The sequence below is a fragment of the Panicum virgatum genome, chromosome 7K, assembly GCF_016808335.1.
Source record: "Panicum virgatum strain AP13 chromosome 7K, P.virgatum_v5, whole genome shotgun sequence".
In the NCBI taxonomy this organism is placed as follows: Eukaryota; Viridiplantae; Streptophyta; class Magnoliopsida; order Poales; family Poaceae; genus Panicum; species Panicum virgatum.
Genome location: NC_053142.1, coordinates 17,688,234 through 17,757,773, shown reverse-complemented (window position 1 = coordinate 17,757,773; position 69,540 = coordinate 17,688,234). Strand labels below are relative to the sequence as shown.

General features: G+C 49.9%; 7 protein-coding genes across 7 annotated transcripts in view; 2 read left to right on the top strand and 5 right to left on the bottom strand.

Annotated features, from left to right (window-relative positions):
* Positions 1 to 299, top strand: part of LOC120639970 (cysteine protease 1-like) — a 1,072-nt gene extending 773 nt beyond the window's left edge. Inside the window, exon 2 of the mRNA XM_039915879.1 lies at positions 15 to 299. Coding sequence (XP_039771813.1) covers positions 15 to 299 — 285 coding nt within the window. The remainder of the gene's footprint in view (positions 1 to 14) is intronic.
* Positions 300 to 1,168: 869 nt separating this feature from the next.
* LOC120640321 lies at positions 1,169 to 1,821 on the bottom strand. Its single transcript, XM_039916163.1, has 3 exons — positions 1,796 to 1,821; positions 1,521 to 1,695; positions 1,169 to 1,415 (listed from the first exon to the last, which is right to left on the bottom strand). Coding segments are annotated over exons 1-3 (390 nt in total). The 5' UTR covers positions 1,798 to 1,821; the 3' UTR covers positions 1,169 to 1,202.
* Positions 1,822 to 20,434: 18,613 nt separating this feature from the next.
* On the bottom strand, positions 20,435 to 22,534 carry LOC120640319 (UDP-glucosyltransferase UGT13248-like). The gene is made up of 3 exons (XM_039916161.1): positions 21,777 to 22,534; positions 21,237 to 21,621; positions 20,435 to 21,080 (listed from the first exon to the last, which is right to left on the bottom strand). Exons 1-3 carry the CDS (start codon positions 22,506 to 22,508, stop codon positions 20,749 to 20,751), a joined length of 1,449 nt encoding a protein of 482 aa, XP_039772095.1. The 5' UTR covers positions 22,509 to 22,534; the 3' UTR covers positions 20,435 to 20,748.
* A 1,263-nt stretch (positions 22,535 to 23,797) lies between these two features.
* Positions 23,798 to 25,964, top strand: LOC120640316 (UDP-glycosyltransferase 79-like). Its single transcript, XM_039916158.1, has 3 exons — positions 23,798 to 24,566; positions 24,781 to 25,165; positions 25,493 to 25,964. Exons 1-3 carry the CDS (start codon positions 23,859 to 23,861, stop codon positions 25,831 to 25,833), a joined length of 1,434 nt encoding a protein of 477 aa, XP_039772092.1. The 5' UTR covers positions 23,798 to 23,858; the 3' UTR covers positions 25,834 to 25,964.
* A 5,238-nt stretch (positions 25,965 to 31,202) lies between these two features.
* On the bottom strand, positions 31,203 to 32,328 carry LOC120642925 (senescence-specific cysteine protease SAG39-like). Its single transcript, XM_039919500.1, has 2 exons — positions 31,896 to 32,328; positions 31,203 to 31,789 (listed from the first exon to the last, which is right to left on the bottom strand). Exons 1-2 carry the CDS (start codon positions 32,326 to 32,328, stop codon positions 31,203 to 31,205), a joined length of 1,020 nt encoding a protein of 339 aa, XP_039775434.1.
* Positions 32,329 to 34,433: 2,105 nt separating this feature from the next.
* Positions 34,434 to 35,624, bottom strand: LOC120639969 (senescence-specific cysteine protease SAG39-like). Its single transcript, XM_039915878.1, has 2 exons — positions 35,174 to 35,624; positions 34,434 to 35,026 (listed from the first exon to the last, which is right to left on the bottom strand). The coding sequence occupies exons 1-2, from the start codon at positions 35,622 to 35,624 to the stop codon at positions 34,434 to 34,436; spliced, it is 1,044 nt and encodes a 347-aa protein (XP_039771812.1).
* A 12,702-nt stretch (positions 35,625 to 48,326) lies between these two features.
* LOC120639968 (F-box/FBD/LRR-repeat protein At1g51370-like) lies at positions 48,327 to 50,021 on the bottom strand. The gene is made up of 3 exons (XM_039915877.1): positions 48,963 to 50,021; positions 48,668 to 48,811; positions 48,327 to 48,569 (listed from the first exon to the last, which is right to left on the bottom strand). Exons 1-3 carry the CDS (start codon positions 50,019 to 50,021, stop codon positions 48,327 to 48,329), a joined length of 1,446 nt encoding a protein of 481 aa, XP_039771811.1.
* Between the last annotated feature and the right edge of the window lie 19,519 nt (positions 50,022 to 69,540).

The following is a 69,540-nucleotide window of genomic DNA, read 5'->3' as shown; positions in this document are numbered from 1 at the left end:
ATCTTACCACTTAGTCTAGCTACCTTTACACTGCACAAGATGGCAAATGCAAGGGCGGATCGAGCAGCGCGGCAACCATCAAGCGATATGATGATGTGCCAGCGAACAAGGAGGTGGTCCTTATGAAGGCTGTAGCCAACCAGCCTGTGTCAGTGGCGGTAGATGGAGGAGACATGACATTTGAGATCTACTATGTTGGTGTGATGACCGGCTCTTGTGGCATTGGCCTGGACCATGGCATTGCAGCTATTCGTTATAGAAAGGCCAGTGACGGCACCAAGTATTGGCCAAGGTTCTAAATAGACGGCTATAGCTTCTGCTATAGACGGCTATAGCTTTCAGGAAAGACAACCGCTATGGCATTTAGCCCACTAAAAACCGTAACGGTAGCCTTGCCGCTGAATGCCTTAGCCGGCGATTTAAAACCATGGTATTGGCTGATGAAGAACTCTTGGGGTACAACCTGTGGTGAGAATGCATGGATTCTTGAGAATGGAGAAGGACATCTTGATCCGCTAAGAGGGGAATGCCTTGCCATGAAGCCGTCCTACTCTACCGTATAGGAAGCTTCAAATGCCTACAAGGCACCTACAAAAAAGCTTTGTAGGGGCGGGCTAAATCATATTTTTAGGGGCGGACAGCACACCCGCCCCTAATCTCCGCTCCTAGAAATAGCTAGGAGCGGGTGCATTACCCGCCCCTGGAAATTGATTTCCAGGGCCGGGCGACCGCTTGAGCTGCCCCTGGAAATCAATTTTCAGGGGCGGTTCACGGCACAAACCGCCCCTGGAAATCGAATTTTAGGGGCCGTCCATGGCCCAGACCGCCCCTGGAAATCAATTTTTATTGACAGTCCACGGCCCAGACCGCCCCTGAAAATCTATTTCCAGGGGCGGCTCATGCGGTCGCCCGGCCCTAGAAATATTTTTGGGGCCCACAAAAAATAATACAGCGATTTGAAATATGGATTCCCGCTATATTGTTCTATCGAGCTAGTTCGCAATCGAATATCAACTATATTGTTCTATCGAGCTAGTTCACAATCGAATGTCCTAGTGATCGACGTGGAACCTTTCATAAATATCAATAAATACAAATGTAAAATTAAATGTAGTGATTAACCACAGACTTGTATCATTACAAAGCGTATATAACTAATATAGTACATCATTAAAATTGTATCTTGAATGCATAGTTTTCTCCTATTTACCGATGCTACTAGAGGAGGCACAGTGCTTCTTGTTCTCCCACTCACGAAGACCAAGATATTTACTCTCCGTTGCTAATTCGCTGTGTTTATCATAAAATGTTCCCCTCGGGTTGATCACTTCGTGCATGATGAAACGGCATAAATCGGCGACTACTTCTAGAAGTTGTTTCTCATGAAGTTGCCCATAGTTCCTTTCGGGATGGTCCTAAAATTAACGAGAATCCATGAAAAAAGTAGGCACAAGTGTTAGATATACGCAAAAATAATGTAACACATGTAAATCTATGCGTAATAAATAGTAGTCCCTTACATTTTCAGGATCAGTTGTGTATCTCCCTTGTACCCTGAGATGCTCGCACAAGTAATACCCGCAGTACACAGAGCAAGCAGGTTGCTTGTGGCACGGAAAGTATGTGCGTAGAGTCATTTCTTTAGGCTTCTCAGGGGGATGAGCACCATTTAATGCAATATATTGCTGGTAAGCCCTGTTTGAAAAGGATAGAAGTGAGAAGTTAGTCTATAAATGCATGTTATTTATGCGAAATTTTGCATGATATACGTATGAAGCATAGTAAGTGCACTAACATTCTGAGGATGAATAAGAAATCAGCGTATTTGTTCTTTGGATAATCCAAGGACTCTTTCAATCTTGGGTTGCAGTGCAAAAATGATCCAGTGATTTCTGCAATATTAAATCTGTATTTTTTCAGCTATGAATCGGAGCAAGTGTATATTGTAACAAATGATTAAAAGTAGAAGTACCTAATGTTATATGGCGCAAAAATGACATCAGCATCATCTTCCTATTTTTTCATCATTTTTGCTATGTAGGCCGCCACCATCTTCATGGCCTCTTTGAGGTGAAATTTTCATTCCTTAGCTATATGCGCAGGCATTTTACAGTTCTTGAAGAGATCATGGTCCTCTTTCCACGTATTTAGCCCGCTGTGCTTAGCCTCACAAATTGCTAGAGGATCAAGATACTTGATCCTTCTACCTAAGACATATGCATCACTTGTTTGCATCCTGTAGAATAGAATTATATAATTAATAAGATATGCGTATATATAGTAGTTAAGACTGAAGCATAAATCAAATTAAGTATCAATGAGGCACTTACATGCACCATAATCTAACCATCTCGATGTCAAGTTCTTTGAGGCGGAACATAGCGTGGATGTCTTGAAAATCGAACAAGACATCAGTGATGCCAGGGCCTGCAGGTCCAAATACTTGGGAATAGTATGGAGCGGATATGATATGAAGCCCAAGTCTGCATGCCCTAATGTACCAATTATGCATCCGCTGCATTTCACGTGGAACATCCTGGAGGAACCAATCAGGTAGAAGTGGCCGTCCGTACGTAAACTTCTTAGGACAATTAGGCAAATCTGGAATCCCATCGACCCCGACTATTTGTTTGAAGTTCGTGTCAGTGCGGGGCTGGGAAAATCCTGATCTTTTAGCAGTAGAGGTTGAATCATCTTTTGACTTCGCCTTTGTCTTGTCCTTCACTTTATGCTTTGGATCAGCCTGCTTCGTGTTTGCTTTGTGCCACAAGTCTTCAATCTCTTTTCTGTCCTTTAGCTCTTCATAAGCACGTATCACTCGCGGCACCTCATGCAGTGGCTGTTGTTTCTGTGCTACTATTGGAGCCTTTGTCGGGGCCGATGATCGTGGGGCAGGTGGAGATGCCTCTCGGGATGTAGCCGGTGGTGATCGCGGGGCAGGTGGAGATGCCTCTCGGGATGTACCCGGTGGTGATCGCGGGGCAGGTGGAGATGCCTCTCGGAATGTAGCCGGTGGTGATCGTGGGGCTGGTGGTGATGCCTCTCGGAGTGGAGCTGGTGGTGATCGCGGGGCAGGTGGAGTTTCCTCTCGGAGTGGAGCTGGTGATGCCTCTCGGGATGGAGCCCGTGGTGACTGCGGAGCCTGTGGTGATGCATCTCGCGATGGTGGAGCCAGTGGTGATCGTGGAGCAGGTGGTGATCGCGGAGCCGCCGGTGGTGATGCATCTCGCGGAGCCGAGGGTATTTGATCAAGCAGTACAATATCTCGCTTATGCCAAAGAATTGTGTTGCCGACACATTGTCCAAGGAAATTCTTCCCACCTGCAGTGGGGATGTCTATCTCATTATACTCATAAATTGAATTCAACACTTGCTCCACTTGTACGCATGCGTACATGGGTGGGACCGGCTTCCCTTCAAATAAACCCCCGACGGGCTCTACCAGGGCCTTAGCGACTTCTTTTGTCTTTCCAGCCCTGCCGATCGGATAGAGCAACAAGCAGGGAGTAGAAGTTGTTATTCTATCCACCAGATATAGCTCTCCAGTGGTCGAGGCGATACTGCTCTGAGCACATGTACTCGGTTGGGCAAGTACCGGAGGGGGCGCCGGCATGACCACCAACTAGTTTTGCCCCACCTCTTGCACCGAGTTGAACAAAAGTTGCCCCGACTGCTGGTCCACAACTGTTGCCCTCAACAAATCCTTAAACTTTGCCTCTGTTGACGCTTCTTAAAGCGCCAATTTACGTACCGCAAGCGCACGGATCGTGTAGCTTTTCCCTTAGAGTATTCCCCCAAGGTTTATCAATCCACGGAACAAGTGTATTACTATGCTTAACTAAGCACTAATGATATTGGTAAAAGATCTATATTGGGTGATTGAGTATGAAATAGATCTAATCTAACCAATCTAATCTAATCTAGACTAGTGAGCAATGATAGATGTGTGCACAAGATATGAAGAGCATTTGTCCATAGGGAAAAGGATCACTAGAGATGTAATCGCCAAGCAACGAAGAACAGATCTAATCTACCAAAGGTGTGTTCCAAGATCAAAACCTTTCCCTCCCGCATACTGTCACTACACGAGGATAATCGGTAACGAATCAACAAGAACACGATAGTTGATGTAATCTAAGTAAACCATGCAAGAGCAAAGCAAACCCAAAGCCAAGTCGCGAACTATTAGGCATCAAAGCATCATCAACAAGAATCATGATAGATCAATCTCATAAAGGATTCGGCAATTACAACTCAAGATCTCCTTACAACCCCATGAACAAACGAGGACTTTACCCCATGAAGCTAAGGGAAGCGTAGTCGATCATGGTGATGAAATCTCCGGCAAGGGATGGATCCCTTGCTGTCCTCCAACTTGCAGCGGCGCCGAGGGGCGATGAGGCCTCTGGTGTCGCCTTTCTCTTGTGTCTAACTCGAATGTATCTCTGGATGCTCTTTCTCTGCGATCTCTGCGATCTCCCTCTGCGGTCCTCTTTCTTTGACGGCGGCTTCGGGGTATTTATAGGCATATATGGTCGGTGGTTTTGGTAAAACATAAATTAGGGTTGACGCATACTTCGTGCTGAAGAAAACCGAGACCGATTGGGCTCCGAAAAGGGCTAGGCCAGCTGGCACAAGGACTCCAGGCCGGCCGGCCTGGGCCTTTTTTGGCCCCCTTTCGGTCCCATCTTTTTCGTGTGGCCTCTTGCTCTTATTCCTCATCTTAACCCAGCTGTAACCATGCGTCAAAACATCTCCGAAAATGTCCAATTTCCTGTCAAAATGCAACATGCTCCAAAATCCAGAACAAAATCGAAAATGGTCAAGTTCGGGTGCCAAGTGGCGAGTTAGTACATGAACCATCCCGAAGGATTTACCAAAACAACTCCTAATCATATAGTAAAATGGGTACTTAAGGAGCGCCAACATCCTCCATTGCAATCTCTGCCGCTGCCACAATTTCTTCTTTGTAGTGGTCATGGCTCCTGTACCTTGACCGATCCTTCTCGAACCCATCCTTGAGGTTCAACTTAGAGGACAAACCTTTGACGCGCCCTCCATGCTCCTTTGACCCAATTGTTGTACTCGCACATCCCTCTCCCTATGTGGTTTGAACTTTCCTTGTTTTTGAAGCTCGGCAAGTTCTAACATTTTGTCTGCCACCGCTTCGGTCTCGGGGCGATCAAATTTTGGCTTTCCTTCAACTATTTTTGGCTTCCTTGCTTCAAGCCACCTCCATCCACGTTCATCCAATCCTTCGTAAGGATCCGGCTACCCGACACCTATTGCCGCCTCTCTTTGACGCCGCCATTGGTCCACCTTCCTTTGGTACCCACCTGGCCCAAGACAGACTTTATGTATGTTGCTCTGTGCTAGTTCTCGATTTTTCTGGCTAAGGGCTAGAGCTTCTTTAGTGGTCTTTTGTCGAACAAATTCTTCCCACTATGCTAGTGTGATGTCCCCAAATTCTGAAAATGGAGTTTGACCCTTCTGGACGTACTCGGTAATCAGGTGACTTTTCCACCGGCGAAAAGCTTCACCTAGCATCTTCATAGCATAATATTTAACTTTCTCTGTTGTTCCTCTTGGCAGAACAAGAGTACCGCTCAACAACTGCCAAATTGCTTCTTTCTTGCTCGCGGGAACCAGTGCCCAATTGGCGATTGTTGGATCCAGAACCATTTTTGTTCTGATTATAGCACCGATGGCGTTACGGAACTTTGCTGCAATCTCCGGGGGTTCTACGGGCTCTCCTGCCGCGCTAACTGCATTAACCGTATACTTCCCTTCGGGGTAGTGGTTTCTTCCTCGTTGACGCCGCTTCCTTTTGTTTTTGTTCTCCAAGGACATAGTTGCAGGATCCGGGCCCGAGCTTGCATTGTCTTCCTCTGTAGGGCAAGGGGGTCGGCGTCTGCGCTTACCCCTTCCTGCCACTTACATGGATCATACGATCCAACAATTCGTTACACATAGTCTATGAAAACGTATAGTATGGGTTCAATCTTATATGCATTACCTGACGTCCTTCCGGTTCGTAATCCGGATCAAGTTCCTCCCTTGAACGGCTTTGTCTTGGTTCAATAGGGAATGGATCAAGCGGATCTTGCCACTTGCAATATCATATACTCAAATTTTATATCAAATTCAAATGCTTAAATTTCATATACTCAAATTTCGTATCAAATTGAAATGTACATTAGAAATCAAGTATAGAATAATTTTTCATTTCACGTGTACAGAAAAATTTCATATACTCATATTCACATGCTCAAATTTCATATCAAATTCAAATGTACATTAGAAATCAAGTATAGAATAAATTTTCATTTCACGTGTATAGAAAAATTTCATATACTCAAATTCACATGCTCAAATTTCATATACTCAAATTTCATATCAAATTCAAATGTACATTAGAAATCAAGTATAGAATAAATTTTCATTTCACGTGTATAGAAAAATTTCATATACTCAAATTCACATGCTCAAATTTCATATACTCAAATTTCATGTCAAATTCAAATATACATTTGAAATTAACAATACTAACAACGTGAATATCACAAGTATAGAATAAATTTTCATTTCATATGTACAAAAATATTTCATATACTCCAATTCTATACTTTATTTGCACTATTTGCACTAAGGCCCCTGCCAAGATTTTGATAAAGCAATTTGCAATAAGGTTCCTACCAAGATTTTGCACTCAAATTCTATACTAAAATTCAACACTCAATTTGCACTAAGGTCCCTGCCAAGATTTTGCTGTCAAATTCCATACTCAAATTCACAAACAATTTGCACTAAGGTCCCTGCCAAAATTTTGAAAAAGCAATCGGGTCCTCGGCACCTTCATACGGCGTCGGCGGTGAGGCAGGGGCACGGAGGCGGGGCCGGGGCAAGGAGGAGGCGGGCCCGGGCAGAGGTGGGCTTAGGGGGGAGTGGCGGCGGCGGCGGCGGCGCTCGGCGTCGAGGAATGGCGGCGGCGGCGCTCGGTGGCGGGCCGGAGGGGGAGGCGTGAGGGGCGGAGGTGGAGGGCTCGGGGAGGAGCAACAGCGGTGGTCGTCATCGAGGAGGAGGAGGAGGAGGCGGGCCCGGGGTGGATGATGGCCTGGGGACGAGCGGCGACGGCGCGGGGCGCAGTGAAGCCGGATCCGGTGGATCCGCACGCACGGAGAAGGGCCAGGGCCGGGGAAGCACCAAGCGAGCGCGGGGCGAGGAGCAGGAGCGGCGGCGCGGGCCGAGGAGGAGGAGCGGCGGTGCGCGGGGCAAGGAGTTGGAGCGACGGCACGCGGGGAGCACCGGCGGCACGGGGAGAGAGCACGAAAAAATTCGGCAGCCTCCCGGCGTCGGTCTGTAGTGCGCCCTCATGTTTGAAATTTTTCTAAGTCCTAGTGGTATATATAGTCGCCATTTCCAGGGGCGGACGGGGGCGTAGCCCACCCCTACAAACCAATTTCTAGGGGCAGGCAACGGCCCCGCCCGCCCGCCCCTGTAAATTGATTTCTAGGGGCGGGCTAGGCCTAGCCCTGACAATGGATCATGTAAGCCCAAGGGCCGAAAGGGCCTCCAAACTCGCAAGCCTAGTTTTACGGATCGTTTGTGGGCTATATATACAAAAGGGTCGAGTTGGATTGGATTGGCCCAGAAAAAGATTGGGCTGTACACGCGGCCAGAGTTGGTTCAAGGATTCTAGGAAGCGAGTCGGCCCGAGGATCCTGGAATGGATTCTGCAGTTTGCGTCTCCCTCGCAGAGTCGTCCTCGGCCTCCTGAGCCATCGCGGCGGAGGCGGCGATTGGAGGTGTTATCGGTGGCGGAGGCGGCGGTGATTGGAGGAGTCATCGCGGCGGCGGCAGCGTTGCCAAGCCTGTCGCGGTCTCGCCGTTCGTCTTCTCATCCGGATCTACTGTCCCCCGGCGGCAACCCTACCGGTAATGGCGCTTCTTGGTTTCTTTCCAATGTCTGGGATTCGTGGAAGGTTCATCCGGTTGTTAGCTCTGCTCTGCTCGGCCGTCCGCTTGCCCAGATGCCGATGCCCATCACCTGCCTTTGCGTCATTATTTGATTCATATCGGTTCATAGTACTGGCTGGGTTCATAGATCAACATCACGTTGTATTCTATTTTAGCTAAAAGGTTTCTCATCTACATATGAACTTGCTCGATCTGTACTACTCGGATGGTTTCTCATCTAGATATGAACTTGCTTGATCTGTACTATCTTGATTGTGAACTGTACTAGCTTTGATTTTAGTTGCTTTAGTAGTCAGTAATTCTTTAAAAAAAAGATGAAATTTTGTTTGTGGTTCAGTTCAGATTTAAATTATCCATATTATTCACGCTACCTCTTTTACAGTGTGTGGTATTATGGAAAGAGTTTCATCAGCAACCGCAGCAGAGGTTGAGGATGCTATATCCACTGATCAGTCAGGTAGGTCAAGGAAAAAGAGAGCCAAAGTTTGGACTTATGTTGACACAGAACTCATTGATGGAGTGGAGAAGGATGTCTGCAAGTATTGTAAGCTTCAGTTATCTTCTGTGCCAGGGAAAGGAACAACTCATTTGAACAGGCATATTGGATATTACTGGCATCATATCCCTCAAGAGGACAGGGATACATTCTTAGCATCTTTGAAGAACACGCCCAGTAGAGATAATTCTGTGTTCGATCATGTGGTATTCAGAGGCCTCATTGCCAAGTATTTTCTTCATGGTGAGGTTGCATTTCGCAAAGCAGATGATCCAACTTGGAGAGAGATGATAAACTATTGTCAGCCATCATTCAATGTGGTCGGTCGACAAATAGTTCGTGCAGATTGTATGATGTTGTACGAAGAAGAGAAATTGCAGCTACAAAATAAGATCACAAAGTTGAAGTCTCATGTTAGCTTAACAGCTGATCTCTGGTCGTCTAACCAAAACTTGGGGTATCTTGGAGTTACAGCTCATTACATCGATGAAGAGTTTGAACTCCAGAAGAAGATCATTGCATTTAAGCATATCTCTTACCCTCATAACTCATTTGTTGTTCAAGATGGAATTACTGCTTGCTTAATGGAGTGGGATTTGGTTGATCGTGTGTTCTCAGTGATTCTAGATAATGCAAGTGTGAACAATAGAGCAATTAGAGACTTGCGTGCCGCTCTAGGTCCGCAGATGTTCTTTAATGGTGAAGATCTACATGTCAGATGTGCTGCTCATGTACTCAATATAATGGTTCAAGCAGGGCTACAAGTCATTCCAAATGCAATTAAAAGAATAAGGGACATTATCAAGGTTGCCACCTCTACACCTTCACGGCTGCAAACATTCAACTCAATCGTGCAGACATTAGGTCTCAGAGGCAAGTCGGGGCTGGTTCTAGATGTTCCCCACCATTGGAATGCTACATATGATATGTTGCATGAAGCTCTAAAGTACAAAGCAGCCCTCAACAGATTTGCAGTAGAGCAATTTCAAGATTGTCCTAGTGAAGTAGAGTGGCAGGACGCTGCATGGCTTCATGAATTTCTAGAACAGTTCAGTGATGCTACAAAAGCATTTTCAGCAGATAGGCATCCAACAGCTCGCATGTCTATGAAGATGATGATGGCAATCCGAGATGTATTGCTTGATGAGGTGTGGAATGCCAATTCACTGCTCAATGCATTGGCTGAAGCTATGTATACCATGTTTGAGAAGTACTGGGCTGCACCTAGCATGATACTTCTCATAGCTGCTGTCCTAGATCCGTCGATGAAAGCTGACTTTGTCAAGTTCTATTTCATGACTGTTGAGAGTGCAGAAGTGCAAGAGAAGATGAGAGAGATCAAACAATATTTGAATCAATATTATCTAGAGTATGAGAGGATTGTGAGGAACATTGCCGGTCCTGTCTTCACTTCACATGAAGAGGAAGTATTAAGTCAGGGCGAGTCGAGTTCTTCTAGACTTCATGGCAAAAGGCGTGTGGAGTTTGCATTTGCACAGTTTTCATCACAAAACTCGAGGACTCGCTTAGAAAGATCTGAACTGGACATTTATTTGGATGATCCTAGAGTAGTTGTGAGAGCAGGAGAGAACTTTAATGTTCTGGCATGGTGGAAAAAAACTCAGATGCCTATCCTATCTTGTCTTTGATGGCCAGAGACTTCTTGTCAATTCCTGTAAGCACGGTGTCCTCAGAATCTGCCTTTAGTTGTGCTGGAAGGATACTTGGCAAAAATCAGACATATCTCTCTCCAGAAATTCTTGAAGCATTAGTATGTGCGAAAGACTGCTTGTTTGGCTTGAATGATGCAGATGAAGGTAAATTTCATATTTGAGATATATTTTTGCAAAGCTGGTTATGTTTATAATAGTGGTTTAATATGTTTGTCTTGTTCATTGCAGGTCAACCAATGACTGGACAACGCATGTTTGAATCTGATGAGGAAGAAGATGCTGATTGACAGGTTAGTGCCCTAGCTGGTGGTTCATGAGAGAAGTTGAAATTGATATGTAGTTGTGCAGCTGCATATTCTAATACTAGTGAATATTCTTTGCAATTTGTAGACCGTATGTTTGATCAGTCCCCTTGCAGGAACCTGATAGAATGCTAGTTTTTTTTGGATGACATGCTGCTGCAGAGCCAGCAATTTTCTGTAGAACTAATAATTTTCTATATAACATGCTTCTGTAGAAGCTTTGTGAACTGTCATTATTTTGTTCTCTACACCTGGTTCAGTAATGCTAATGGTCCAGTCAACCTGAACAGCTAGTTGTACTTATTTAGTAGTAAGACATTAAGGTCCTTGACATACATTTTTAATGTGAAGACATTGTGACAATAATTCAGATAGTTGTTGTTTCAACTATTTTTTTATATGAGATGTCATAATGCCATGTACTGTTATGCCTTAATTATTTTTGGAACCTTAACCATAGTTTATCTTGTTGCTACTGTTATTCTACCTTGAAACATGTCAGTGTCACCTTGTTACTAATGATCCTAACAATATTTCTGCTGCTGCTGCATTGATTTATTACACACCATGTCAGTGTCACCTTGTTTCTGATAGGCCCTCTTGTTTCTGTTTTGCGGTCATTGCTAGTTTGTAGAGGAACTATGCAGGAAATAGCACAAAAGATTGGTGAAGTGATTGCTTTGTTCTGTAGGGTGCAGACATGGCCACTCTTTGTAATAGTCTTGTGTTCTAATGCTTCTTCACTTGATATTATCCATTGCCCGCCTTGTGTACTTAGTACTGTTGAAGAAACTATGCTACAGCCAAGAATTTGTGATCATGACTTAATTTATATACTTGTTCAATACTGAGGGTGTTCAAAGATGCAAGTGCAATTGAGTTTAAGTCAAATTTGGTGGATGTAATTTATTATTTCTTTTTTTACATGTAATTTATTTTTTCTATTGACACATTTATTAGCTACTCAGCTAAATTACTAGTGAAGGCCCAGTGAAGACCATTGGATCGCTAGTGGTAGCACAAATTGCTAGTAGCAGCATATGACTGTGAGAGCCCTTGGATTGCTGGTGGGCATGGATCCTTGGGCTCCAATAGGATCCTAAGTGGGTTAGGATTCTATGATATTAAGGATAGAATTGGATCGAGTTGACCCAAATTAGTTGGGGCTGGAGTGGGATTGGATCTAGCTAATAACAAAATAGGATTGGAGTGGGGCTAGGGCCGGATCGTGACCCATTGTCAGGGCTAGCTAGGCCCTCGTCCGCCCCTAGAAATAATTTTCCAAAATTATCCCACACATCTTTTAGTGCAAAACAAATGGTAAAACACATCGAAAATATTTGAAATTTTTCCCATGCGTATACTATGCTATGTATCACCATGTAAAATATATAAAAATCACATTTTACTTCATTTATTGAAAATAAGTGTCCAAACTACAAAGTAACCCTATACACTACATTACAATGTACCCTTGAGACTAAATTTGTATTTTGCTCACTCTTAAACAATGAAAGCATTAAATCATGTATTTCATAATTTTCTCTAGGTCTATAGGTCAGCATATTTGTATGGCTTAAATTTCATGAATTTTCGATGTGTTTTACTATTTATTTTGCATTAAACGAATTTCCAGATGAATTTTGGAAAAATGATTTGTAGGGGCGGGCGACGCCCCCGCCCGCCCCTGGAAATCCATTTGTAGGGGCGGGCGACTCACGCGCCCGCCCCTAGAAATAATTTTCCAAAATTATTCCAAAAATTTATTTTAATGTAAAATAAATAGTAAAACACATCGAAAATTTATGAAATTTTTCCATAATAATATTGTGATTTTGAGAACACAAGAAAAATACCTAAGTCACAAGTCAATGTATATAGCAAATAGAAGTATTCATACACAAAGACCTCAAATGTTAATAAAGTAACAGGTGACATTCGTACTAATAATTATTTCAAAATACAGAAATTCATGAGATATTTAAGCTGTAACAATTCTTGATTCGCCATCTTTGCGTGCCCATGGCTTGTCCTCTTTTCTTATGCCTGCTTCTATAATCTTCATCTTCTGTGCTAGATCTATGAAAATGTTCATTTGATCATACTGATTATATTCTTCCACATCGTCGATACACTCAACTCCAATGATATCTAGTTTTCTAGGGACGACAACATGTTTTGTCTTTTTTGCAGGATCAGCAACATACAGCACCTGTGCAACCTGTTGTGACATCCCGGAAAATTTACCAGATAAACCACTCGCTAAACTTTTTTCAAAATTATTTTCATCGTTGAGCTCAGTAACCCTAAACCCTAATCTGAATTTTTTTGCCCTCCCAAACCCTGAGTTCATTTAACGTTCCTTCATTTTTTTCTCCGCCGACCGTTCCCTCCCTCTTTTTCCTCGCCGTTGTCCCTTCCCGCGCCACTCGGCCGCCTGTCGGCCACGCGCGAATGCTCGCCGCGGTCGGCGCCGACGCATCTCTCCCATTCTCTTTCTCCCTCTCCCCTTTTCTTTTTCTTTTTCGTTTTCCTTTTTCCCATTTTCTTTTCTTTTCTCCATTTTCTTTTCCCTTTTTTTATTTTCTTCCCCCTCCCTTCCTTCTCTCTCCTTCCTCCCTCCCCCCTTGCCGCGCGCACCCAAGCGCCGCTTGGCCGCAAGCGCCGCGCGTGCCCCACCTCCCCTGCTCGTCCATGCGCCGAGCGCGCCCGGCCCGGCCACCGCCGCGCGGCCGCTTCCCGCTCACCCCTGCACGCCCTCCCTGGCCGTGCACCGCGCCGCGCCGAGCCACCCCTGAGCCGTGCGCACGCGCGACGCGCTCGCCGCGCCGAGCTCGCCATGCCGCGGCACCAGTACACTGCGCGCCCCGCCGTGCCATGCGCGCCCCCGGAACTCGCCGCGCCGCCCCCTGGTCAGCGCCACCACCGCCCTCCTGTAGCCGCCCTCGCCGCCGGTCACGCCCACGCGCGAGTCGTCGCCTCGCCGCTCGAGCCGCGCGACGACAAGCGCAGTGCCCCGGCCCCCCCCCACGTGCCTGCACGCCTGCCGAGCTGTCTTGTCGTCCTCGCCACCGCACGCCACGTCGCGACACCGAAGCGCCATTAATGGCACCCCGCGGTGCCCGCCGGCCGCCACCACCGCCCCACTCCCATCTCCACCGCCTCGGCCGCCTATAAAAGGGGCCGAGGAGCACCCCCGGCGCTCCCACAACCCACAGCACCGCCCTGCCCAGCACCTCCCTGCCTCTAGCGCTGCCGCCACGCAAGCCTTCGCCGCCCCCCGCCGCTGCCCCGCCTCCTCACCGCGTCCCAGTCTAAGGTAAGCGAGGGAATCAAACCCCCTCGCCTCCCTCCTCCTTTTCCCTCCCCCTACGGCCGTCGCCGGGGCTCGGGCCGGCCGGATTGGCCACCAGCGGCGCCTTGCCTCCCCCTCCTCTATTTCCCGTGGAGGGAGGAGGAAGGAGGAGGCCTTTTTCCACAAAACCCCCTGGCTTTCCCTCTATTCCCGACAAGAACCCCCCCTTGTGTCACTTTAGTTTAAAAGCCCTTCTGCTTTTAGCTATTTAGAAAACTAACCCCTCATCATATAAACTTAATATCAAATAAACCCCTACACCTTTCTAGCAGGCCCCAAATATTTCCAGAAGTTACAACTAAGTCCTTTCATTCCAAAACAATTTACAAATGAGCCCTGAACCCTTATTTAACCCCTAAACCTTTATATAACCTATCATTTCATGCACCAAACGACCTCGGACCTACCTAAAACTTTACCTTGCCACTCATAACATAATTTTGGCCTTGCCATTAAGAAATCGTCCAAATATATTACTTCTATCTCCATATCTTAATTGTTCCCGAATCGAGCTCAACGATAAAATTTTTATTTCTTTTTCTTGATTGTGTGTTTGTTTGTATGCGTCATAGATCACGGTGTGAACGAGGGAGAACCCATCGACGAGCAATACTGCGAGCCAGCGAACGAGGACCAGTTCCGTGACCCCGAACCCAAAGGACAGTGCTTCGATCAGGATCTCCCCGAAGGCTTTGAAGATGGCAAGTTCAATCACATCCTTTGATGCATGCTTTTGTCCTAGTTTTTATAAACACAATCTATTGGCCTGTTTTACAAAATTGCATATGTTTTGCCTGCTGAAAACACGGTTGGATAGCCACCCCTTGATTTGTTATAACCATTCCTTGACCACTTAGGTTAATGTCTGAATGTGTTGTTTGGACGTTAATCACTGCTAGAACGCTTAGGACCTCATACTCAATACAACTTGTTTTAAAAAGAAAATGTGTGTGTGTGTGTGGGAAGGGATAAAAGTGGAAATTTTCGAAAGATGAGTCTAGACGGGATGGATGGCATTTCTGTGTGATTTGCCGTTTGGTGTGCTTGTGCCTGTGTGGCAGAGCAAGGAAGGGAGATATCCATCTTGTCACCACTAAGGACCGAGTTGGTGTGTCATCTCACCTAACTCTACTATCGTGCAAACCACTCGACCGTTGAATGGGCAACGGCTTAGCATAAACCCCACTAGTTAGTCTGATAGCCATCAGGAGAGCTGAGAGCAATGGGTGATCAAGGAGAAGGGATTAGCTCTGTGTGACTTATGCCCCGGTTACAACCTCTGTGATAGGTCAATGACCCCTTGGTGCATCCCGTGATGGCTAGTCAGGTCTAGCTAAGGTGGGTAATGGCTTTGTTGGGATCTGCACCGACACTAAGGTGATCGAGTTGCGGTACCCCGCTTGTCGGTAAAGTTGCACACCTCTGCAGAGTTAAAAACCTATTCGAATAGCCGTGCCCACAGTACTGGGCGAGTTACGGTGTGGTCACATAACTAGTGTTTACTTTGGGATGGGTTGGCGTGAGTTGTTTTGGAAATGTGTCCGGCAGTTGTGCCGTGTGCTACGGCGGATGAGGAGTTCGGTAGTAGCTTAAAACTTGGATCTTGTGTGGATCAACCCTTCGTGTTACTAGGTACAAGAAAACTGGTTTTGGAAATGTTTTCTTTCAAATGAACCCTTGCATAAAATATTGATTTCCACAAAAGTAAACCTTAACCTTATCCTTGAATTAGCCTGTGCATTATACTCTGTTTATTCGCCCTCCGTGGGTGTGATTGGACTTGCTGAGTACGTTTGTACTCACCCCATTCTTAATTTTTTTCAGAGGAAGACCCAGACTTTGTTCCAGAGGACGTTGAGTAGGGTACTGTCCTGCACCCAGCCTTGCCTGTGGATTAGGGTCACCCGCAGGAGATACCGCATGGCGCAAGACTTTGATGACCCCCTTTTTATATTTAATATCGTTGTGTGGGTGTGGGTTGTAATCCTCGCGATAGTGGCGCTTCTCTGCTCACTACCGCGTAGAATTGTACGGTGATGAACCATCTGATGTAATAAATGTGTCATCAGCCTCCTGGGACTGATGTTTGTATCACATTTAGGTCTTCTCTCATGAGGGGACGCTTCACCTGTGAATCTAGTACCCATGGGTCGTCTTTATAACCAATTTTGTTGAGGTCAACAATTGTCAATCCATAGCCGTCCACCTCAACACCTTTCAGGTGTTTGACCCAACGACACCGAAAGACCGGGATTTGTATGTTGGAACCATAGTGCACTTCCCATATATCATCAATGATACCAAAATATATTGTATTTTGACTTGTTCTCTCATCTAAGGCCTCAATACGAACACCACTATTCTGGGACACAGTCTTTCTGTCCTTGGCGGCAGTATAGAATAGATATCCATTAATATCATACTCTTGCCAGGATGTGACCTGGCTAGATGGGCCAGCTGCCAATCTTTTGATTGTTTGCTCCTCCACGGTCTCCCCATCTGGTAGATGCAGGTCCTTCAACTATGCAGTTAGTCGACACTTGTGCTCTCTCATGATCCAATCATCCGAGCGGTCGTTACTCTCTGCACAAATTAGGCTCAAGTGTTCGTTGACTAAAGGTGTCATTATCATGAGGTGCAGCAAGATGCTATAATGTGCTTGCTGCACACCTTTGAAATCTTTGTTGATGAAGATTTTCCTCCCTACTGTGCCAACACCTTCCAACCTCCCCAAAAATCGTGGAGTTGGTAAACCAATGGACACATTATCCTGCAAGTAACCTAGGCAACACTCGATGACTTCCTCAGTACTATATCCCTCTATCATGGATCCCTCAGGATGAGCATGATTCAATACGTACCGGTTGAGGATGGACATAAAATGCTCATACGTCCACATTTCGCGTAGGTAAAGTGGACCAAGTGCCCATATCTGATCGACCATGTGAATCATTAGGTGTTCGATTATATCAAAAAATCCCGGAGGGAAGCACATCTTGAGCTGTGCCATAGTCTCCCCAATGAATTCTTTGAGATGCTGCAACTCATCTTTGTCAATCACTTTCTGTGAAATCCTATTGAAGAAGTAACACAACCGAGTGATTAACATCTTTACATATACTGGCTTAATCGCTCTAATTGCAATTGGGAGGAACAACGTCAGCAACACATGGCAATCATGATAGTTATAGCCGCATAGTGACAAATCTTTCATCGACACTAGTTTCCTTATGTTGGACATGAAATGACTCGGGACTCTGATCCCTCTTAAGCTCTCGCACATTGCCTTCTTCTCATCACGTTTCAAGTTGTAGCTAGCAGGGGAAAGTTCACATCTACCATTCCCTTTGTCAATGGGGTGAAACTCTTTTCTTATCTTTACGGCTACCAAGTCCTGTCATGACTTGTACGTATCCTTTGTTTTGATAGATGTATCCAGAAGGAGCCCAATTGTGTTACCAAACACATTCTTCTTGAGGTGCATACCATCGATTGCATGGCGGACCTCAAGATCTGCCCAATACGGCAAGTACTTGTAGAAGATGGACTGTTTCTTGAATGGTACGCCTTCGATAAGTGCCTTATCTCTCTTTCTCTTCTTCCCATCTTCCTTCTTCTTCCCATAAATGACCTTGACATTTCGGACCATATTGAAAACATAATGCCCGTCTTGTCGTTGTGGAGTAGAACGGAATTCAGGGTTGCCATCAAAATGATTATAGAACTTCTAACTTTGGTACCTATGCCCTTCAACCAAGAAGCATCTGTATCCAAGGTAAACTACCTTCCGAGAACCCTCAAGGAAAGCCGATACGGTGTCATCCACGCACACCGTGCATCCCGTCCTACCTTTGATCTGTCCTAAAAGGACAAACAATGCCTGATAATCATGGATAGTGACGAATATAATAGCTCTAAGATTAAAGGGCTGCCGTGCAAAACCATCATATATATCGATACCCTGCTTCAATAAAGTTTCCATCTCTTACATCAAAGGCTCAAGAAAAACGTCTATATCGATGCCAGGATGCTTGGGGCCCTATATAAGCACGGATAGCAAAAGATACTTCCTCTTCTGGCACAGCCATGTAGGTAGGTTGTACATTGTCAATATCACTGGACATGTGCTGTGAGTGCTACTTCTTTCACCAAACGGATTCATTCCATCTGTACTCAACGTGAACCGAACATTTCTTGGGTCGTCCCCAAATTTCAGATAGTACTTGTCATCGAATTCCTTCCACTGCCGAGCATCAGCTGGATGTCGAAGCTTTCCGTCACCCTTTTTGCACTTATCTGAATCCCACCATCGCATCAGCTCAGCATCCTTTGGGTTCGAGAAGAAACACCTAAGGCGATCGGAAACTGGGAGGTACCACATAACCATGGCAGGAATTCTGCCCTGTTTCTCAGAAATGCCTAAAGTAGCGTCATCTGTCTCAATGGAGGCAGCACTATTATTCTTCGCCATGTTCTCCTTCCCCTTATTCACACCAGTTGGATCTTGATTGTCGTCACCACAGTATCCGACATTACTTTTGTACCGACTTGCGGAACATACAGGGCATTTTTTCAAGTCTTTAAAAGCATCCCCATGATACAATATACAATGATTTGGGCATGCATGGATTCTTTCCACACCCATGGTGAACGGGCTGACAAGCTTCTTTGCTCGGTATGTGTTTGTTGGCACTTTATTTGGCTTTGGAAGCAAATAACCCAAGATACGCAGCAGATTGTTGAAACTACCATCTGACCAACCATGCTTAGCCTTCAGAATCAACAGCTCAATTACAAAATGAAGTACGGTCCAGTGTTTCGGGCATCCCTTCGATCGCTCATATATATTTTCCTCTGCTGATTTTCTAACCGTATCAAAGTTTGGTAACCCCCTGGCATTAGCAACCAATACCACCGCTTCTGTGTTCTGCAACAACTGACTCAGAAAATCACCATCGTCAATTTCCTCATCACTGCTCTCACCATCGATGGGCCCGTCGTCAACATCATCACCATGAAATCCACCAACACTGTCATCATCACCTTCGCCATCATCATCAATATAAGCATCAAACATTCTGTCAAACTTCTCGTCTAGTATCATTTCATCCGGTGGATTATTCGCCGGAGGGGGAGCATCCGTCTCACCATGTTTCTTCCAGATCATGTAGTCCTTAACAAATCCACTCACTATCACATGCGATCTGATTATGGTTGGGTCGCTGAACACTCTGAAATTCTTGCATGCTTTGCATGGGCAATGTATCCATTGTGTCTTCTCATTTCTTGAATACTTCTGCGCAACTTTAATGAATTTATTAAGTTCTCCACGGAAATAGGGTTCCGCCCTTTTTTCCTCGTATATCCATGTCCTTTCCATCTCTGAACAACACCAAATAAATTAAATGCATTAACACAATCAAGTTTTAATGTACATACATGAAAACAAATAAATCAAGTGCCCTAAATTTATATAAATATATACTTATATATATGCATATGTGTTGAAATTTTTTTTGATATAAATACTAGTAAGTACAAACAATCAAAACTGATCATATCATATTACCACAAAATAATGAAAAAAACTAACAAGTATCTTTGTAAAATAGGAAAAAAATTCTTCTCTCTCCTCCATAGATCTTGGGCACTATTTTCTTACGAATGAGGCTAAATACTATAGATTGAGTCCAAATGATAACATAATCTTGTTCTCCTACTAAAATAGCACAACTTCATCCAAAAGTTTGAGGAAAATTGGGTCTCAAATGGCTAATCCACACTATGAAGATCTAGATCTAGTTAGAGGCTAATAGAGCTCCATTTGAGCCATAAATCTAACAAAAGAGCTTAGAAATGAGAGAGAATTAGCGTCAACTTACCTCCTAGACCCTCCAACTCCAAGGAATTCAACTTGAAAACCTTCCCCCCTTTTTTCTTTTTTTTGGATCTTGGGGGAGCTCCTCTCCCGACCAAATAATGGGGGGTCGAGAGGAGGAAGAAGGGCCCAGATTTTTATACACCTTTTTAGGGGCGGGTCACCCCATAGGCCGCCCCTACAAATCAAATTTTCAGGGGCACCTCACCCCCTCGGCCGCCCCTGAAAATGGCGAGCACTTTCAGGGGCGGGTGGTAAGATGAGCCGCCCCTGAAAATTTAATTTGCAGGGGCGGCTCATTTTACCACCCGCCCTTGAAAATGCTCGCCATTTTCAGGGGCAGCCGAGGGGGTGAGCCACCCCTATAAATGCATTTACTGGGGCGGCTCATTAACACAGTACCCCGCGCCTTATTTGTAGATACGGGTGGATTTTTGGTCCTCCCCTAAAAAAATTGGGGTGTTCCTAGAAATTTTTTCTATAGTAGTGAGGGATGCATGGCGCAAACAGAAGGAAGCTGGAAATAGATTGCTGCTTGATGCAAATATGTTGACTCGTTGAAGCTGGATTGTCTAGTATATTTTGATTGTAGATCGAGCCTACAAGCTGTTGGATTCCAAGGGATGCATATCCTGTGATTTCCCCAGTGGAAGGAGCATCATGCTCATCTGACTTCTCAGAACAAAACATACATATTTTTATCAGGAACAAAACATACATGGATATAAAGAAACGGAAGTTTCATAATAGTAATTATTGTATGCTCCTAATGTTACAAGGTTACTCAAAAAAAATGTTACAAGGTTATTAAATAGATAAGGTACATGTCAGAAGATCTATGAGCTCCTTGTCCTTGTAGAGCACAGAAGCACTTCAGATTTAAATACGGTACACAAAGGTGCTAGTAATAGCACTTACAATGCCGAATTGCTGAGTGCTGATGACACAACAAAATAACAATATGTGTTTTGTCTCTCACAACATTTTGGAAGACAATGCCACAAGGACTAATGACTGGTTATGCTCGCAAAGACATTCCGTATCACTGGGTGTTTTATCATTTAACATCATGAATACTTTGCCGCAAATTTGGCTATATTCTTGCTTGAGCTCCCTCCTTTCTGCATTGCCTCCTTGGCCTTCTGCATCCACTTAGCGGCGTTCCTCCTAAACTCATCGTTCCTATCCCCATCCATCACTTCCTTGATACACCGTTCAACCTCATCCCTTGTCACCAATCCTTTCTCATCCTTGCGCACTCGCAAGCCCGTACCCCACATGCTCTCCATGTATTTTGATATGGTTGCCTGGTCTGCCCAATGTGGCATTGCGACCATTGGTATGCCATTAGCTATTGCCTCAAGTGTTGAGTTCCATCCGCAGTGCGTGAAGAAACATCCTTCACATTCATAATAAGTGAATTATCATTGGTAAAAAGATGAACATAACTAATTTTTAGTTGCTATGGTCAATTCAGTTCGTTTTTAGTTGGTGGTCAGTTCAGTTCACTAATTGTTTTTTTATTCATAAGAATGTTCAGGGTTTAATTTTGTACCTGTAGCCTTGTGTGCCAGGACCTCAAGTTGGGGGCACCAGGAAACAATGAGGCCATGTTCATTGCACTTTTCACGGAGTTGATCTGACAACTTGTGTTCCTCATTTGACCTCACAACCCAAAGAAACGGTTTTTCAGAATTGCAGAGTCCATTGCCAAGCTCCTCCAACTGTGTTTCGTCGTATTCGGATACAGTCCCGTAGGATACAAGGACAACGGAGCAAGGAGCTTGCTTGTCAAGCCAAGACATACACGAGACAGTGGTGGTGAATAGGTCGAAGCCGTATGTCTTGTTTGACGGAAGACGCTCATCATCCAGATAGAATGACGGCAAGCATGGTCCGATTGCCTTTGCGCGCCATGTTCGCTCCATGTAATCTGTCTCCTGCTCATGAGTTAACAAAGAAAGCATGTCAATAATCATGTGAATTGTGATGTCCATTGCAAGGCAGAACATGTGCAGTGAGCCGATTTTTTTTTTGTGTGTGTATTGACTATTGAGCAAAACAACAAACAGGTGGACAGCAAAAGCACGCTTACCTTTGGTTCGATGCCGCGGAACGAGTTGACGAGCACGTCGTCGGCGTCCTCCAGCCCCTCGAACTGCCGCAGCAACGTCTGAGTGATCGCGGGGCACCAGTCCGGTTTCGCGGCGAACGGCGGCACGTCGTCGGGCCCAAGCTCGACGCCGAGCAGGCCTCGCCTGGACAGCTCGGCGCCATCTGTGACCGGCAGCGCGAGGCGCCCCGCCCACAGCTCGCCGTAGATGAGGTCCACGGAGCACGGCTGCGACAGGAACGCCGCGGCCGCGACGCCCGCCGCCTGCGCCACCCGCCGCGCCCACGGGAGGTGCGGGTCGTAGACCAGCACGCGGACGGGCCGGCCCTCGGCGGCCTCGGAGCCGAGCAGCTCCGCCAGCGTCTCCGAGCCGACGGCCTCGAGGCGGCGGCAGTACTCGGCGAGGTCGGGGCACGCGGCCATGCCGCCGTCATTGAAGCCGTCGGAAATGGCGGCGACGCGGAAGGGGCTGGGCGGGGGCCGAGCCGTGGTGGAGAGGACGTAGCGGGTGGTGACCAGCGTGGGGCGGAGGCCGTGGTACGCGAGGCGGCGGCCGAGCTGGAGCATCGGGTTGGTGTGGCCCTGTGCGCCCGGTACCGGCAGGAGCAGTACGTGCGCGCCGCGGCGGGTGTGGGTCTCCTGATCGTTGGAGGCGGCAGCGGAGGAGGAGGAGGAGGAGGAAGGCGAGGTGGTGCTGGCGCTCGGGCTCCCCATGGCGCATTGGTTCGGCTGGCTTCTTGCGTCGGTGGGGTATGTAGACGGCGGTGGGATCGGAGGCTAAATAGTGATGGCTGCCGGGCAGTGGCGTGGCGCGCAAGGTTCTTGTGCGTGGACTGATTGGGATGCTCCTTTGACTTGTGGGCGCCCTCCACTTCGTTGTTGCTTCCTCCATCACTTGGGGCCTTGGTCAGCACGCAACACAACATACTTGCACGTTGGTAGGCGCCGCCTCCTTAGCTTTAGGTTGTTGAGTAAATTTCCCACGTGCTATTGGAAATTATAGCCATTCTCTCTATACCAACATACCGTCGAAATTTAGATGATCTATTCAATGTTATTAGTTATAGTTTTTCATCCCTTATATGCTATTGGTGTTATATTTAGAAGTGACACCGTTAAAATTGCTATTATATTTAGAAGTAACACCATTAAAAGTACTCACGTCTGTTCATCTTCGTTCTTCCATTTTTATCCCTTCCTAACGTTATCCTTAATCACTGGCCACATCTCAACCCGCTAATGGTCTAAAAACCAAATCATTTCTTCAATAGCTGTCAACACACCCCCACCCCCATTCTATTTTTTTCATCCTTAAAAACTAATCCAATCCGGACCATATATAGATTTGCACCCATATCAAACCAAATCATTTCCTCAACCCGATTCCACACTAATTAAGAATCATTGTCTTCTGCCACCTCTGCCGTTGCATGCCTATTATAACTATGGCTGGGCATATTACCCGAAATCCATACCCAAAAAACTAAAGCCCAAAAAATATGATCACTACTTCGAGTAGCAGTCATTTACCAATGTTGTATCAAAAGCAACGGGCTGCACATGATGCTCGTGACATGATGCCTTGTACCGCTATAATTTCGTATCCAATTGGGATCTGCAAAAATACTCCATAATAGCTAGAATGTGAATCAAGTCTCTTAACTGCTATCTCCAACTCATCAGAAAACTTGCCTGGAAGAGAAGTTCAAATAAAGTCCCAGTTTGCTTTTGAATTTATATTTGGATACTTGACTATTGATGCGACCATAAAAAACACAGCTAATATCTAGTTACCAAGATACACATGAGAAACAAAAGCAGCTGCCAACACATCCTTCACTTCTAGAAAAAAAATAGTCCTGCCCCCTTTGATGCAGAGATCTCTACCAAAATATATATAATAGTTAAGTTGAATTGTAACGAGAATAATTATGATCCCTTAGTCCTGGCCCTTTCCTGCTCGTGCTGAGTTATTTATAGAGGAACCAACCGCTGGATTTAAAGCCAACCACCCCAAACGCCGCAGCATTCACCCAACGCGTTCCTCATTAACATTCCAAAACCATGGGCAGCGAGAGCGCCGGCGCCGCCTCGTCTTCATCCACCTCCTCCACCACCGTCCACCACGAGGCCGGCGGCGCGCACGTCCTGCTGCTGCCGTACCCAGGGGCGCAGGGCCACACCAACCCTCTGCTCCAGTTCGGCCGCCGCCTCGCATACCTCGGGCTCCGCCCCACGCTCGTCTGTTCGCGGTACGTTCTCTCCACCACCCCGCCACCAGGGGAGCCCTTCAGGGTGGCCGCCATCTCCGACGGCTTCGACGACGGCGGGGCAGCCTCGTGCCCCGACCTCAGCGAGTACTCCCGCCAGCTGCAGGCCGTCGGCTCCGAGACGCTGGCGGAGCTGCTCCGGTCCGAGGCCTCCGAGGGGCGGCCCGTGCGCGTGCTGGTTTACGACCCGCACCTGTCGTGGGCGCGCCGGGTGGCGAAGGCGGCCGGCGTGGCGGCCGCAGCGTTCCTGTCGCAGCCGTGCTCCGTGGATATCGTCTACGGCGAGGTGTGGGCGGGGCGGCTGGAGCTGCCCGTGACGGACGGGAGAGAGCTGTTCGCGCGCGGGCTGCTGGGAGTCGAGCTCGGGCCCGACGACGTGCCGCCGTTCGCCGCGAGGCCGGACTGGTGCCCGGTGTTCCATGAGGCGTCCGTCAGGCAGTTCGAGGGGCTGGAGGAGGCCGACGACGTGCTCGTCAACTCATTCCACGCCATCGAACCCAAGGTGAGGCCCGCAACCTGTTTGTTGTATTGCTCATGTGAGTTTCGGGTGCTGCTTGCCCCTGCTCTGCTTTTCTGCAGATAAAAACACCAAGATGCGTCCGCGATCACATTTATTTACTCAATAATCTATGATTACTCACCTATGAGCGGTGATTCTTTTAGTTCACTTCACTGTCATAAGATTGTTCTTATTATTCGCGTTGTTAATGGAGCAGGAGGCAGATTATATGGCACTGACATGGCGTGCAAAGACAATAGGCCCATCCTTGCCATCATTTTATCTTGACGATGACCGATTGCCGTTCAACAAGACTTATGGTTTCAACCTCTTCAGCAGCAACGTGTCATGCCTGGCTTGGCTTGACAAGCAGCTTCCATGCTCTGTAGTCCTTGTATCGTATGGGACCGTATCTGATTACGACGAAGCACAGTTGGAAGAGCTTGGCAATGGGTTGTGCAATTCTGGAAAACCCTTCCTTTGGGTTGTGAGGGCAAATGAAGAACACAAGTTGTCTGATGAACTCCGTAATAAGTGCGAACAACATGGCCTTATTGTTTCTTGGTGCAACCAGTTAGATGTCCTAGCACATAAAGCCACAGGTACGGAAAATGATTGCTCCCATATGTACAAAGGAAAAGACAAACTAATTAGCAATTTAAAAAGTGGCCTGTTAGAAGTGTCTTCAAGAAGGAACTCGTGTTGCTTATGCACCGGGTTGAAAACAAACATAAAATTCTGTTAGAAGAATGGATAGCCCTCTTTGGATAGTTGCTCAGATCTTTTTTATTTTGTTCTTTGTTTCTTAAGTTTCATGTTGTAAAAATCTGTTACCTTTTTTAATTTACAAATATAATCAGCAGGGCATCCTAATCCCCTCCTGTTTCATAAAAAAAGTAAAAATATGGTGACGTCCTATTTACATGCAGGCTGTTTCTTCACCCACTGCGGATGGAACTCCACATTGGAAGCAATTGTTAATGGTGTGCCAATGGTGGCAATACCACACTGGGCAGACCAGCCAACCATATCAAAATACATGGAGAGTGTGTGGGGCTTGGGCGTCCGGGTGCGCAAGGATGAGAAAGGCTTGGTAACGAGAGACGAGGTGGAAAGGTGCATTAAGGAGGTTATGGATGGGGATAGGAAGGATAAGTACAGGACGAATGCCACCATGTGGATGCAAAAGGCCAAGGAAGCTATGCAAAAAGGAGGGAGCTCAGACAAGAATATTGCTGAATTTGCCTCAAAGTATTCATCAAGCCATTAATTGTCAAAGATATATAACGACACCGCATTAGTAGTTCATAATTTTGTGGATATTTACATTTATGTTAATAATAATTGTGTATGAAGATTGTAAGTGCTACTTGCCTACATTAATTTGTTTCTCAGCTCTCATCGATCTTCCAGACCTTAAATATGTATGTTTTAGACAACCTTTGAAATTGGAAGTTCCTTAGCTTGCTCTGGAAATGCCACGGGCTTCTTCGCTTTCAACACAGTAAGAGAAAAAAGATGCATTTATTAAAAGACAGTAGCAACTAAACGGGTAGCCAAAAACAAAGCGTGAAGTAGGTCTGGGTTAACCGGGCAATGTGCTTCCATTTTGTTCTGACAACACAGGCTCGTGTTGCATCCATATTATTTGCTGGAACATGTAAGCAACAACAAACCTTTAAGCTAAACTAAAAAATAATATTGAAAAGCATACTAGAACTCCAAATCGATAATGAAATGAGTATATATGGAACACAATCTTGCAACGCTAAGTTCACGAATAGAATCGAGCACTAGTGCTGGTTATCGTCGTTTTTTCTTTGCTATTCTGGCCTTTCTTCAACCTCGTTCGCTCTACATAACCTTACCCTTATGGGCAAGAACACGTATCTCGAACTCCAACCTTCTGATTACCTTAGGAGCGTCCGAAATGTTTGGCAGGCTCTGTAGGCTTTCATTCTTTTGAAAGCTGAGGCTGGAACTCTTTTCCCTTAATCTAAAAAAAATCTTGCAATGCTAAGAATATTCACATGATATTGGAGTACATAAGCAAAATTTTACATGACATACTGTGTTAAGACAATTTACAGACACATAAGAATTAATCATCATGAACAACTGACATAGAATATATCGCATGTATATCAGGATATGTGTGGATGGATGAATGTGAGGGATTCGAAGCGCATATTACTTAGTCGGGTAGGATGGCTGCATGGCAAGGCCACACATTCCCCTCTTGTCGGAGATGCCCTTCTCCATCCATCCTGAGGAACCAATTCTCACCCCAAGTTGTGCCCGAAGAGATACTTGGTGTCGTCATTGACCATTCCATAACCAATGGCTCATGGTCCATATCAGTTCCAAAAGAGCCGGTCATCACACCACCAGAGTAGAACTGAAGTCATGTCTCCACCATCTACCGTCATCGACACAAGCTGGTTAGCTACTGCCTGCATGAGGGCAGCCTCATCGTTCACTGGCACATCCTGATAGCTCTTGATGGTTACAGCGCTGCTGGATCTGACCATGCACTGTCCATTGTGTTGGGGCAATTACCTAGCCCATATAACAAGATGGGGCTACTTGTAAGGGCTCGAGAGCCGTAATGTAAATTTGTACTCTCTAGAGGGTTGAGGGCAAATTGCCACCCCCAAGAAGGCTCTCTCTCTCTCTCTCTCTCTCTCTCTCTCTCTCTCTCTCTCTCTCTCTCTCTCTCTCTCTCTCTCTCTCTCTCTCTCTCTCCTGAGCACTGGCACTAAATCAGTCCCCGGGTATCGAAATCGAGCCTTTAGCCCACACACCTTCGGCTCTGGCACAAAATCAGCCCACGGGTATCGATATCGAGCCTTCGGCCCACACACCTTCGGCTCGCACCTTCGATCTATTTTCGGCTTGCACCACAGCCTTCGGCCTAAAGCTCTGGATTGACCTGGATCAGGGTAGCCTGCGGCCCATGTGGCCTTCCGCCGCATGGGTTACAGCCCCTCCCCCCCCCCCCCCCCCCCCACCCTTCAGCCCACGACGCCAGCAACATGACCGGCCTGCTCCAACTGATGTCGCGGCCACATCCGGCCCACGTGAAGTCCAGCTTTGGTAAGAAGGTAAACCTCATAGCAATGGCACGAAATCAGCCCACGAGTATCAAAATCGAGCCTTTGGCCCACACACCTTCGGCTCGCACCTTCGATCTATCTTCGGCCTGCGCCATAGCCTTCGGCCTACGCTTTGGTAAGAAGGTAAACCTCACTTTTTGCAAAAATGGCAGCGCGCAGGGCTGGATTCAAGATTCAAACCTTGCTCTCCTCCAACCTTCGTAAGTGACGCTCCAACCAACAGAACTGCTTCATGTTATTGATAAATGCGTCTTTACATTGCTTCATGAAACAATGGCTCGCCTACATAGTTTTGCTTTGGCTGTGCACGAAGTTACATGTCTGCTTCGTCACGTGTTTTGAGGGTCTGGTGACTTCTAGAGTGCAAAAATGGTTTTAGACTTTTTTCCCGAACCAAACCTTCGGTTTTTGTTGAAGTGGGAAAAGTCCCAACCGAAATATTTTCTATTTTACATTTTGCACGCACGTGATTTCTCAATTTGATTCCGCTTGGCTCGCACAAGATGGGCCATTCTATTTTTCTCTCATGAGAATACCTTCGTAGATGTGCATGCCTCGGCCTCATTTTGTACTGACATTTTTTGAGGCACGTTGATTTGATCCCTTGGCGGTGATTCAAAATTATTTTTTTCACCTCTACCACGGTGACTCAAAGTTAATTTTTGCCTCTTCGGTTTCAATTTTTCACCCTTCATCGGTGACTTGAGGCTGGTTTTTACCTCTTCAAAATCAATTCTTCACCCGTCGGTGCTAACTTCGAATATACTTTTACCATTTGAAACTGTATTTTCTCCATTCGGTGAAAATCTTTTTTTACCCTCGGAAGGTACCTAATTCAGAGATAAAAGTATCAGATATTCTCAAAATTGTTTCATTCAATTCCCTTACCTTCGGTACTGAAGAAGCAAGGACAGATGCAGCCGAGGATGGCAAGGACAGGTGCCTTGGGGATGGCCATGGCCCATCAGGCTCTTGTAGGTGCTTCCTTCTGCTGCTTGCACTTGAGGATGCCCATGGCCGGGTTGTATCTGGGTGTACGGCGCTTATATTAAGTGTATAGTTTAGTTCAGCTCGTGGACAAACAATTCATGTAAGCACTGAAGAAGCAGATGCAGCCGTCAAGTTCGTCTCAGTTGGTTTAAAATTGTTTGTCCATAGGGCCTTTCTAATAAACACGTGCCAGGAAGGCTGCTCGTGCACGATCTCGGATACGGTCAGCGAGTTTCCTTTTTAGGAAATTTTTTCAAATTATGGAAACTTATAGCTTATGCACATAAATTTTATGTATAATTTTATCAAAACAAATTCTTAGGGAATATTTTTCAGCACAGTTTTCGTGACACACAATTTTGATGCATAACTTCTTCAATCAAAATTTTTAAAAGATACTTTTTAGCATAATTTTTCACTGACATACAACTTACATGTATAGTTTTTTTAAAAAATTATTGGAAGATTTGTTTAGCATAACTTCCATGATAATATTATCTGGAAAACATCTCGCACAACTTTTATGCATAATTTCACTATTAAACTTTTCGAGAAATATTTTCAGCATAATTTCAATGAAATATTTATCAAACAAAAACTTATCAGGAGAAAATATAATAGAATGTAAAAATACTGAAAACAAAAAAAGATAACACTTGGTTTAACCGAACTCAAAGGAACACCTTAGAAAAAAACGAAAAAAAAATGAAACTAATACATGTGGCCATCACGGCATCACGTGCGTGTGCACTAAAAAATAGTTCGTATTACCTCATAATAGGCTCAAGCTTAGCCTCCTTGTCTCGCTATCTTGTCACGTGTCAGAAGCTCCGCGCTGGAAAAAAAATGCTCCGGGCTGATTGGATCGGTTGCTGGGAAGAAAACTAGCGCACGAGTGTGGGAACGTGAGACATACGTTTTGGTTACAACTGAACAGAGCAGGGCAGAAAGAGTTGATCTGCACCAGCTGGTAATAAAGCCTGCATAACTGTGGCTTTAGATTGACAAAAACTTGCTACAAACTCTACAACGCTCTTAGAGCAAGTATTATGTATTATGGTAGGCTATAATCATGCTGAATGCTGAGATGAAGGAAAAAAAGGAGAGAGAGGAGAAGTGAGCTCTCTCTCTCTTGGTTGTACACGGTTCTTCTCCCTATGATATAAAGGGAAGAGGATAGAGAGGACAAGGAGAGAGCTCTGGATGATCAAACGCACGACTGATCACACCACTGGAGCACACGAGCACACTCTCGCCGCTGGGAAAGAGGCAGGCGGAACTCCGGGCAGTTCTCACCGGTAACTGCCCTAACCAGACGAGAGCCACAAACACGCTTTCTTCCCAACGATCCTAGAGACTTGGGGCGCTCATTCATCTCTCGACCGATTGTAACCTCCTACTACAAACCAGTCTGATACGCGAGCAGCATGAACTGGACGTAGGGTATTACGCCTCCGGGCGGCCCAAACCAGTATAAATCCTTGTGTCTTCCTACATTACCATCCGCCACTAAACGCACATCCACGGGAATCACTAGCCAGTGCTAAAAACACCGACAGAAGTCATTTGATATCCCAAAATTTAATTTTTAAGTTTTAATTTCAAAATCTATAGGTTTACAGCAATATTTTTCGGCCCTAAGCAGTTTTAATTTAGAAACTTTTCAACTACAAAGTTATAGATCGCGTCGAGGGCTACAATTTCGATATAAAGTTTGTCTTCATTGCACTGTTCGGCTGGCTTGTCAACCAAATAGCCAGCAATATTTCTCTCTCTCACCAAATCAGCACCAGCCACCACCCATCTGCTAGCCAGCAGTACTTTTCTCTCATAACAAATTAGCACCAGCCACCAGGCACAGCCAGCCGAACAGAGTGTAGAGTTTTTAGATGTTATTGTTCTGATCTAGATGAGATTCAAAATAAGTTTAGGGACCAAGACGGCACAACTGAACACGTTTGAGGACCTAAACGGGTGATTTCTAAGTTAAGGGATCGAGATGACACAGCCGAACAAGTTTGAGACCCTAGACGGTCGATTTGCAAGTTTAGAGACCGGGATGATACAACCGAACAAGTTTAGAGACCCGTGATGGACTTTACTCAAACGAAAATAAGAAACTTAAAACATGTACATCAAATGTTCAAAACCCATGCAATGCAAATTTTTGAGTCCCTTGATGTAATTAAAATAAGAAACTAAATCCCTCGAAGAGAAAAATCTCGAGATACCACTATAACTAAATAGTTGATGGTTCAATTGATTAAAAAATGATGAAGATACTTAGCTCGCAATATTATGTGATCATTAAGATAGGTTATGTAGCTATCTGTACGAGCATGAAATACTTCGACAAGATCGACAATGCACTATTCAAATATATATTGTTGTATTTACAAAATTCAAAAGCATAGTAAAAATTACAATTATATATGTAGGGCAAGATGCATAAAGAACAAACAGGAGTATGAGTACACAAGGCACGTAGTTATTCAATATGCATAGATATTTGGGGCAGTAATCACTTCATTTTCTACTCAGTGGGGTAGGAGGGCTTCATGGCAAGGCCACACATGCCCCGTTTGTCAGAAATGTCCTTCTCCATTCTCAGGAATCCCTTCTCTCCCCATGTGGTACCCCATGAGTTCTTCAAAAGCCAATACTTTGTGCCATCACTCTCCACGCCATACCCAATTGCAGCGATCCCATGGTCAAGTTCAGTGCCGCAGGAGCCAGTCATCACACCACCAGAATAAAACATAAACGTTCTGTCACCTGCATCGACGGCAACGGACACGGGTTGATTGGCCACTGCCTTCATGAGTGCAGCCTCGTTGTTGGCTGGCACATCCTCGTAACCTTTGATGGTTGCAGCGCTCTTGGATCCACCCTTGCACTTGCCATCCACTGCCTTGTATGGATAGCTGGACTCTGTTGTGAGCCCTCCGTTCTTGATGACAAATTCAAAGGCACTGTCCATCCAGCCGCCCTCGCAGCCCTCGTCCATGCTGTGGATGTCACAATCTACCAGTTCTTGCTCGGCGAGTGAGATGAGGTTGCCGGTGCTCAGCTTGACAATGCCCTCCATGGCGGCTACAGCCGAGAATGCCCAGCAGCAACCTACAGTTAATCGTGCCATTGTAGATGTCATCATCACTAGCTAACTCAAAAATTCATATCACAAAAATAAGAATTTACCATGATCAATCATAAATGATGTACATACCACATTGGCCTTGGTTCTTGATCGGTGTGACGGCTCCCTTGGTCCTCCAGTCCACGGCTGTTGGAAGCTCATTGACACTAATGTTCTCATACTTGAATCCAGTTGGAACCCTTGTCGAAATTGGTTTCAAACCTTTGTTCACTTTGGTCGCTTTGAACTCATCGATGGTGAGGTCAGCAAACTGGTTGACAGCAAGCCAGAACTTGGTGTTCCCAGCATTGAACGACTCAATGAACGCAACATTATCCTTGAACACCTCAAACCGCTGCGCCTTCTCAGCTGAGTCCTTGTAGGCACGGCCATACTCTGCCATCCACCTCTCGTGTCTCTCCACCATGGCTGCATCGCTCAGCTCACGAGCCGCTAGGACAGAACTACACAAGAAGGTGCAGACAAGGATGGCAATGAGGAAAGCCGTCTTGGAGATGGCCATGATCAGTTCTGCTGAGTTTGCTAATGGTTCCTGTTACTTTTCTACTCTAGCTTGCTATGGATTGTGGAATGGAGGAGGGCGTAGCATGTCTTTATATAGCCATCCTAAAGGCGCAACGCGTACTTCGGTGAAGGTATGGCGCTTCTAAAATACTGCTACTACAATGACTGCAGCGTGCAGGTCAAGTTAATTACTTGTTATATATATATATTCTTGTTCTTGCTGAACAAACGTATGGTATCTGCTGAGAGTGACCCATAATCAGGTAAATAATCATAGAATGCTGTGTGGACACGTCTATAAAATGAAATTGATAGTTTGGATATTAATATATATAAATTCTGTCATTGATGACCTTGAATTAAAAGCAAGCGGAAAGGAAAAGCAAAGGTCTGTATGAACAAAAACTGTTAATTGCAAGCACCGGATTGGAAGAGACAAATAAATATAGCTAGAAGACTATTCGCACCACCTACCATGCAAAAATCGTACTGTAATTGTTACTCTATTTAAGGAGGAAACTAGTCAGAACTATAATTCTTGATTTCTTGTATAGTAACATGCTAGCAATTTTTTTCAAATTTTAATGAAAAAATGAATAAGTTCCCTTACATATATGCCAATGAATACCAAAAATGAATACCACTAAATATATATTCCACTGCCACCATGCTGTGTGCTGAGGCCATTGCCGAGTGCCAAATATCGGGCACTCGGCACAGAGGCCCTTCGCTGAGTGTCAGATCTAAAGCACTCGACAAAACCAAGGCACACGACATATTCATGGTTTCCCGAGTACCGGCACTCAGCAAAGTATAGGCACACGCCGTACTGATCTGTCTGTGCCGAGTGCCTTAGGGCCTGCACATGGCAAAATCGGTGCACGTGCCCGCCATGCGCGCCGGCCGTGCACCGGCCGTGAAGCGGCCTAACAGCGTTAAGCTTTGCCGTGTGCAGCACATATGGCACTCGGCAAAGCCTTGCCGAGTGTCCAAAAAATGGCACTCGGCAAAGCTTTCTTCGCCGTCACAAATTTCGCCATGTGGACTTTGCCAAGTGCCGCACTCGGCAAAGCTTTTGTCGATTGCAATACGAGCTTTGCCGAGTGTTTGGGGCATTCGGCAAAGCAACGGAATCTGGTAGTGCACTTGACTCTGAATACTAGCTACTACCTTGTCATTTTTTAAAATAGGAACTCTGTTGATTTCAGGAATGTTACATAAAGAACGTTATACTTGTCTGTGTTTGTATGTTACTATCCTTTACTTATTTATGATGTTCGTTATGATGTGCCCGTTCCGACTGTAGATCCAGGTCTTTCTCACTGTACCCTGTATGCTTGGTTGCATGTTTATATATGTATCTACAGATTTGTGATGTGTATAAGCACGCATTGGAAGATCTTAAAATAATATCACCGGCCGTCTGATTTCTTCATGACATACGATTGGATGACTCATTTTGATCTGCAAGTAAAGATCCTTTTGTTGTAGCGAATTAAACACAATATCATGCCCAGTGTTCAGAGGCGCTGCAGTTGATGTTCATCTGGTCTTATAAATGATCAGACAGGAAGGTATATGCTGGATTGACACTGGTGTGCGTAGGTTAGGTTGTCTGTTTGTCACGTAAATCATGCCCAGCGCTTCATCCTTTTGGTTGCTGCAGGCGTGTTATATAGTGCTTGTATGAGTGGCTGGATGGCGAGTTAGCTCGCGTTGTATGTGGAACTCTTATTTCTTCTTCTTAGTATAAAAATACACAGCTCTACTACTTATTCGACAAAAAAACACAGAATATCATTCTTCAGATTAAGATTATTTCGTAGGACATGCTAGAATTACTTTCTGATGAGTACTTAGTTCATATAAAAAGACGAGGTGATGATCTGCACAGTGCAGGGTGGAGCTTCATCTCACATGTACAGTCAATCTTTACAGTATCTTTACAGCCTTAATTATTATATGAACTTCATCTCACACAATCGTACAAACCTTGTTACAGATGGAAATAAACATATCCAGGTGATGGTTTTAAAAAGACGTGAACTCTGACGACAATTTCTACTAGCTAGCTATAGTGTTCGGTGCTTCAGACAGAGACAGCTATGCTGTCGGGTAGGAAGGCTGCATGGCGAGGCCGCACAAGCCCTCCTCATCTGCAATGTCCCTCTCCATCCGGATGTAGCCGCCTTCACCCCACGACGTGCCCCACGAGTTCTTCATGATCCAGTACTTGGTGCCGTCACTCGCCACGCCGTACCCGACGGCGGCGATCCCGTGGTCGAGCTCCGTGCCACACGTGCCGGAGAGGACGCCGCCCTTGTAGAACCGGAAGTGGGAGTCCCCTCCGTCGACGGCGACCGACACCGGCTGGTTGGCCACCGCCTTGCGCAGGGATGCCTCGTCGTTGGCCGGCACGTCCTCGTACCCCTTGATGGACGCGGCGTCGTTGGACGCCTTGCTGGAGTCGCAGGTGCCGTCGGAGGCGGTGTACGGGTAGTTGCTCTCGGTGGTGAGGCCGCCGTTGTCGATGATGAACTGGAAGGCGTCATCCATCTCGCCGCCGTTGCAGCCCATGTCCATGCCGTTGACGTCGCAGTCCACGAGCTCCTGCTCCGACAGGGAGATCAGCTTCCCCGTGCTCAGCTTCACGATGCCCTCCATGGACGCCACCGTCGAGAACGCCCAGCAGCACCCTGAACCACATTACAATTTACAATTTAATTATATATATATATATATATATATATATATATGTAATCTGTTACCAAATCCTCAAAGCGATCAAATATATATACACCATCTAGTTCATTCATAATTGATTGGTCATTTGAGTTAATTACCGCATTCGCCTTGGTCCTTGATGGGCGTGACGGCGCCCTTGGCCCTCCAGTCGACGGAATCCGGGATGCCATCGAGGCTGACGTTGGCGTACCTGAACCCTGTCGTCGTCCTCCGGCCCTTGCCGCTGGCCGGCTTGTAACCGGTCCGGGTGGCCCTGAACTCGTCGTCGGTGAGGTCGGCGAACTGGTTGGCCTCCAGCCAGAACTTATGGTTCCTGGCGTTGACGGACTCGGCGACGTTGGCCTTGAACACCTCGAGCCGCCGCGCCTTCTCGGCGGCGTCTCTGTAGACGCGGCCGTACTTGGCCATCCACTGCTCGTGCTTGGCCACTATGGCCTGGTGATCAGCGAGGTCGCGCGCCGCCAAGCCCGCCATGGCACCGAGCGCGCAGGTGCAGGCGAGGGCAGCGGCGGCGAAGAGGAAAGCCGCCGATGAGCGACGAGTAGTCATGGCGCGCGTCAAGTATGCTAAGGATCGTGCTTTGTTGAGTGAGATGGTACTACGCAGTGTTGGGAACGACATGATGTATTTATAGGTAACCGAGTTGTGAACCTTGCTAAAGATTCCTAGCAAAGCTAACATTGGTCATTGCTATGCGTGCCGTAGCAGGAGCCAGCATCTCGAATGAAGAAAGCTTGGTAAACTAGGACATGCGGGATTAGCTTCCAGGGCGAGCCGAAAGTGACATTGTTTACTATAGTTTAGTTAACTGATGAGGATCCGAGTCTGTCTATACTAAACAAACATTAATATGTGATTAGACGTTAGGGCTGCGCTGAGAGCAACTTGGCCATATAAATGCTGCATTAGTAATTTGTTTATCGAAGAATATGAAAACTTCTATGCTCACAGTGGCGGCATCTAAAATATGCAATTTACATGAAGTCCAGTGAAGATAACTCTATCAACGGGCACGAACAGCTCAAGAGATGCAAGCTGCAGTGGTTGACAAAATTGTCATGTGGATTCAGGCGGGTTTTAGGGCCTTAGAGGGGGCAGCGGTTGCTGCAAATAGGTTCTCATGTCGTCTACTGGCCTACTTTCAAAGTGGTTAGTGGGTGTATTTTAAGGGGTTGGTTCCCTTCTCTGTAACCGACCCAGAGGTCGTTTGTAAACTTTTTCTTCCCTCTTAATGAAAAACGTGCTCAGGCACGGTCACGAAAAAAAAAGATAACTCTATCAAACAAATACCTTAACATCTGACGGGTAAAATTTGACAAACAGATATAGACACTTGACACTTGCAAAATAGGCTAAGACCGCCACATGACACTTGCACCACTGTGGTAATGGGCAGCACAGTACACCTGAGAGTCCAAGACCTTGCAAAGAGCTGTATTTATTCAAAGCAGCAATAAGTTCGCTAGCATAGAATCGAGCATGATGAGACAGTAATCGGTTACTCCATCCGTTCCAAATTATATGTCGTTTGACTTTTTTGACATAAAGTTCAACCACTCATTTTATTTGAAAAAATTATACAAATATAGTAAAATTTAAGTCATTCTTGAAGAACTTGTATTGATTGATAAAGCAAACCACAACAAAAGAAGTGATATTATGCACAATTTTTTGAATAAGACAAATGATCAAATTTGAAGTCCAAAAAGTCAAACAACCTATAATTTGGAACAGAGGGAGTAGTTCCTTAAGAGTTGTTTGAATCCAGGGCTAAACTTTAGATCATGTCACATAAAAAAAATTAGTATTTAGAAGTATTAAATGAAGTCTAATTACATAAATAATTGCATAATCCTAGGTGTCGGTACCCCAGGACTGGGGTACCCCCTCTTGCTGTGACTAGGCAAGAGCCTTTGTAGTCATCCTTGACTACAACCAAACAGCCGGACCCCTGCAGTCCGAAGTCCTGTCCTCCCGACAAAGGTCCGGACCTGTTCCACGGCCGGGGAAGGTCTGGGAACGCCACGTGTCCCAGGAAAAACAGGCGCTCAAGCGCAAGCAGCCAGGGCTCCGGACCTCCCAAGGAATCCGGACCCCCGCGGGGTCCCGGACCCCTCATAGGGTCCTGGATAGCAACCGGACCCCTCTCCAAGGGAAAGTTTGGACGCCCCGCCTCAGGGTGGTCCGGGGCCGACACGTATATGAGGCCCTTGGTCTCCATATTGAGGTCCACCTACCTTCGCATTTATTGCGGTAGGTGGACGTCCACTTTGATATAGTGGAAGCCGAGGCGTTTGACTGACCAGGGGGCACTATTGATCGCGTATTACCAAGGCAGTGGAGCCGATGGCGCCGCCCATGCCGCGTCTGCCAGTCTGCCGTAACAGTCGGATACGACGGCTCGGCTTCACCCATTATGACGCTACATAATAGCCTCAGCAGGCCACGCCGCAAGCTACGCTACTCCAACGGGCGCCTCGCTGACGGGACAAGAGAAGACCCCCTGTGTCAGAAGAGCAGCAGTACGCATATCGAAGGAAAGATTCGCTACCACTGTAGCCACAGTCACGTTGGGCCCACCTGTCGGGGCATCAACGTTCTATGTATCCGCCCCCCCTTTGATCTATAAAAGGGGAGAGCGCCGTTAGAAAACCTCAGGCTGGGTAAGAGCCAAGACCAGCAGAGGATAGATTCATTCACACAACCAAGACAATACATCTCCCAGTGGACGTAGGGTATTACGCTCCGGCGGCCCGAACCACTCTAAATCGTGTGTTCCTGAGTCCCAATCTCAGCGTGGATCTAGCCCCATCGCCTAGTACTTCCCCGAGTACTCCCTCACTGGGAATAGGCGGGTGCGCTCCGCCACCCGGCTGTGGGTACCCCTGAAAATCCCCGCGACATTTTGGCGCCGTCCGTGGGGAAGACAGGCGTTGGCTGGATCTTCAGGCCTCTGGGCTGCGTTCTCCCTCTGCAACGGCAAACTTGAAGATGAAGGAAGGCACACTCACTCCGCATGCTATGGCACCGGCGCTCCGACGACCTCGGTGCGGCGGCGCACGGCAGCGGCGTCTGCTGTGTGTCGCCACCGCGACACCTCAGAGCCGGCGTAGCAGCATGCAGCGGAGGCGCCGCTGCGCGCCGCCGCTCCTACGTCGACTCAAGGTTTTGTCTCAAGCAACGGCCACGCCCCCTCTGCGATGGCATGACGTCGGCTCAAGGCTTTCTCTCAACTTGGAGCCTAGAGCCGACAGCCATCCCGGAGGAAGTTGACTGAGACCTCCTGCCGCAGCAGCACCGGAGATCCACCTCAGCGTTGCTCGGTGCTGCTGCAGGCAGGACCCCGCCACCTCGCGCGGGGGCCCTTGGCGCTAGCACCAAGGACAAGCCGGCGAACGACCGCACTTCTCCACGCGTCGCACCGGTCCATCTGCTGCGCAAGGGTTCTGGTTTCCATCGGCAACGGCGACGGCAGGGGGAGGGGGCCTCTTCCATTCAAGGCCAAAGAATTTGTCTCATGCCATGTAAGCATGTGACAGCTCTTAGGCAAGGAGGGGCCCCCCGAGCTCCCGAGGTGATCCTGGATGATGCGGTTCAGGCACGTCCAAGGTGCCTTCACCTCCGAAGAACACGCTGTATAGCATGCAGCCGTAGGTTACTCCTAAGAAAGGAATAAGAGAATTTCTCCTTTGTAATAGCGTGGTGTCTATGTGTGTGTCCAGAGCGGTTAAGGTCCGACCTTGTAAACCCGGCCTCTGGCCCTATCACACAAACAGGCAAAAGCGGTCCGGAGCGGTGGAGGTCCGACCTCGTAATCCCGACCTCTGATGTATACCGTGATAACCACAATGATAAAGGAGATTTTCTTTCTTGACCTTATCTAGGCTCCACCCCGGTTACATTCATTCATTCTGGATGGCTGTTTTTTCGGTTGACCATTTCTTCCTCCCAAACAGAGTCTTTACCATGGTTGCTAACAATCCAAGTTGAGTTGCTGGCTTGTGGTCAGGTGAAGACACCCCTTCTAGCTGGAAGGCAGTCCGGACCCCTAGGGACCTGCTCTGGAGAAGTGGTATTTGTATCCTGGGGTAGAGAAGCTCCGCGTGGCTTAGCCTGGTAATGTACCCTAAGTTTACGTACTTCACTACCCTGTTACAAGTACTCTAGTATCCAGGACTGCTGACTTTAGAGGTCCCGGGCTCTCTTCTAGTATAAGGCTTGGTTTCTTTGCACCTTACTATGAGGTCCGGTAACATGCTTCATCGGATTGTCAGCAACGGCCGCTCCGGCGGAGACCGCTCGCCACGGTCGCTCCAAGTCCACTCCGGTGGCCCGCTCCGGCGGAGACCGCTCGCCCCGGTCGCTCCAAGTCCACTCCGGTGGCCCGCTCCGGCGGAGACCGCTCGCCCCGGTCGCTCCAAGTCCACTCCGGTGGCCCGCTCCGGCGGAGACCGCTCGCCCCGGTCGCTCCAAGTCCACTCCGGTGGCCCGCTCCGGCGGAGACCGCTCGCCCCGGTCGCTCCAAGTCCACTCCGGTGGCCCGCTCCGGCGGAGACCGCTCGCCCCGGTCGCTCCAAGTCCACTCCGGTGGCCCGCTCCGGCGGAGACCGCTCGCCACCGGTCGCTCCAAGTCCACTCCGGTGGCCCGCTCCGGCGGAGACCGCTCGCCACGGTCGCTCCAAGTCCACTCCGGTGGCCCGCTCCAGGCGGAGACCGCTCGCCACGGTCGCTCCAAGTCCACTCCGGTGGCCCGCTCCAGGCGGAGACCGCTCGCCCCGGTCGCTCCAAGTCCACTCCGTGGCCCGCTTCCGGCGGAGACCGCTCGCCCCGGTCGCTCCAAGTCCACTCCGGTGGCCCTCCGGCGGAGACCGCTCGCCCGTCGCTCCAAGTCCACTCCGGTGGCCCGCTCCGGCGGAGACCGCTCGCCACGGTCGCTCCAAGTCCACTCCGGTGGCCCGCTCCGGCGGAGACCGCTCGCCACGGTCGCTCCAAGTCCACTCCGGTGGCCCGCTCCGGCGGAGACCGCTCGCCCCGGTCGCTCCAAGTCCACTCCGGTGGCCCGCTCCGGCGGAGACCGCTCGCCCCGGTCGCTCCAAGTCCACTCCGGTGGCCCGCTCCGGCGGAGACCGCTCGCCCCGGTCGCTCCAAGTCCACTCCGGTGGCCCGCTCCGGCGGAGACCGCTCGCCACGGTCGCTCCAAGTCCACTCCGGTGGCCCGCTCCGGCGGAGACCGCTCGCCACGGTCGCTCCAAGTCCACTCCGGTGGCCCGCTCCGGCGGAGACCGCTCGCCCCGGTCGCTCCAAGTCCACTCCGGTGGCCCGCTCCGGCGGAGACCGCTCGCCCCGGTCGCTCCAAGTCCACTCCGGTGGCCCGCTCCGGCGGAGACCGCTCGCCCCGGTCGCTCCAAGTCCACTCCGGTGGCCCGCTCCGGCGGAGACCGCTCGCCCCGGTCGCTCCAAGTCCACTCCGGTGGCCCGCTCCGGCGGAGACCGCTCGCCCCGGTCGCTCCAAGTCCACTCCGGTGGCCCGCTCCGGCGGAGACCGCTCGCCCCGGTCGCTCCAAGTCCACTCCGGTGGCCCGCTCCGGCGGAGACCGCTCGCCCCGGTCGCTCCAAGTCCACTCCGGTGGTCCGCTCCGGCGGAGACCGCTCGCCACGGTCGACAAAAGCCGGGTCCGGGAAGTAGTGCTACCCCCTGAGCGATCCGAAGTCCGTGTAGCCGCTTAGCTTGGTTCCGTACCCTAAGCCTACACCTTCGTCGCCCCGTGGAGAGCACTCTAGTACCTAAACCAGGCAACAAGCAAACCGGCCTCAGGGGTCCGGGATGCCCACTCTCTCCAAGAGCACACCAACGCAATCAAGTTGCGTAGGAACACATCACGGTGGTGGCCCCACCCGCGGGTTCGGACCTCTCCCGAGGTGGGCCCGGGGGCCACTGTCGGTACCCCAGGACTGGGGTACCCCCTCTTGCTGTGACTAGGCAAGAGCCTTTGTAGTCATCCTTGACTACAACCAAACAGCCGGACCCCTGCAGTCCGAAGTCCTGTCCTCCCGACAAAGGTCCGGACCTGTTCCACGGCCGGGGAAGGTCTGGGAACGCCACGTGTCCCAGGAAAAACAGGCGCTCAAGCGCAAGCAGCCAGGGCTCCGGACCTCCCAAGGAATCCGGACCCCCGCGGGGTCCCGGACCCCTCATAGGGTCCTGGATAGCAACCGGACCCCTCTCCAAGGGAAAGTTTGGACGCCCCGCCTCAGGGTGGTCCGGGGCCGACACGTATATGAGGCCCTTGGTCTCCATATTGAGGTCCACCTACCTTCGCATTTATTGCGGTAGGTGGACGTCCACTTTGATATAGTGGAAGCCGAGGCGTTTGACTGACCAGGGGGCACTATTGATCGCGTATTACCAAGGCAGTGGAGCCGATGGCGCCGCCCATGCCGCGTCTGCCAGTCTGCCGTAACAGTCGGATACGACGGCTCGGCTTCACCCATTATGACGCTACATAATAGCCTCAGCAGGCCACGCCGCAAGCTACGCTACTCCAACGGGCGCCTCGCTGACGGGACAAGAGAAGACCCCCTGTGTCAGAAGAGCAGCAGTACGCATATCGAAGGAAAGATTCGCTACCACTGTAGCCACAGTCACGTTGGGCCCACCTGTCGGGGCATCAACGTTCTATGTATCCGCCCCCCCCCCCTTTGATCTATAAAAGGGGAGAGCGCCGTTAGAAAACCTCAGGCTGGGTAAGAGCCAAGACCAGCAGAGGATAGATTCATTCACACAACCAAGACAATACATCTCCCAGTGGACGTAGGGTATTACGCTCCGGCGGCCCGAACCACTCTAAATCGTGTGTTCCTGAGTCCCAATCTCAGCGTGGATCTAGCCCCATCGCCTAGTACTTCCCCGAGTACTCCCTCACTGGGAATAGGCGGGTGCGCTCCGCCACCCGGCTGTGGGTACCCCTGAAAATCCCCGCGACACTAGGACTAAAATGCGAGACAAATCTAATGAGATGGATTAATCCATAATTAGCAAATGGTTATTGTGGCATTACCATAGCAAATCATGGATTAATTAACCTCATTAGATTCATCTTATAAATTAGCACTCATCTGCCAAAAAAGTTTTATAAACAAATTTTATTTGATACTTATAAATGGTAAGATTTCTTTTGATGTGAAAGGAGCTAAAAAAGCTGCTGGAAACAAGTAACCTCTAAGAATATGCCTCCAGTTTTCACCAGACAGCGTGGCAGGTAGTATTATTGGCTCTAGCGCTTCAAGCTGACATGCATGAAGGACATGAAAAGCATGCGCAACAGATTTTGCAACAGAAACAGGTAAACATGCAACTCCTAGATAATTGGTGCCAACCATCACCAGTCCATGTTACTTCTTTCAAAACATGCAGACAACCAGATTTAGGTGATAAGGCTTGCATTGGTATATGCAACTCACAATTAGTCCAAGATGCCAATCTCAGTATGCAATTTAAGCTGTAGAACAGTAGACATATGTACATTAACAGTTCACCCATTTCATATAGCTGTAATGATAACTGGCTTGCTAAATGTGTGCATGATCGTCCAGGAAGCACAATCTGCAAGTAACAAATAGTCTACCTGGTGAAGAGAATTTCAGACTTGTCTCCAATGATTCACCAGACGCAAAGATAGATATTTTACGAAAATAAACACCAAGATCACGGGTAGCCAAATTAAAGCAGAAACATAAGATGCTGATACAATAGTCCATAGGCAACTACCTGGCAAAGAACAATACTCATATGCAAGAAATCTAGTACTATTAACTTCAGCAATTAAACCAAAAGCTTGCAATAGGACCAACATAAGATTAATATGCCTGCTGATAATCTAGAACATTGCCTTGTATGTAGATATCTTCGAATTCAGCGGTAATAGAGAGGATCACTAACAGAAAAATCAAATCCTTTCTGCAATCTCCAGAGTGCACCCCCATCAAGATCTGAGCTCTCATAGACCAACACACGGCAGGATTGAGTAGGGCCATTTTCAGGAATCAGAGTCTTCAATTTGGACATCACCTCACGAATGGATGTGAAACTTCCGTTGGACACCACAATTACTGCGTTCTTCAGTGTGAGCAAAACTGTAACCCTGAGTTCCCGCTCATTCTGTTATTCAGTTAGAGTAGATGTAGAGCTCGGCTTGGATCGTTCCTATCCTCCCGAGCGCGTCCTGTATTGGCGCCACGACGTTCCTGGTTTCCTGGGCGTTCGTGGCGAGCTTTGTGCGGCACGACTGCGTGTGGGATGGCACACGCACCTGAGGTCGTGGCGGACATGGCGGACGGCGAGACTAGCTCTGCCGCTCTTTTCTTTCCCTGCAGTTCTCGTTTCCTTTGTAGCTCATGTATATAAGTAGAAGCTATAAACAGAAAACGCTGAGGCAATTGCTCGGCACCAAAAACCACTGTCTTTCATTTCACCGGAGAGTTGTGAGAGTTCGCCGGAGTTCCATCCGGCCGCCGGAGAGAGTTCCGGCTGACACGTGGCATCAGAGCCAGTTGAGCCGTGGGATGGACACCACGTCCGCTCCGCCAGGCGGCGGTCAGCGCCGGGAGCGACGGGTGTCTCTCTCGCCAGCGCCGCGCAGAGGGCGCCGCGAGGTCATCGTCCACCGCAACGTCACGGAGAACACCGCCGCCGGCACTCAGTTTCCCATGCTCACACGCACCAACTATCAAGAGTGGGCGATGTTGATGCAGGTGAACTTCGAGGCTGCTGGGTGGTGGTACGCCGTCGAGCCGGAGGTCGGGGAGGAGGTCAACTATCTCCACGATCGCCTGGCGCTCGCCGCGATCCTGCGCTCGGTGCCGCCCGAGATGCTGTCTAGCCTGCGCGAGAGGAGGAACTCCGCGGCTGAGGCATGGATGGCGATCAAGAGGATCCGCGTCGGCGTCACACACGTGCGGGAGGCCAATGCGCAGCAGCTCCGGCGCGAGTTCAACGCCCTGGTGTGGAAGGAGGCGGAAACCGCAGAGGACTTCGCGAACCGCATCACCGGGCTCGCCGCTGATCTGCGCCTCCTCGGCGACGATCTTCCGGAGGTTGATGTCGTCAGGAAGATGTTGCAGCTCGTCCCCGAGCACCTCGCGCAAGTCGCCATCTCCATCGAGACCCTGCTCGACGTCAACCTCATGTCCGTGGAGGAGGTGACCGGTAGGCTGCGCGCCGTCGAGCAGCGGCGCAAAGCGGCGCCCGTCACCGACAGCCAAGGCCGGCTGCTTCTCTGCGAAGAGGAATGGTGCGCCAAGCTCAACCTCCGGGACTCCGACAGCAAGAGCAGCAGCAGCGGCTCCAGCGGCGCCGGCGGCAAGAAGCGCGGCGGCCGCGGTCGCGGTCGTGGGCGTGGCAAGGCGGAATCCTCCGCTGCATCGTCGGGCGATGGTACTGGGGCGGCCACCCGCCGCGACCAGTGCAAACGCTGTGGCAAATACGGCCACTGGGCCAAGGATTGCCGTAGCAAGCCCAAGGCCGAGGCCCACGTCGCGCAAGCGGAGGAGGAGAACGAGCCCGCGCTGCTGATGGCCCATGCCACCGTCGTCCCCAACACCTCCACCACGCCGCACGCCGAGGGGACTCCTAGTTCTCTGGAGCGCCACCCGCTGCGCGTACTCGAGGGTAAAGTCTTCGCCCAGCTTGACGGGGATGCAGAGCGCGATGATTCGTTGTGGTACCTCGACAGCGGAGCGACGAACCACATGACCGGCTGCCGCGACGCCTTCACCGACATCGACACGGCAGTGCGCGGCAGCGTCAAGTTCGGCGACGGCTCGGAGGTCGCCATCGAGGGCGCGGGTACGGTGCTGTTCGAGGGTAAGACCGGCGAGCACCTCCCGCTCACGGGGGTGTACTTCATTCCGAGGCTCACCACCAACATCGTCAGCCTCGGGCAGTTGGATGAAGGCGGCTGCGACGTCCACGCCAGGCACGGCCTGCTGCGAATCCGCAACGAGCAGGATCGCCTGATCGTGCGTGTGAGGCGCTCGTCGAACCGCCTCTACCTGCTGCGTGTGAAGCTAGCCCGGCCGCTCTGCCTGGCCGCGCGCGCCTCCGATAGCGCGTGGCTGTGGCACGAGCGGTTCGGCCACTTGAACTTCGACGCCCTGCGCAAGCTGGAGCAGCGGGGCATGGTGGAAGGACTCCCCTCCGTCGAGCATGTACACCAGTTGTGCGCAGACTACGTCACTACCAAGCTCAAGCGGAGCCCGTTCCCGTCCCAGGCGAAACGCCGAGCGGAAGGGCTGCTGGATCTTGTCCATGGAGATCTCTGCGGCCCCATCACGCCGGCGACCCCCCGGTGGTAAGGCCTACTTCTTGTTGCTGGTTGATGACCGCAGCCGATACATGTGGGTGGCACTGCTCGCCGCCAAGAGCGACACCCTTGCCGCCGTCAAGAAGTTCCAGGCCAAGGTGGAGGTGGAGACGGGGCGACGCCTGCGGGTTCTGCGTACCGACAATGGAGGCGAGTTCACCTCCATCGAGTTCGACACCTACTGCGCCGAGCGCGGCGTTGAGCGGCAGCACACCGCGCCCTACACGCCGCAGCAAAACGGCGTAGTCGAGCGAAGGAACCAGACGGTCATCACGATGGCGCGCAGTCTGCTGAAGAGCCGGAACTTGCCGGCATTCTTCTGGGGAGAGGTGGTCGCCACCGCCGTGTACCTACTGAACCGGGCGCCCACCAAGGCCATCAACGGGATGACCCCGTATGAGGCCTGGCATGGCCGCAGGCCGGACGTCCACTACCTGCGCACCGTCGGCTGCGTTGCCTACATCAAAGCGACGAAGCCGCACCTCAAGAAGCTCGACGACCGCGAGACACCGGTGGTCTTCATCGGCTACGAGCCCGGCGCCAAGGCGTGGCGTTTCTACGATCCCGCGTCACGACGCGTCATCGTCTCCAGGGATGCTGTCTTCGACGAGCCGACCCCGTGGACCTGGGAGGACGAGAACCATGGCACAGATCGGGAACTCATCATCGAGTACCACTCCATGGATTTGGGTTCCACCCAGATCGACGCTGGCTCGGCCCCAGGATCGCCAACGCCGCCGTCGCCCGCCGTTCCTGCTACTCCACCGGGAACACCTGCTGCCCCGACGCCGCAGACGCCTGCCTCGCCGGCTGCCGCTCCAGCGCAGCCCGAGTTCGTGTCGCCGCCGCCGCATGCTGAGGAGTACTGGGACGCCGACAACGACGACGTCGAGCCACGCTACCGCACCGTCGACAACGTGCTGGGCGCGGTGACTCCACCTGGGTATGCTGTTCGCCAAGTTGCTTCTGAGCTCCACCTGCAGATCGAGGAGGAGCCGGCCACCTTCGCGGAGGCCGAGCAGCACCAGCCCTGGCGCCGTGCCATGATGGAGGAGATCGACGCCATCCAGAGCAACAAGACTTGGCGCCTGGTTCCCCTTCCGGCCGGTCACCGCCCGATCGGTCTGAAGTGGGTATACAAGGTGAAGAAGAACGCCGCCGGCGAGGTGACCAAGCACAAGGCGCGTCTCGTGGCAAAGGGGTACGTGCAGCAACCGGGCATAGACTTCGATGAAGTGTTCGCGCCCGTGGCTCGCATCGAGTCTGTGCGTTTGCTGCTCGCCCTCGCCGCCCAGGAGGGGTGGCCCGTCCACCACATGGACGTGAAATCGGCTTTCCTAAACGGGGAGCTAGCCGAGGAGGTATACGTGCGGCAGCCTCCTGGTTTCGTCGCCGCCGGGCAAGAGGAGAAGGTACTGCGCCTCGACAAGGCGCTCTACGGACTTCGTCAGGCCCCGCGTGCATGGAACGCCAAGTTGGACGAGTCGTTGGTGGCTCTCGGCTTCAGCCACAGCGCGTCCGAGCACGCGGTGTACGCCCGCGGCGAGGGTGCATCGCGGCTGCTAGTGGGAGTCTACATCGATGATCTGATCATCACCGGCAACAACGCTGCGGAGATCACCAAGTTCAAGGAACAGATGAGCTCCAGGTTCAAGATGAGTGACCTCGGACTTCTTTGTTTCTACCTGGGGATCGAAGTGCAGCAGGGAGAGCATGGGATCAGCCTCTCCCAGGCTGGGTACGCGCGCAAGATCCTTGAGCGCGCGGGCATGGACTCGTGCAATCCGTGTCACACCCCGATGGAGGCCCGCCTGAAGTTGTCGAAGACCAGCACTGCAGCGCCGGTGGATGCCACTGAGTACCGGGGCCTTGTTGGTTGCCTGCGGTACCTGGTACACACCAGGCCCGACATCGCCTTCGCCGTCGGCTACGTGAGCCGTTTCATGGAGCGCCCCACCTCCGAGCACTTATCTGCGGTGAAGCGCATCCTGCATTACATCACGGGGACGATCGACTACGGCTGCTACTACAAGCGCGGTGGGAGCGAGCTGAAACTGTGCGGCTATAGCGACGCAGACATGGGCGGCGATGTCGACACACGGAAGAGCACTACCGGCGTGCTCTTCTATCTTGGTTCCTGTCCGGTGACTTCGCAATCACAGAAGCAGAAGGTCGTTGCCTTATCTTCCTGTGAAGCTGAGTATATCGCGGGGACTACGGCGGCCTGTCAAGGCGTTTGGCTGGCGCAGCTGCTGGCCGAGTTGAAGAGCAAGCAGCGCGCGGCCTTCATTCTGAAGATGGACAGCCAATCGGCGATTGCACTCAGTAAGAATCCCGTTTTCCACGATCGAAGTAAACATATAGATGTGCGCTATCATTTCATTCGAGAGTGCATTGGCGATGGGAAGATGGACATTGAGCACGTCCGCACTGAGGAGCAACTGGCTGATATCTTGACGAAGCCGCTGGCGCGTGATCGCTTCTGTGAGTTGCGTGTGAAGCTGGGTGTCGGGAAGATCAGCAAGGAACATCAGGCTTAGGGGGTGAAATGTGAGCAAAACTGTAACCCTGAGTTCCCGCTCATTTTGTTATTCAGTTAGAGTAGATGTAGAGCTCGGCTTGGATCGTTCCTATCCTCCCGAGCGCGTCCTGTATTAGCGCCACGACGTTCCTGGTTTCCTGGGCGTTCGTGGCGAGCTTTGTGCGGCACGACTGCGTGTGGGATGGCACACGCACCTAAGGTCGTGGCGGACATGGCGGACGGCGAGACTAGCTCTGCCGCTCTTTTCTTTCCCTGCAGTTCTCGTTTCCTTTGTAGCTCATGTATATAAGTAGAAGCTATAAACAGAAAACGCTGAGGCGATTGCTCGGCACCAAAAACCACTGTCTTTCATTTCACCGGAGAGTTGTGAGAGTTCGCCGGAGTTCCATCCGGCCGCCGGAGAGAGTTCCGGCTGACATTCAGAACCTGGGCACTCTGGAAGAAGAACTTGAGGAAGGCAACCTCGCTTCGCTCCATTCGGAATTCACGGAAGGTCATCATCTTGATGCAGGACTGGATGCTTCCAATGGGACCAGCTTCCTGCCAGAACTTAAGGTTGACCTTGCCATCGACTACTTCAGTTTTCTGTGACTGCAAATTACACATATCAGTGACTATCTCAACTGGTGATTGATGGTGCAGTGACAGCAGCAGTATGATTAACATGTCAACACAATATGTATTAGTACCACAAAATGCAGTGTCTCAACATTAGGAAAGCATCTGAGGAAGGTGGGCAACATCTTGACATCATTGCGGACTCCAAAACGCACATTTAATCCTAGGATCTTGATGCCCGGGACCATTGTGCTTGGGCTTGCCTTTATCCCGGCCTGGAAAGCACAAGCAGCAGAGGAAACATGAGGCATTGGCATCAGTGGTTGATTTACAAATGCAACTGAAGTCGAATTATAACGAATACAATGGTCAGACATGCAAAGCAAAAGAGGAAATTGCAACACAACAAGTGGGAATTGTATGTACATTGATGACGGTGTTGCGGATCTCCAGCATGTGAATTCCAGGATTCAAGTATCCAAGTACACGCAGCTTGGGTGCTTTGCCGATCCTGAGCCTAGCACAGGAGCCGTCGAGTACCATGGTTTCCCACAGGAAGAGCCGCTCGAGGCTCGGGGTGTCCACCACGGCGACGCTGTCGATTGCGGACAAGCAGATCTGCACGCACCGGAGGTGCTGGCCGACGAGGCGGAGGTGCGTCACGTTCTTTCTGGCTCCCACTATGCCCAGGTTCTCCAGGACGGGGCTCCCGGCGAGGAGGTACTCCATGTCGCGGCTCTCCACCTCCATGGAGCAGAGGACGAGCTCGCGGAGGTGCGGGAACACCGCGGCAGCGCCACGGTTTGGGTGTGGCAGCGCGGAGGTGCCCGGGAATTTCCAGAGGCCGAGGTAAAGGCGGGTGAGCGTGGCGACCTCGAGAAGCGCGGCGGGGAGAGGCACGTCGAGCGGCCACGGGCGGTTGACGAGGACGAGCTCCGCCACGCCCTTGGCGGCGAAGGTCTGGAACCAGCGCGCGAGGTCCCGCTGGCGCGCGGCGTCGGCGTAGTAGCCGCAGACGAGGTGGACGGCGCGGGAGGGTCCGGGGTGCGCGGCGACGGCGCGGGAGACGGTGGCGGCGAGCGCCGGCGTGTCGGCGCGCGCGGGATGGCGGAGGCGGCCCTCGAGGAGGCCCGGGAGGTGGTGCGCGTCGGCGAGGGCGAGCGGCGTGCAGCGCGAGACGGGGCGCCAGCGGCGGGAGAGCGCGGCGGTGCGCGCGGCGTCCTTGGCGGGGAGGCGGGAGACGATGTTGCGGAGGATCCCGAAGGGGAGGGCGCTGATGCGGTCGTCGGCGTCGCCGGAGGAGGCGGGGAGCGCGGAGAGGGCGGCGCGGGTGTAGACGGGCGCGTTGGGGAGGCACGTGTAGATGTACTTGAGGACGTCCTGCGTGCTCTGCTCCAGCACGTGCGGGTCCGTGCCGCGGCGCCGCGCGTCGGCTGCAGCGGCGGCGTCGAGGTAGACGAACGGCGCGGGGTTCTGGTGGGCCATGGCCGCCGCCGCCGCCGCCGCCGGAGAGGAGGGTACGAGACGGCGAGGGTTTTGTGCGTCAGTGCGTGTGGGTGTACGACAAGATTTTAAATCGCCGGCTAACACGTTTAGCAGCAAAGCTGCCGTTACAGTGTTTAGTGGGCTATAGCCAGAATTTAATGGGCTATAACCGGTTTTAGCAGGCTAAATACCATAGCGGCCGCCTTCTCTGGAAGCTATAGCGGTCTATAGCAGAAGCTATAGCCGGTTATTTAAAACCTTGATGTACGAGCGAGTGTTGGGGGAGAGTGGGTGTGCTTTTGTTGTGGACCGGAGCGCCGAAGCAGCAGAGTCCGTGTGCTGGTTGGACCAAGTGTGGCTTGTCTGCGAGCCCACCAATGTCTCTCAGTTTTGACATTTTCTTTTTTTAAAAAAATTATTTATCTCCCTAAACTATAGAACGAGTTTAAGTTTTCACTTTAAACTCGAAAACGGGGTATTTTGCCTCCTCGAACTAGTGGAACTAGACATATAGCCTCCCTGGGTGATTTTCCGTTTTATGATTGTTTTATGATTGGCTACGATCTTTCTAAGATTCATCCAAAATAACACATTAAAGGAAAAAAAAGGAAAACCACCCAGAGACTTCATATATCTGGTTTTGCGAGTTTGAGTAGCCAAAATACCCAGTTTTCGAGTTCAAGGTGAAAATGTAAACTCGGCCCACAATTCAGGGAGATAAATAGGATTTTTTTCTTTCTTTTTCTCAAAGGAATGGAGAGAAAAAATGGAAGCTCTACGGTGAAAATGTTTTACATTTCATAGCCTGGGAAAAAAACGTTTCCCCAATGTTTATCTATGGAAGATATCAAGAGTACAATATTTATTGCAATATTTTCACTCACTACCCTAATAAAAATGCTTTGAAGGAAATGAAATGGTTATATGAAATTATTCGATAAGGGTGTGGGTGGTCATTTCACATTCACTTTTGCTTAGGACTTGGTCAACACACATGGTGTGCTATAGACAAACATTGAGCAACCTCAGTTGACAACCGGGTGCTAGGACAACTGATCACCCAACAACGTGATCGTACTGTTGCTATGTTTAGTTTTTTTCAAAGTTATATTTTTTTTAACTTTGATCGACAATATCTCTAGAAATAAATTATTTCAAACTAAAAGGATTACATGTTATGTTATAATAATTGGTTTTACGATAAATCTACAAATATAATTTTTATGCTATTAGCTTCTATAATTATTTTGTTATTTGTAGTTAAAGTTGAAAACGTTTTATTTTGAAAAAGTCTAAGCATAGCTATATTCTAAAACAGAGCGAGCATATTACAATCATTTCCAAAATTGATCATACAGGAGGACTAGATCCAAAGAGACATTCAACAACCACACAAAGTAACCGGTCAGACGCTGTAGTCGGTCCGGCAACAGCCGACCGACCTGACCGGTAGGGTGGACCGGTCCAAGTGGAATCCGAGTACAACTAGAGATTTTAATAGATTTAGATCTTGTAATAGGATTTCTTGCGGGATAAGTCCACCCCACCCTATAAATATAAAGGGTCACGACCGATTAGGGTATCCAATCGATCAAATCAATACAACTTTTATCTTTTTACTTTCTTTTTGCCCTAGTTTTTTCCAATCTACTATCTGTTGTTCCTCCTTCATCTCTACGTCGATTGAGGGCATTCTATGTGGCCTGCCGATCCTAGAACAACCCTGCGTGCGCCTGCCCCGACGGGTCCTTCCCGGGCGACGATCGTTGGTATCGCCGCCGGCCTGCCCGGCGACAACCGGTCTGGCCGGTATACTCGACCGGTCTGACCGGTCTGAGCATCGGCGCTGCATCGTGCCGTCGCTCGCTGCGCATTCAAGCGTTTTCGTGTGTTGCCCCTAGTTTTGTGCCAACATATTTTGGCGACTCCGCTGGGGAAAAGAAGAAATAAATCGGTTGCCATGACCGGTATTCCTAAACCTGGTGAAGTTGATTCTGCCAATATCCGGAGGCCGAATGTTCAACAACTTTCGGTCAAGCATCAGAAGATTCTTGATGGCGTCTAGAAGAAGATCAGAGAAGATAAGGAGAAGGAGATCCATAAAATCAGAGAAGAGAAGGAGAAAGAGATTCAGAAGCTGGAAGAAGAAGCCATGAACCAGTACATCTCGCACTTCTCCATCGACCGGCAAGGGAAGGTCACGACGGATGACGCCTTCGACGCTTCACAGTTTGAGGTAAAATTCGATGAGAACGAACAACCTATCCTTAATTCCAAAATAGCTAATGCTATAGATGATGCTGTTTCTTCTCATGTGAATAATAAGTTGGAATTTATTAGCCAAAATATGCATGATATGTTTGACGATCGCTTTATCCAAATTGAAATACATCTTGGTATGAAATCTGTTGGTAATAATGCATCTACATCTAATACCGATAAGACAATGTATGGTTCGGCAATTCCAACTAATAATGCTATTGTGACTAATTCAGCTAATCAGCGAAGTCGAATTAATTATAATTCAGCACATCATGCAAATGTACCACATGGGGCAGCAAGTTCGTTGCGACATTCTACACCGCCGAACTTTGCTCAACCTAATAATACACCGATCACTAATCGGCTTAACGCCGATGATGTTGGATCAGGTAGTATTAAAGATGAGGTGATTAAGATATTTCGGCAAACTTTTGGTATAGAGCCTAAAGCCAAATGCCGATCTTATCAAAAACCATACCCTGAGAATTATGATTATGTTGTATATCCTCAAGGGTTTAAAATTCCTGAATTTGTTAAATTCACTGGTGATGATAGTAGAACTACATTGGAGCATATTGGTCAATTTATTATACAATGTGGTGAAGCTAGCACTAATGACATTTACAAATTGAGATTATTTTCTTTATCTCTATCGGGTGCTGCATTTACTTGGTTTATTTCGTTGCCACCCAATTTATTTTTTACTTTTGCTGATCTAGAGCAGAAATCCCATGATTATTTCTTTACTGGTGAAACTAAATTGAGATTGTCACATCTTTCATCGATTAAACAAAAAATACATGAAGATGTTTCTGAGTATATTAGAAGATTTAGAGATACTAGAAACCGATGCTATAGTTTGACAATTTCTGATAGAGATTTGGCTGATCTAGCTTTTGCTGGTTTACTTGATTTTCATAAAGCAAAACTAGAGGGACAAGAATTTCTAGATGTTAGTCAAGTACTACAAAAATCTCTGGCTAATGAAAGCCGAGTTAAAGAAGCTAGAGATTCTCAAAAGTCCAACGAAAAACCTAATCGTCCTGTTCATGTGCTTGGGTGTGATTCCAATTGTTCGGACGATGAAGGTAAAGATGTTTATACTGCTGAATTTGTTTGGCCCTCCAATGATAAATCTTGCGTGTGCGGTTCTCTTAAGCCGATTCACAAAGATCGGCAGGAAAGATTTACTTTTAATGTAACCAAATGCGAGAGAATATTTGATGAATTGTATAAAAATGAATACATCAAGATGTCGCATGTCATACCGCCGCTTGAAGAATTAAAGCGGTGAGCTTATTGCAAATTTCATAATACTTTCTCTCATGCGACTAATGATTGTAATGTGATTCGGAGACAGATTCAATCGGTTGTTAATGAAGGTCGAATAATTGTTCCACAAATGAAAGTGGATCAGAATCCTTTTCCTGCACATACATATGTGCTTGAGTTGAGTAATCCCAAAGTGTTAATTCGGCTGAATCAAGCCGAGTCAACAAGAGGGAAAAATGTGATTATCGGTGAAGAGATATTTGAGCCCTCAAAATCTCACTAGGAAGCTCCAGCGAAGATGTTCCTTGAAGATTTATTGAAGGATTCAACGCTCGGGGGGCAAGGACAGAAAAATGGCGCCAGATCTGCTCAGACCGGTCAGGAAACCGGTCTGACCGGTCACTCTGGGATTTCTGGAAAAAATTCCAGAAACAATAAGGAAAAATAAAGGCCGAGTTTTAAAGAACTCTTGGCCAAATATGAGAACAAAGGAGTCGTCTAGAAGCAGAAGGGACGACCAGATAAGGTTAAGGATACAAAGCCATCATCGTCTCAAGTGCAATTGAGTTTGAGCCCAGGTGATTTATTTAATGGGCCGATTGCTCCTTGGTATTGTTGGTATCCTTGTTATATGCCTTCGGATTATAGTAAGATGCACATGCAGTCATATTATATTCATAATAATTCTATATATTCAAGTTTTGCTTCGCAAAGACCGATTAGCGATAATCTGGTCAAAAGGGACACTGATTACAGTAAGGAGTGTGAGAAGAACATAAAACATGATTCAAAATATCTACAGCCGAGGTGGTGTCCCTCGGGTTTGTCTCACACTCAAAAGAGGAGGTTGCAAAGGATGCGCAAGAAAGAGTCCATGGAATAGCAAGCGGAGGTTGTACCAGCAAAGTCGGCGACCATGAAGCTGGTATGGAGGCCCAAGCAAGTCGTTTCGTCGTCAGTTTGAAGAAGAAGCAAGATATGGCCGATAAATTATTATCGCCCTTAGACAATTTTGGTCCAGAAGAGTGTTTTTTGGCACGCAAACTTTGCCAAAAAACAGGGGGGCATATGTTGACGACCAAAATTGGCATTAGACAATACAGACTGGTCTGACCGGTACGCTCTAGCGGTCTGACCGGTCAGACGCTGTAGTCGGTCCGGCAGCAGCCGACCGGTCTGACAGGTAGGGTCGACCGGTCTGACCGGTCCAAGTGGAATCCGAGTACAACTAGAGATTTTAATAGGTTTAGATCTTGTAATAGGATTTCTTGCGGGATAGGTCCACCCACCCTATAAATATAAAGTGTCACGGCCGATTAGGGTATCCAATCGATCAAATCATTACAATTTTTATCTTTTTACTTTCTTTTTGCCCTAGTTTTTTCCAATCTACTATCTGTTGTTTCTCCTTCGTCTCTACGTCGATTGAGGGCGTTCTAAATGGCATGCCGATCCTAGAACAACCCTGCATGCGCCTGCCCCGACGGGTCCTTCCCGGGCGACGTTCGTTGGTCTCGCCGCCGGCCTGCCCGGCGACAACTGGTCTGACCGGACAACCGGTCTGAGCATCGGCGCTGCATCGTGCCGTCGCTCGCTGCGCATTAAAACGTTTTCGTGTGTTGGCCCTAGTTCTGCGCCAACAATTGGTATGGGCCGTCCTGACAGATATGGAAAGTTCTAATGATTTAAATTCAATAATTCGCTGCCGGGCGCAAAATTAAAGTCAATTCCATCTATGCCACTTATAATTATATGACTGTATTGTGTGATATTAAAATTCCCATCCCCACGCCAGGACCATCAGCTTCCGTCTTATACACCATCGTTTCAATTTTTCATCCTCATTTCCGTCAGTAAGACTGTTTAGCCTCGGAGGATGAGCATGACTGTACGACGTGGTGATCCGCGAGATGATGCCACAAAAGGGGGAAGACTGCCATTGCAATTGCAATACATGAAAGAACTTCTCCCAACGACATTTGCGCATAAAACTAACGGGAGCTCTGTTACAATGATTGTAAAGTACTAAATGGTACTTTCAGGTACTTTTTTTCCTTGATTTTTTTCTGGCTATTGATCTATGAAAAATTAAATTAAATTAGTATTTAATCCCACTCTTTTTGTTACTTGAGCCCACATTTTTGTACCACTAGGTACTTCAGTCTAGGTGCTTCCAAGTACTTCCTACTTTGACCACCGTACGGTTCTATAAAATGGGTGGCTCTTATTTTTTTAATCATTGTAAAAATTCTCCATAAGGAATTTCTGGATTTCGATAGTATTCAAGGGAGCTATATATAATTTTTAAGGGCATAGTGGGAATTGACCTGCAAAATTATGGAGCCACAGCCCACACAGGTCGTGTTTTAATTATGGGACCATTTGCTTTGGATCAGGCGATATTACCGTCCAACCCGCTGAATTGGAATATAGTACAGCGCTTGAGCCCAGAATGCACCGTGCTGCCTCAGATGAACAGTCAAGATATGCACAAGAAAAACTGCTGCCAGATGGAACAAGAATATGATGAGGAAATTAGAGCAATATGCCTAATTTTGCACATATGCTGGAAATAGTCAAACCATTGCCAAACTGTGCATTGTAATTCATGCTTCCTGGTAGACGAAATCATAAAGACCACATGATCATAATTCATAATTGGCTTGCAAGATGCGTGCATTGTTTTGTCGTAGTGCACATTGTCTAAACAGCAAAATCCGGTACCAGGCCTGCTAAAGAGATTAGTAGGTAAACAGACAAAATACTTGCTGAGACCAAGTCCATATATGTAGATTGTGTAATGGAAACAAAGAAGGGATCAGGAGCATTTAACTGAGACTAGAAAGAAATTTGCATGTACAACAGTAGTACAAGGTTCAAGATATTATTGAACGAAACATGCTAGCGACCCCAGAGATCTAAAATTTCTGAAGACACGTGCCAAAATCTAGAAATCCACCTTGGATGTAGATATTATTACATACTGAAACACACCACTAAACAGTCTGTGAGAAACAGAACACTAACCAGCCCTTGAGAATCTAAGCTAGGTATGCAAGCACGGCAAAATATACAGGTAGCCTTGAGCCCTTGACTTTATTGGTATGCATCTATGCAAGAGGGTCACATCAGGACGGATTAGTATTTCAACATAGAGGAAATCAGGAAAACCATAAAAACTCTGACGGTAACTTGCTTTCTGGAAGTGCATAGGACACATGACATTTTACGAGTAGAAGATGAACATATACTTCATGGAAACTATTAAAGGAAATTAAATGGGCAATGCAGTAAGCCGAATACAAATTATCTCAGATATGCCTGTTTTCCACCAGCATCAATCAATTTTGCAGAAACTGTGTAATGTAATACCATGAACTTCATGCCAAAGCTAGACAAAGAGCCATGGTGTCTGAAAACCAGCATTTGTCAATGTAACGGTAGCCATTTGCTACTAACTTTTACCATTTAAAGCAAACAATGCTGGAATTACTAGTAGAACCAAAGAACATGGCCAAACCGAGAAATTGAAAGAAAATAGTAAAACATAAGTTTCCAAATAGTGCCTGACATGCAGATACTTAAAAAACAATGATCTACTCAGGAAACATTTTGCTCGACGAATACAAAAGGATCGGAACAAGAGAATCAGAGCCTCTTTGGAAGTCCAAAAGGCAACTACGCACCTTCAGCAAATGCACTCTCATAGTCACAGACCAGTAGTGAACAGTTCTATTCGCCCTTTTCCCAGCAAACAGAGCCTTCACTTTGGAAGTCCCATTGAACTAAAACAACCTTTGGCAAACACAATGTGCAGCCTCTTCAGCATCTGTACACTCTCAATGAAAAACTTGAGGAAGGCAAGCTCACTCCGCTCCCCTCAGAAATCATGGAATACCAACAGTGTTGTGCGCCTAGATGCAATCGATGGGACCAGACTCCTGCAAGAACTTGATACTGAGCCTCCCAGAGGATTCATCAGTTTTCTGGGACTGCACATCAGTTAAATCACTTAATAACGCAAGCAGGTTCAGTTTTACATGGGTTATGTCAATAGATGCATTAATCAATGCACAGTGAAATGATCAGTCTCAGTCTCACATGAATATGCAGCGTCTCAATATTGGGAAAGCATCTGAGGAAGCTGGGCAGCATCCTCATCCATATGGACTAGCCGGTGGTGTTTTTAAGTCGTCCGACTAATCGTGATTAGTCGCGACTAATCGCCCTTATCGGTCAGCTGCTACCGATAAGGGCCACCGACTCGATTACCTCGACTAGAACTCTAGTCGTCCGACTAATCGTCGACTAACCACGATTAGCCGTCCGATTAGCGTGTGGACGACTAGTTTTAGTGTGCAGCAACTTTTCGCCATGACATTTTTTGGGCTGGTAATTTGTTATTTCAGCAGCAACAACTTGCCAACCTAATTTTTTGTGTTGGATACTTTGGAGTTTTGATTCTGCAGCAATACTTTCCTGACGGTCAGTGTATCTTATCTATCTTGCTGTTATTTTAGCTCTAGTCTAGTGCTCTTTTGGTCTAATTCACAAATTAAAACTCACAAATTACAAAGTTAGTGACCATCTGAGTATCTGACCATCAACATTATATTAATATATACTTTAAACGACATACTATATAGAATATGAATCCGATATGTATAGTAAAGATCCTAGAATATAAAGGACGACTAGACTACGACTAGGACCGACTAGGCTCGACTAATCGAGCTGATCGACGACTAATCACGACTAATCATCTTATTGGTGGCCTTACGACTAGATTCGATAATACAATTTGAAAACATTCCGCCAAGTTAATAGAATTTTAATTTCTTAGCATTCTATTCTTGACGTATTTTGCTCCAGCCGGTTTTTGGCAGCCGAGACAAATCCTATTTGGTGTCCTCACGAGCAGAAGCCCAGAACGGTAGAAGTACGCATCAAAGTGCAGCGTGTGGTGTGCCCTTTACACGACGACATTAAGCTGAACCATTGACGCGTCACCAACTAAATATTGTTGCTTTAGCTAGTACGCCAGGACGGCAAGTCCCCTTCTTCCCACGGGTCAAAATTTGCACACATGCAAGCTAGCAACCATGCACGCAGGAGAAGACATTAAAGCAGCCTGCGCCATAACTCAGGTGCACGAGCATCCTCCCGTTCACAGCCTAGCACGCCCGCTGCCGCGTCGTCCTTAGCTTGCAACCTCTGACACGTACGTACTCCACACGAGCCCCGGCTCTCTTTTCTTTAAGAGCCGGCGCGCCCAGCCCTTACCTCCATCGATCCTACTCTCCACGTAGCCATGTCCACCCTTGTCGCAATGATCGTGCTTCTGCTGCTGATGGTGGCGGTGATCGTCGCGTCTTCGCCGGCTCCGCCGGTGCCGGCGTCAGGCACTGAGGTGGCTGGCCAGCGGAGGCCGCCGTCGCTCGTGCTGTTCAGGCCTGCGCGGCCGACGAGCCAGCAGAATAGCGGGCGGCAGCAGCCGTCCTTCCACGGGCGGGCGGCCGGCGGGTGTATGCCGAGGGGGTTCCGCGTGCCGCCGTCGGCGCCTAGCCGGTACGTCAACTACCACACTCTCGACGCCGGCGTGTGCGGCCACGGCGGTGGTGGCCGGAAGTCATCACTACCACAAATGAGGAGTTCGCCGTGTGCTTAGATCTTCAACGTGTGCAAATCCACGGGCACACGGCGAAACGCGGTTTTGCCGTGCGCCATACAAAAAACACACGGCGAACTTTCGGCACACGGCGAAATAAGGCTTTGCCGTGTGCCGAGCCTAAGGCACACGGCAAACACGCAGCTTTGCCGTGTGCCAAAGGCCGGCACACGGCAAAATTCTTGCCACGTGTGCCGTCCGCCCCCAACCCTAACGGCCGGTCTACGCCGTCCAACTTTGCCGTGTGCTTGGGCTAGACACACGGTGAAGCTACACCTTTGTCGTGTGCCAAATGCCGGCACACGGTAAAAAAAAATTATTTTCTCTTTCAAACAAAAATTTTATGTCCGGAATATCCGAACAGTACCCGGAGTATCCGGATTACCGATCGGATGTCCGAACGGCAACCCGGAGTATCCGGATATATACCCGGAGTATCCGGGTCGACATATATCACATGATATTGTTTAATTGCAAAAACAAATTTAAAATTATCAAACTTATCTGAAAATTTACCAAAATTTGGCATGACATAATCTAAGTTCTCTATTGCATATACAAAAAGTTTTGAAGTGAAACCCCAATTCGTCCGTTACTTTAACTCGAAATCTGAACAGCTACTTCTCAACTCTAAGAATCTTCTCCGGAGATACTTCGATTTGTAAGGAGCGTACGTGACAACTTGTACGAAACCTTCTCAATTTTTTACCACAGCCTCCACGTATGAAATCATGATACCATGATAAAGTTTATGATTTTCAGACTTTGTTTGCTTTTTATAGAATTTTAAAATGATTCGGCCACACGTTTCGTGGTCGTGTTTCATGGACAAGATGTTCGAATTTTTTTTCATTTGTTGGGTAAGGCCTCAAACTAGGTTAATTAACATGAATATCATTTTTTCACTCATTTTATTATATTATTTGAATCGCTTGCAATTCAAATTTGACTTGATTCAAAAAATTGCTTGAAATGCAATTAATTAGTTAAATATAGCGAATAAATACAAAAATGTACCAAATTTTAACATGGAGTACTACATGTTGTATGTGAAGAATAAAAAAAGTTTTAAAGTGAGAAGAGAAAAAAATTATTATTTTGCCGAGAGCCACAAAAGACACTCGGCAAAGGCGTCTCTTTGCCGTGTGCCGTCCTTTGGCACACGGGAAAGATGACTGTTTGCCGTGTCCTTTAGGTGGAGCACACGTCAAAACTATTGGCTGAGGAGCCGCGAGATGCATGACTATTGGCTGAATCCGGTGATGGAGGATCAACGGGCCCACCACCGCGTCCATCCTCCCTCTTCCTTATCTCTTCTCTCGTCCCATCTCTCCGCAGCTCTCTCTCTTTCTCTCTCTCTCCCCCTGTCATCCGGTGAGAAGGAGGCTGCAATGTGCCGGCAGAGCTCATGTGCGCGGCGGAGGCCGCGGAGTCCGAGCTCTTCTCGGGGCCGCAGGGCGGGGAGCGACGCCGCCGGACCGGCCGTAGTCGAGGAGGGGCCGAGCCGAGCAGGCCAAGCGCCGCCTGGCCGGCCGTAGGCGGGGAGCCGCGGCGCTGGGCGGGCCGCATGCGGGGAGCGATGGCGCCGGGCCGGCCGCGCGCTAGGAGCGGTGTCGGTGTCCTGACCCGGCGGTCCGGACCCAACTAGTAATGTTGCTGCGTGTTTCCTCGTCCCAGATGTTAATGCAAGAGACAACACAGTAACGCATGGGTTTATCCTGGTTCCGGCTGCGGGGCCGTACGTCCAGCAAGGGGGTGTGCGAGTGCACTGTATTATCTTGCACCGGAGGTGCCTTTAGTAGGGGATACAGGCGAGGCGAGACAGGGAGGGAAGCTCCCAAGTCTCTGCTAGAGAAGGAGTTGATTAAGGTGTGCGCCAATATCGGAGGCTCTGTGGTGCTGGGTGTTGCGTACTATCAAATGGATCCGACCGCGACCCCCTTAAAGGAAGCCTGCCTCCTCCTTTTATAGACACAAGGAGGGACGATGTACATGCACAGGGGATCGTGGAAGTCGTCGTCTTTTCCCCGAATCGCGGGGGTGCAGTGGTCGAGCACTGTGGGAAGTACACTGTGGGGCATGGCGTCGGGCGTGGCAGTCATCCTGGGCATCGTTCTCGGCCTTGCGGAGATCGCGCCAGCGTCCTGACAGCCCCAGCAGGCGGCGTTGTCGTTGTTGTAGGGTGTACTGTCTTCCAGGTGTGGCGCGGCGGCGTTCCATGGGCCCTACAGGCTAGGGTCTTGCATATATATATATATATATATATATATATATATATATATATATATATATATATATATATATATATATGCGCCAGCGGTAGTGGGGCACGTGGCGGTCCCGCCCCCCCCTGGGTGGAGTGCTAGCGCGTGCGCTAAGGGGGTCCAGGAGTCACGTGGAGGTCCCGGACCCCCTTGAGGGGGGAGGTCCGGGCCTCCGGCTGCTAGTTCTGAGCCTCCCTCCTTGGGGAACACGTGGCGACGCCGGATCCCTTCCCGAGCAGGGGACGGGTCCGGGGCTGTTGGTGTGATGAGGTTGAGTCCGGACAGCAAGAGTTGGCAGAACAGTAACGGGAGCTGTGCCGAGCACGTCTCATACCGCATCGCAGGTTCCCACAGTGTTGCCACAATGTCCGGCATGGCGAAGCAGTGACCGGAGTTGGCGGACGGGACTCCGGTCACAGCTACTGTGGGGAATGGCGGGCTGACGCCGTCTGACCTGGGCGCTGTGGAGGAGTGGTTGGTATTTAATGCCTCCGTACGACGGGAGGGTGAGCGGAAGGGCCGTTTGTCCTTTTCGTCGAGGGGTGGCCTCGAGCGAGATGGAGACGATTCGCCCCGCTCGAGGGTAGGTTCGCTACCCTCGAGCGAGGCGGAGACGATTCGCCTCCCCGAGGGTAGGCTCTCTACCCTCAAGCGAGGCGGAGATGCGGGGCGCGGTCGAGGGTCTCGATGGGAGCTCTCGAGCGAGACGGAGATCACCCCGTGGGTCCGTGGGGTGGGGTGCGGATGGGACGCGTGCTGGGCATCTTTGAGTCCTTTCCTTTCTTCCAGATTTGTAGGAGGCCGTAGGCCTTCGTGGGCTCAGTTGCCTAATATGTGTTTGCGTTTTTAGGGTGATTTTAGTACCCCGATTAGGGTGCCCCTAATCGTGGTCCCTGACAGTAGCCCCCGAGGCTTTGGTCGAATCAGGGGATTCGACCAAAGGGTATTTCGGCGATTTTACCCCTTGACGTGATCGGTCGGTGCTGCGCTCCCGCCAGGCGCACCCGGGTGCCGGCCCGGCGAATGTGACAACTCGTCGGTCGGGGTAATGCGCCTATGGAGAGAATACTCCGAGGCGCCCCTTTTTGTTTTGTTCCGGGGACGAGACACGTCAGCGTGCTGAGCGGGCTAGGGTCACGATGGCGCCTACTGCTTTGCAGCTGGTGCTTTTGCCGTTCTGTCCCGCGCTCAAGGTCTCGGCCCCGCTTTCCCTGGTCGCCTTGTGACGCGCCGTTCGAGGGCAGTCGGTCAGCGCCGATGCTGCGCCGCTCAGCGTCCAAGGGCTCAGCTTCGCTTTGTCCCATCATGTCTCAGCACGGTAACCGAGGGTATCTTTCGCTCGTGGGCAGCCACGCCATCACGGGCGGTCCAAGCCTTCGCCCTTCAACAGGCTTGAAGCTTGGCGCCCGACGCAACTATAAATAGGGGTCGTGGGACTCCCTTTCCTCTCCATCTTCCCTGCTCTTACTTCTAGCATCGCCTAAGTCTCGTAATGTTTTCCATTTCCTTTCACGACCGGCCCCCAGATGGGGTGGCCCGGCTTTTTTAGGCTTTGATGCTAGAAGAATGCTTGCGAGCGGGGGGGGGGGGGGGGGGGAAGCTGGAGAGGGCGTGCGCACCATCCCTTAGCTTCAGTGGGATTAGCAGAAGAGCATTGGGCCTGTGGGGTCCTGCTTCTGTGATGTCCCTTAGCCTGAAGGGGGGTTGTGACGCCTGACCATGGCGTTGGTGCCAGGTTTGGTGGCCGTTCTTCGCATCGTCCCTCTTGGCGATAATGTCGCTCTCGGGGAGATGGTGTGGAGGGTGCTGTCCGCTAGCTTGACCCCCCGCAGGGTCTTCGGTGGAGGAGATGCTAGAAGAAAGCTTGCGAGGAGGGCATCCCGCTGGACCCATGCGGTCTGGGGGCTGCTCCTCGCAATCCCGGGCAGCCTGGCCGTCGCGCCGGCCAAGGACTCGGTGCTCTTCATTGGCGCTCGCTCCTCCCCAAGACAGGGAAAATTGCCACGCAAGTGGCAATGCGTTTGTACTTTTCGACGGCTTTAAGCCGGTAACCCTTTGTAATCTTTATTCGCAAAGATCAATGAAGTCTCCTTCTCCTTCGCGGAGAGGACGACCGAAAGTGTATGGGTGGGCACCACCCCTGCAGGGGATTTTAGTCCTCGAATGTGTGAAGTTTCCTCTGTGGGAGCGCGTCAGCGCACCCACGGGTGTAGCCCCCGAGGCCTTTGAGGAGTGTTTGCACTCGTCCAAGGGCTATAAACATCGTCCTGCTTGGTTGCTTCACTGAGGTGGCCGTCCAGCGTGTTTTTTAGCTGGCATCGGCACTCCTTTCAGCCAGCCTCAGTGTTTTTCGTGCTGGCACAGCGACCCAGTGTCCAGCTTAACCATCTGGAAAGCGCGCGTCAAGAGTGGGAGTTTTGGTTAAACACATGGAACTTCATAATCGACAGTCGTCGATCCATTCGAGGGTGCAGCCTGAGCCGCGGTGTGCGAGGAGCCGCCGAGCCCCGACCTGCGTAAAGGCATTCGGGGAACCCTCAACTTTTATTACGGCCCTAGTCGCCCTTTCGCAGGGGGAGGGGTGATGCGCACCATGCTACCCATGCCCGGGCCGCGAGCTATGGCTGCTTCAGTGAGCTGTTATCGGGTAGTTCAAGTGGAGTTCGTGCCCCGTTCGATAAGGGTCAGCTCGTGGTCCGTGGACATGTCACATTAAGAGCTCGCAAAGGTTCGCTAGGCGGGGTCGGACCCATTCGATAGGGTCCGAGGGCTCGATGCTCTCCCTCGATGGGATCCCCCTGCTAGGCACCCTCGACTAGCCTTGAACACTGCGTATGACGTCTCAAACTCTGCGTTCAAGGATAGCTTGTCTGGCACATCCATGCAGTCCCTGACTCTGGCGATCTGGGGCGCCTGTCGAACCCTTGACGGGCCAGGCTTCGAACCCCTGATCAGTAAGGCCTCGGAATAAAGTTCCCTCGAGGGTGAAGAGCCCCCGAAAGGAATATTCCGTCACGGTTCGCAAGCGGCGCGTAGTCGCTGGCCGTGTGTGTGGGTCTTCCGCTGGTAGTGGGCGACGTGGCCTGGTTCGTGTGGTGCAGTGCGGGCGCGCCCTTTCAGGCGACTACCTCGGGTAGACGAAGCGGCGTGGGCAGCGGCTGACGGATGGAACAGTGCAACAGTCACACCGCGCCCATCTGTTGCCGCGCCATAGTTATTGCCGAGTGCGCGCGTGGGAGACTCCATGGTCATGGGGCCCATCCATCAGCAACACAAAATCTACCGCATTCAATGCGGGGGATTCGTGCCATGGCGGCGAATCCGCCCGTTGTGGTGAATAAAAGTGAGAAAGGGGGGATTGTTTGGGCTCACCTGGCCATTTGCCTTCATCTCCCTTGCCTTCTCCACCTCCCCTGCATCCTGAGCCCACCGCCGAGAGCGAGAGGAGGAAGAAGGAGAGAGCGAGAGTGCACCTTAGGCACCGCAGAGCTTGCCTTCCCACATTCCCCGTAATTTGAAGCAATGTTGGACGTCCGGGAGCCGTTGCCGTGGGGGAAATCCACCGCCACAGAGGCGGTTCTGGAGCAGCTGGTCGCCGACCGGCTGCTACCGATGAATATCAGCTCGGAGCAGCCAGCGTGGATTCCCCCGCGGCCAGAGGAGACCGAGCCGAATCCCCCTGAGGGCAACGTCGTGAACCTCGTGCGTCTCCATGAGCGGGGATTCGGCGTCCCCGTCAATAGATTCATGCGGGCGTTTGCGAGTACTACAGGGCGGAGCTGCACAACTTCGGCCCCAACTTCCATCTCGCAGGCGGCGGTCTTCGTCGAGAACGTGCGGGGCCAGCCGAAGAGGTTCGCGTGCGCCGGCGGCCTGATGCTCCATTTGCGCCCAAGCCGGAAGAACCTGTACATCCCCAACAAGATGACGACGAACAACGCCGGGTGGACTCGTGGGTGGTTCTACCTGCGCAACTTCGGCAACAGGCTCTCGGCGTTCACCAACATGGTGCTCCGGGAGAGACCAGCAAAGTGGGACTGGGGGGTATCACCCCCAACGCATCAAGCCAGGCTCGAGGTCCTCACCAACGTGTTGGTGCTCTTGGCGAGGAAGGGGTTGATGGCGACTGCCGTCATCGCGAACTTTCACTAGCAGAGGGTGATTCCTCTCATTGAGAGGAGCCTGCCGATCTTCGGCCTCACCCCTGGGGTCCCGGCCTCGGGCTCGAGGACATCGATGGTGCTGCTCCCCCGAGGCATCGCCTCCCGGAGGGCGAGGAACGTGGTGGCGGAGTTCCCCGACAACGCAAACGATCTCTGGGAGATCAAGATGTGCCCCGAGCCGGGGTACCTTTCAGTGGTGAGTCTTGATTTCGATCCATTGCCGACTTGTGCTATTCCTTTCCCCGCTGCCTGACTCTGATTTGATTGCGTTTTGCAGGGTGTGAGCCGCATGTGCCACCCCTCGAGGCCTCCGATCCCGGAGGAACACGAAGTCAACCGCCTGCACGTAGAGGCGGTGAAGAAGCGGAAAGACGCAGCGGAGGAGGCTGCTGACAGGAAGAGGAAGAGGAAAGAAAAGCACGACAAGGCGGGCAAAATCGCACGCGCGGAGGGTAAGCCGCGGCCCGCTACGCCCGAGTCCACGGATGAGGAGGAGGACACCTCGGATGCCGAGGTCAACCTCCCGGGTGATGACGAGGGGCGACAGGCGCGGATTCTCCACTGGTCTATCAAGAGGCTGGCGATCAGGACGCGCCAGCGACGCTGCGTGAGGCGGGGCCCACACCGGGGTTGTTGGTGGACCCGCCCCTCGCGGGGGCGGAGCGGAGGTCGCCCACGCCGACGGCGGGCGGAAGATCGTCTACACCCGCGACAAAGCGGAGGTCGCCCCTGCCGGCGACGGGTGAGGGGATCCCCGCGCCCGCGATGTCGATGGGCGGCGACGGGTTCACAGCGAGCGCGGAGACGCTCGCGCAGACGGCCTTGAGGCTCCAGGCCGATCCAAGGGCAACACCCTCGGATCAATCGTCGAGGGGCGCCAGTGTGCCGCGGGCCCGAAGGAGTGGCACGGGCAAACGCAGTATGAGCGCCCGGTCTGAGTAAGTGGTTTTGGTTTTATTCTTTGCGTTCATTTAATCGATCCCCCAATCCTGCAAACCTCAGCCTTCCTTCCCCGATTTCCAGCTCCGGGGCCGTCGCCAAGGATGCGGCCCCGCTCGCACCGGCCAAAGCCCTCAAAGCCGGGGCGCGCGCCACGCCGCACATGGCGCCGCAGCCCCCGCCCGTCGTAGATATCGAAGCCTCAGCACCAAGTCCCCTTTGTTGAGGTCTCAGCGCCGAACTCTCTGCGCTTGATATCTTCGCAAAGACTGCTGGTAGCGCGCAGAGTGTAAGAGCGCCACGTCTCGAGCCTCGTCCACTTGATCCAGCGAGTCTTCGCGGGCTTGCTGGTTCTGCTACTCTTGATAGGCCTTGAGCCTTGGTGACCCGTACTCTAGGTCTGTGGGGAGTATGGCCTCGGCGCCATAGATGAGGAAGAACGGGGTAAAGCCCGTAGCTCTGCTTGGGGTCATCCTCAGGCTCCAAATAACCGAGGGTAGTTCTGTGAGCCACCTCCGGCCAAACTTGTTCAGCTTGTTGAAGATCCTTGGTTTCAGTCCTTGGAGGATCATGCCGTTAGCACGCTCCACTTGCCTGTTCATCTGTGGGTGCACAACAGCCGACCGGTCCACACGTATGTGGAAGCTATCGCAGAACGCTAAGAACTTCTTGCCTGTGAACTGGGTGCTGTTGTCGGTGATGATCGAGTTCGGGACCCCGAACCTGAAGACAATATCAGTAAAGAATAGAATGGCTTGCTGGATTTAATCTTGCAGATGGGTCGAGTCTCGATCCACTTGAAGAATTTGTTGATTGCTACCAACAAGTGGGTGATGCCCCCGTGCACCTTCTGCAGCGGGCCGACGAGGTCCAGCCCCCACACGGCAAACGGCCACATGATGGGGATGGTTTGCAGAGCGTGGGCTGGGAGGTGCGTCTTTCGAGCGTAGAACTGACAACCCTCGCAGGTCCGCACGACGTCGGTGGCGTCGGCGACCGCGGTGGGCCAGTAAAAGCCTTGTCGAAACGCATTACACACGAGGGTTCGCGGCGCGGCGTGATGACTGTAGGTGCCAGCGTGGATGTCACGGATCAGCTCCTTGCCCTCGGGATGGGGATGCATCGCTGCAAGACGCCCGAGGGACTGCGCTTGTACAGCTCATCGTCGATTAGGGCGAAGGACTTGGCCCACCTAGTGAGGCACCGCGCTTGAACGCGGTACGAGGGTAGGATCCCTCGAATCATCCAGTCGAGGTACTGGGTGCACCAATCTAGCGAAGTGGGGGCCTCGTCGATCTCCATTGCTTCGGCCTCGTCCATGGAGGAGGTCTCGAAGTCAATGTTCATGGGCTCGGCCTTGTCCGCCGGGGGGTTCCCGCCGGAGGGCTCGGCGTTCGAGGGGCCTGGCTCCACCGGATCCTTAAATTCGACGGAGGGCTTGCTGATGTCGCGAGCGAAGATGTTCGGGGGGACGGTGGTCCGCCCTGACGCGATCTTGGCTAGTTCGTCGGCATCCTCGTTGTAATTGCGTGAGACAAGATTGAGTTCTAGGCCGTCGAACTTGTCTTCGAGGCGGCGCACTACTTTGCAGTATGCCTCCATCTTCGGGTCATGGCAGCTAGACTCCTTCATCACTTGGGCGATGACGAGTTGAGAGTCACCGCGTACGTCAAGGCATTTGACGCCAAGCTCGATGGCGATGCAGAGGCCACTGAGGAGGGCCTCGTACTCTGCCATATTGTTAGACGCAGGAGGGCCTCGTACTCCGCCACTGAGGAGGGCCTCGTACTCCGCGTATTATGTATCGCATGTGATCTCCAAGGGGTGAGATGAAGAGGAGGCCAGCGTCGGCGCCGGTTTTCATCACCGACCCATCGAAGTACATGGTCCAACATTCAGCCTAGATTTGTGGTGGGGGTAGCTGAGTGTCCGTCCACTCAGCCACGAAGTCAGCCAAGACTTGGGACTTGATCGCTTTGCGGGGGGGGGGGGGCGTAGGTGAGAGATTCTCCCATCAGCTCCACGGACCATTTGGCAATTCTACCCTCGGCTTCCCTGTTGCGGACTATCTCTCCCAGAGGGAAAGACGAGACCATGGTGACGGGATGGGCCTCGAAGTAGTGGCGCAGCTTGCGCCGGGCCAAAACCACTGCGTTTAGCAACTTTTGAATCTGCGGATAGCGTGTCTTGGTTTCAGACAACACCTCGCTGATGTAGTACACTGGCCGTTGGATAGGCAGAGCATGGCCCTCCTCTTGTCTTTCGACAACGACCACCGCGCTGACCACTTGGGTCGTCGCGGCTACGTACAGATAGAGGGGCTCGCCATCCACGGGTGGCGTGAGATTGGGGCGTGAGTGAGCGATGCCTTCAGCCTGTCGAGGGCTTCTTGAGCTTTGGGGGTCCACGAGAAGTCCTCGGTTTTGCTCAGGAGTCGATACAGGGGTAAGCCTTTCTCGCCGAGATGCGAGATGAATCAGCTGAGGGACGCTAGGCATCCCATGACCCTCTGTACCCCCTTTAGGTCTCAGATCGGTCCCATCCGAGTGATGGCCGAGACTTTTTCAGGGTTGGGTTCAATGCCCCACTGGGAGACAATGAAGCCCAAGAGCATGCCTTGATGGACTCCGAACATGCACTTCTCGGGGTTGAGTTTTACCCCTTCGGCCCTTAGGCAATCGAATGCAATCCTGAGATCGGCAACCAGGTCGTCCGCCTTCCTGGATTTTACAACGATGTCGTCGACATATGCCTCTACGTTCCACCCGAGATGGTCCCCGAAAATGTGAAGCATACGCCGCTGATATGTAGCTCCGTTGTTTCTGAGGCCAAAGGGCATCGTGACGTAGCAGTACATGCCGAAAGGTGTGATAAAAGAAGTCGTGAGCTGGTCGGACTCTTTCATCTTAATTTGGTGGTAACCGGAGTAAGCATCAAGAAAGGATAAAAGT

Coding starts and splice junctions, on each gene's coding strand:
- LOC120640321 (XM_039916163.1), bottom strand. Junction 1,416..1,520: donor ACACAACTGATCCTGAAAAT/GTAAGGGACTAC, acceptor CGTTAATTTTAG/GACCATCCCGAAAGGAACTA.
- LOC120640319 (XM_039916161.1), bottom strand. CDS start 22,508: ATGGGGAGCCCGAGCGCCAGCACCACCTCGCCTTCCTCCTCCTCCTCC. Junction 21,622..21,776: donor TCCGCGGCATCGAACCAAAG/GTAAGCGTGCTT, acceptor ACTCATGAGCAG/GAGACAGATTACATGGAGCG. Junction 21,081..21,236: donor CCTGGCACACAAGGCTACAG/GTACAAAATTAA, acceptor ATGAATGTGAAG/GATGTTTCTTCACGCACTGC.
- LOC120640316 (XM_039916158.1), top strand. CDS start 23,859: ATGGGCAGCGAGAGCGCCGGCGCCGCCTCGTCTTCATCCACCTCCTCC. Junction 24,567..24,780: donor TCCACGCCATCGAACCCAAG/GTGAGGCCCGCA, acceptor TTAATGGAGCAG/GAGGCAGATTATATGGCACT. Junction 25,166..25,492: donor CCTAGCACATAAAGCCACAG/GTACGGAAAATG, acceptor ATTTACATGCAG/GCTGTTTCTTCACCCACTGC.
- LOC120642925 (XM_039919500.1), bottom strand. CDS start 32,328: ATGGCCATCTCCAAGACGGCTTTCCTCATTGCCATCCTTGTCTGCACC. Junction 31,790..31,895: donor CAAGAACCAAGGCCAATGTG/GTATGTACATCA, acceptor GATTAACTGTAG/GTTGCTGCTGGGCATTCTCG.
- LOC120639969 (XM_039915878.1), bottom strand. CDS start 35,624: ATGACTACTCGTCGCTCATCGGCGGCTTTCCTCTTCGCCGCCGCTGCC. Junction 35,027..35,173: donor CAAGGACCAAGGCGAATGCG/GTAATTAACTCA, acceptor AATGTGGTTCAG/GGTGCTGCTGGGCGTTCTCG.
- LOC120639968 (XM_039915877.1), bottom strand. CDS start 50,021: ATGGCCCACCAGAACCCCGCGCCGTTCGTCTACCTCGACGCCGCCGCT. Junction 48,812..48,962: donor TCCGCAACACCGTCATCAAT/GTACATACAATT, acceptor TGTGCTTTCCAG/GCCGGGATAAAGGCAAGCCC. Junction 48,570..48,667: donor TTGAGACACTGCATTTTGTG/GTACTAATACAT, acceptor TGTAATTTGCAG/TCACAGAAAACTGAAGTAGT.